Source organism: Vombatus ursinus, unplaced genomic scaffold, assembly GCF_900497805.2.
Source record: "Vombatus ursinus unplaced genomic scaffold, bare-nosed wombat genome assembly UNPS02014813.1, whole genome shotgun sequence".
Taxonomy (NCBI): Eukaryota; Metazoa; Chordata; class Mammalia; order Diprotodontia; family Vombatidae; genus Vombatus; species Vombatus ursinus.
In genome coordinates this window covers 1,744,070-1,816,158 of record NW_020954591.1, presented here as the reverse complement: position 1 = coordinate 1,816,158, position 72,089 = coordinate 1,744,070, and the positions used below count along the sequence as shown (strand labels likewise).

The 72,089-nt window shown below is 38.2% G+C and overlaps 1 protein-coding gene across 1 annotated transcript; it reads right to left on the bottom strand.

Moving 5' to 3' along the window:
• Window positions 1-23,239: 23,239 nt before the first annotated feature.
• RND3 (Rho family GTPase 3) lies at window positions 23,240-46,771 on the bottom strand. Its single transcript, XM_027835219.1, has 5 exons — window positions 46,356-46,771; window positions 45,748-45,835; window positions 31,328-31,437; window positions 27,958-28,092; window positions 23,240-25,275 (listed from the first exon to the last, which is right to left on the bottom strand). The coding sequence occupies exons 1-5, from the start codon at window positions 46,503-46,505 to the stop codon at window positions 25,024-25,026; spliced, it is 735 nt and encodes a 244-aa protein (XP_027691020.1). The 5' UTR covers window positions 46,506-46,771; the 3' UTR covers window positions 23,240-25,023.
• Between the last annotated feature and the right edge of the window lie 25,318 nt (window positions 46,772-72,089).

Here is a 72,089-nt window from a genome sequence, read left to right as displayed (position 1 = left end):
ATGCTATCCACACCCAAAGAAAGAACTATGGAAACCGAATTGTTATTTTTTTTCTCTTCTGTTGAGTTTTGTTTCCTCTTTCTGATGGTTCCTCCTATTGGTTTTAATTGCTACTTACAACATCACTAATGTGAAAATATGTTTAATATCAATGTAAATGTATAGCCTATATCAGATTGTGCGCCGTCTTGGGGAGGGTGGTCAGGAGAAAGGGGGAGAAAAATTTTAAGCTCAAAAGCATATGGAAGTGATTATTGATCAATCAAAATAAATTAATAAAAAAAGAATTAATATTCCTTCTAAATCACTATTGATTAGAGAAGTGCAAATCAAAAAGAACTCTGAGGTACCACATCACACTTATCAGATTGGTCAACATGAAAAAACAGGAAAATGATAAATGTTGGAGAAGATGTGGGAAAATTGAAACACTAACACATTGTTGGTAGAGTTGTGAACTGATCCGACCATTTTGGAGAGCAATTTGGAACTATGCCCAAAGGGCTATAAAAATGTGCATACCCTTTGACTCAGCAATAGCACTTCTAGGGCTATATCCCAAAGAGATCATAGAAATGGGAAAAGGACCCACATGTACAAAAATATTTACAGCAGCTCTTTTTGTGGTGGCAAAGAATTGGAAATTGAGAGGATGCTCATCAATTGGGGAATGGCTGAGTAAGTTGTGGTTTATGATGTAATGGAATACTATTGTGCTATAAGAAATTATGAGCAGGCAGACTTCAGAAAAACCTGGAAAAACTTGTATGGACTGATGCTGAGTGAAGTGAGTAGAACCAGGAGACCATTGTATGCAGTAACAGATACATTGTGCAATGACTAACGTTGATAGACTTAGCCCTTCTCAGCAATGCAAGGATCTAAAACATCTCCAAAGGTCTCATGATGGAAAATGCTATCCAAATCCAAAGAAAGAACTAAGGAGTTTGAGTACAGATTGAAGCATACTATTTGCTCTTTTTTTCTCTTTTTGTTTTCTTTCTTCTTTCTTGTGGTTCCTCTTATTGGTTCTAATTCTTCTTTACAATATGACTAATGTGAAAATAGGTTAAATGGAACATATATATGTGGAACTTATATCAGATTGCATGCCATCATGGAGAGGGAGGCTGGAAAAGAGGGGGAGGGAATTTAAAACTCAAAACCTTATGGAAGTGATTGTTGATAAATCAAAATAAATTAATGAAAAAAAATTTTTTTTTAAATATTCCTGAGGATAGAGTCTAGAGTAGGATCTAAAATGAGAAAGAATAAGAAAGGAGATGCAAAGAAAACAACATTTCTTGGAAAGAGGCATGACAAATTAATGTTACTGAAATAGAAAAGCTGAAGCAGGATAAAAGGAGTGAGGAGGAGTGAGAAGATATGTTGTTCAGATTAGTGTAGGCAAAACAAACAAAACACATAGAAGTGGTTTTTTTTTAAAGAAAAGAAAACTATTCATATCTTTTAACCATTTAACTATTGGGAAATGACTTTTATCTTTATAGATTCATGTCCATTCCATATAGATTTAAGATGTCCAAATTTTGTCAGAGATGTTTAAGACAAAAAAAAAAAAGGCAAAACAAAATGCCCCACCTTTTCCTCCAATTTCTAAGTCTAGCTTTGGTTTTGCAAAAGCTTTCTGATTTAGATTCCCCCCCCCAATCTTTCCCCAAGCCTTTCTTCTTTTCTGTTTTTAGTTCCATGAAAATTTTCTAAGTTTCAAAATAAAAGTGATATATTTTGCCTTTTATAATCTCTTCTGTCCCATATCTGGATATAAGTTGTTTTCCTGTCCCAACTATTAATGACATAATCTATTCTCTTCTAATTTTTAAATGGTGTCATCTAAAAAAACAAATTCCATAATTTTATCCATTTGGAATTTATTTTAGAATATTGCTTTAGCTATTAATCTAAATCTATCTTTTATCCAAAAGCTCTTGAGTTTTTGATGAACAGTATTTTCCTATGTAATTTTTTGTCCTTAACAAATACTAAATTTCAGTGTGCATTTTCTTAGAGGTTCGTAAAAACATAACTTTAGAGCTGGTGAGGACCTGAGAGGTCATCTAGGCCAACAGGTCAGGTAAGTATCACACACAATGTCACACAGTTAGTAAGTCTTAATTATTTTTCTTTTTTTTTGATCTATTGTGTACCAGATACTGTGCCAGGTGCTAGAGATACAAAGTCAAAAATGAAAGAGAAATATCTCATTAATATTTATATTAATGCTTAAAAGATATGAACAGTTTTCTTTTCTTTAAAAAACACTTCTATGTTTTTGGATTGTTTATTTCCATTAAAATTATTTTGTATTTACACAGACCCTTTATATATCTTGGTTGACCCTCAGATTTTTAATTGTGTTTTAAATTTAAATGGAATTTTTCCGTCTTTCGTTCCTGGTTTATGTTAGTAATATACCAACATGCTGATACAAGAGAATTTTGGTGGGGAGAAGGAAAGTCCCTAGCAACTGGCAAAAGGGGAAGTCAGAAAGGACACATGTAGGTGGTATGGGCTCATCTTCAAAAGAAGGTAGAAGGTCTAAGAGTAAGATAGGAGAAGAATAAAGAGAAAGAGTACATTTCTTATATGATTTCTTGAAATATGACATTCAAGATCTTTGTTTTTTGTATCTTTATAGAAAATCTGAAAACTCCAAGGTTACATATTCTCCAATTAATCAATCACTGGTTTCAAGGTCAGTTGCTTTGGCTTATAGAAGCCTCAATATTCTAATTTTGCTATCTTTTGATTTTGTCCTGCTAATTGTTGACCTACCTCTGCATTTTTGTATATGCCACTCTCTTTTTTCAGAGTGTCTACCATTTTACTGTCAGATACCACTTTTTTATATCACCTATTCTCTTTGTATCTTTTTCAATTCTCTCTCAAAAACTCTCATTTTCTTCTTTTATCTTTGATGCAGAAGCTTCTAAGTCACTTTAGATTAGAGGTTCTTAACCTAGGTTATATGAACTTATTTTAAAATGCATTTTAATAACTGTATTTCAAAAAAATGGTTTCCTTTGTAATACTATTTATTTTATTTTAGGCATTATAAAGACATTTATTTTGGGGGATCGATAGATGTCACCAGATTGCCAAAGGGTTTCATGACACAAAACTGTTAAGTATATCTGGTCTAGATGTTTTCTAAGGTGCTATTCCTCTATAATTGATGAGTACATGAACTATCTTCTTTCATCATAAGGAAGGTCCCATTGTAGGATCCTGCTGGATACCAGGCACCCAACCTTTAGCTGAGGGTAAACAAGATTCTGGCTCTGCTACTTATTATCTGTGTCTCTTTGAACAAATCACTTAACCTATATCACTTAAAATGTGTAGAATGATCACTATGGTCTTTTCCATCTTTATATCTAAGACCCTTTGATTCTATGAATACATACATATAGAGTCAAATGCAAAATATATACAAAGTAATTTCTGGGAGCAGGATATAGGTCTGAAGTGAAGGGCACTCTGTTAGCAATAGAAGAAGGATTTCAAAGGGCACAATGGAAGATTAAGGACAAGTAGGATAGGGAAGCCAAAGGACCAGGGCTAACTTGGGTGGGTATGAGAAAGCAAAGAATATTTATCAGAGCTTTAATCTAGTGAGCGTACAGCTAAGAATTAGAATCGAAATCAGAGAAATGAATTCTTTCTTTATTATCTAACCTATTTGAATAAGTGTGTTAGTTCTTGCAGATACAGATTAACACTAAAATAACTGGTGACCAAAGGAAATGGGGAAGTAATGGAATGGTTTCCCTATTTTTGCACAGCACAAAGCAGACTTTGATAATTATTTGTTTTAATTTGTCCAATGCAGATAATTAAATAATTATTGCAAATAACCTGAAGGGTGTCAAACCTCTACTTTACTATAGTTGTGCAGATGATCTCATATTTATACAGTACTTTGAGGCTTCCAAAGTTTTACAAAGTTTTATCTCATTTGAGCGTTATAACAGCCTAATGAAATAGATATTATTAGTAGTGCCTCCCACCTCCACTTTGAAGATGAGGAGCCTGAGGAGTCTCAGAGAGATTAAGTGACTTTTGAAGGAGCACACAGCAACATCCTGAGGCAAGATGCAAATCCAAGTCTTCCAAACTTGAGATCTATCGATTTTACCAGGTCAACTTCTGTATTATTTCTGAGCTGTTTTATTCTATAACATCCCCCTTTGAAGATGTGTGTAAAATTCACCTCAAAGGGATAGTGCCATACACTCACCGATTTTTTTTCCCCCAAGCAGGTAAAAATATTATTATTATTATACCAAAATTGTAGAAGGAACATGAAGGCCACACAGGTGAGTGAAAGGACTTTCAGGAAACAAGGAGAAACTGAAACTAATTGTGTGGTTGGAGTTCTTTCCTCTGTTGAAGAGGGTGATGGAAGGTTCCTGACTCTTCATGTATGGGAAGATACAAGGATAATCATGTCTTCAACAAAAAGGCATGCTTAAGCCACTCCACAAGTTTCTCCTGCAAACAAGTGGAAGAGTCGGTTTTATTTTCCGGAGGTTACCACTACAGGAAGCAATTGTGTTTGTGAAGATGAAAGCCTGTCAAAGGTTCTGGGAGTGAGCCAAGGAAGTCTAACATCAATGACAGGATGTGATGGAGGCTAAGAAACATGCGAAGGAAAATGATATAATCTTTGAGAATTCAACCTCTTAAAAGCAGATATTTTTAAACTGAAAAATTTAAACAAGCCAAAATTTCACAGTGAAATTTTTACAGTGGTATTAAGGATTCACCTGAAGAGAGGTGCATAAGAACAAAAAATTCAAAAATTAAGCCATCTTGGAGGTGTCTTATTTAAAAATCAGAGATGTCACTCTTTAGATGTAAACTTAAAACCGTTAGAGAGTATTCTGTGCAGACAATACACAAACAAAAACTAACTGCTTGGCATGTTGGTATTTATGCAGCTTTCACATCTCCTCCTCATCGTCTGGAATCCAACTTGGTCCAATTCAGCAAACATTTATTAAATGCCTGTTGCATGCAAGGCAGCAGACTACCCCTGAGCAGACTACCAGACTGCTACCTGAGCTAGCACCTCATGCTCCTGATGGTTTCTCCACAAAAACATACTTATCCTGTGTGCCATTCCACATCAGGGTCTTGCTCTGTGAAATAGCATAAAAAAACTAACTGTTGTGTTCAGTCGTTTCAGTCATGTCTGACTCTTCATGACCATGTTTGAGGTTTTCTTGGCAAATACTAGAGCTAAGTTATTGGTGATAGATATTGGATAGGATAAGATGGTGATAATTGAAAATAGTGCTATGGTTCTATTCCCATACATGACATTTACACATTAAAACCTGTCTAAATTCAAGGTTGTGGCTAGTAGAGGGGATTTTAGTTACCAAGCAAAAATGGTGAGAGAAATAGTTTAGTTCAGGGAAGATTCTCACATATAACACACTAACACAAACAGCCAATATCTTTATGTTTAAGGTCACATGAGGCTTGCTAAATCTTGATCTGGCCCAGAATGGCATATGTGTTTTCTTACCAAGGATCATAGACTTAGAGCTGGAGGAGACATTAGAGGTCATCAGTCTATCCAACCCTCTCATTCTACAGATGAAAAAACTGAGGCTGAGTGATGTTAAATAACTTGTCAAGGTCACATGGCCAGTAAGGGTTTGAGTCAGGATTTCAACTCAGGATCTCCTGACTTCAAACCTAGCACTCTATCCACTATGTCACCTACATGTCTACATTTTAGGATATGATCAGATTAGATATAAAGCCTGTGAATAGATTTTCATTTCCCATTGTTGAATAATTGTGATTTTCCTAGTGGCAAATGCTAGTTTCCAGGATCTGAAACTAGATTTTCCATAGTCAGATGTCTATTTGTCCAGTTTTCCCATCTTGAGTCATTTACTTAGAATATTTTGATTAAAGGAAGGATGAATGTATCACTTTCCAGATGACTGGATGAAAATAGTCCCAGAGCAAAAAAATTTCCCATCCTATTGGAATTGTTTTGTTGAGATTTCTAAATAAAAATGAAGCACCAATTGTGTTTCAAGTGTGGATCTTGTGTCTTGGTAATGTAACAGCAGCCCAGGGTGTTGGGTTTCTCTTTCAGCATTGCTTTTTACACAGTTCTTTCAAAAGTCAAGGAGGTCTCTATGCTCTATGCTCAGTCAGATAAGCTCCATTGGGTGTGGAGTAGGGTATAAAATTAGTCCGTAAGTCACACTGACCTTTTTCATAGTGAGGTCAGCCTGCAGTTTTTCCTACAGTAACCCTAAAGCAGACTATATTTTCCCATAAGAAAAATGGTATAATGGAGGAGAGGTTTTCATTTTCCTGCCAAAGAATTTAATATCAAATAAACCAAAGATATAACCAAAATATCACCAAATATACAACATAAATGAACCTCTATGATAATTTAAATTAGTAAAAGTATGTTATAAGTCTTATAAAATAGGCAGAAATGTGAACTTAATTAAAATATGCTCAGATTTAATTTAAGCTCCTGTATATGACTGATTATTTTTAATTTTAAAAGAACAATATTCATTTTGCAGTTTTCTAAAATGGCTAGAACAGTGATTCAAAAAGCCTTTGGGGGTTCATGAAAATGATTCAAGGGGTTCACACTAAAAATCTTTAATGGCATGTTAAGCAGTAAATAATTACCCAATTATGTTGCAAATGCATTTTTCTTCTGTGACTACAAGCATAAGCATGTTTGAAGCATCATAGTTGAGTTTCTAAAGCAATTTGAAACCACAATCAGGTGCTCACTGTATATATAGAGATTACATCAAACTCTGGACATTTCTAATTAAGCTCAATGTATTCTTGCAGTTTTTTAACCCACCATCAATTTGATCCCAAACTGCCGTAAGGGTTCAATACTTAATCACAAAGAGATTCTCACGGATGGTAAGATACATGTACATACTCTCACTTGTATTCCATACCAAAGTAAAGCCTTTATTTCTTTGTAATTGTACCTCATCAGCAACATAATTACATAATCAATTTTGAGTTATTGTAACATATATTAAAAATTAACATTACTAGAATACGGACAAACTTCAGCATACTGTTTTCCCACAGTAATTTAAAAGTGTGTTAAATGATGTCAAAATAATCAATTTTACAAAATTAAGACCCACTAACTCTCTATTGTATATCATTTTAAGCAGAGAGATGAGCAGCAAGTATATTACACTTCTAACAGAGAGATCTTAAGTGGCTTTCTGAAAACAATTATTACTCATCTATTTGAATTCAGAGAAGAGTTAATTGTCTTCTTCACTGATAAACCATCCACTTAACCTCCATGAACTTATAAGTGCTATGACATGGCTACAAAGATTAGCATATTTAGCAGACTTTTTTTTAAATTAGTAGACTCAACATAGCATTACGAAGGGCAAAAAACCTAAAAATTTGGAACCATACAGTTGAGAATAGCACTACCTGCTCTATGACATTATATAATATTCTATTTTAGTTATTTTGCTATAGATCTTGGGTTTCCTTTGCCCTAACAGTGGAAATGCTCTACTTAGGGAAAGTTTGGTAAAGGGCCCAAACTTTGAAGTCAAGGAACCTGGCTTCTAAGCTAAGCTCTGCCATTTGCTACCTATGTGATATTAAATAATTTAACTGCTCTGAGCCTCAGTTTTCTCATTCGTAAAATGATGGATTTGGACATTAGTAAGTTGTAGAATAGCCAAGAAGGCAGACAGAATTCTGAAGGGCCTCAATTTCATGCCTTATGGTCATCTTAGGAGGAGCTGATCTTATTTAGCCTGGAAAAAGAAGTTTCAGTGAAGATGTAAAAGCTGTCTTTGAGTATTTGAAAGATAGGGGTTCTAGAGGATATCACTAACCACTGAGCTATAGGCCTACTTTCTTATCTCTATAAGATATCCCCCATTTATTGAATGCTCACCTTCTTCTCTGCAGCCATCGGCTCAAATAAGAGACTTTTCCTAATCTTCCCAATTGTCGGAGCTCCCCTTCCGTATCATTTGTATATATTTTGTTTATACCTTGCACGTATTTATCTGTAAAAATGTTATATTTTCCCAGTAACACATTAGTTTCTTGAAGGCAGGGACTCTCTCACTTTTAGATGTGTATTCCTTACACAGTAGCTAGTACATAGTAGGTCCTTAATAAACGATTATAATAAATAAAGTGCTTAATAAATTCTAACCAATTGATTTATTGATTACCCAATCATGTATTCATTTGATTGAAATGCTCATGCTGGTCCAACACTACATATATTTTATGTAAATACTGCAGATAGAAAATTAGCTGGACCTCAAAATGAACAAAAGAAGGAAAGTAGTTGAATTGTATTTGGGAAACTATAGCCCTTTCAATGCAACAGGTTTCTCCCTGAAACCAAGATTGAGAAGTTTCTCTTCCTATGCAACTCATTTCCCTCTAGCTGTAATTTAGGGTTCTTTTATGCATTAAAGAAGGTTTCAAACTAGCTCTGATCTATCACGTATCTATTTGTATGTATGCACAGGATGAGAGAGTGGGCTGTGAGCTGACCTTAGAGTCGGAAAGACCTGGTTTCAAATCCTATCTTTGACATATACTGAAGCTGTGACCCTAGGTAAGTAATTTAACTTTCCAGAATACTAGGCGACTCTAAGACTGTAAGTCACAGAACAGCTGTCAATCTGAATTTGTCAAAGAAGTTTACTTCCCAGGAGTTTCCCACTCCAAAAAGATCACATCATCAGACAAATGTGTATAAGTGTATGCATGAATGTACACACTTATATTTATATGTATATATAGTATGATGTAGTAAAAAGAACACTGCACTTGGGATAGGATTTAGTTTTAAATACCAGAACCAACATTTAGTAGCTATCTGACTTTGGATACCTCACTAAGCCTATGTTTGTCTTTGTTGTGTTTATTTTACAATTGCATCTTACTTCTCTTCTATTGATTGATGTCAAGAAATTGAAATGAAGGTGCTATGATGTTCTGCCAGAAAATAATTTTCTTCCTATTTTGGGAAGGCAAAAAATTATCTAAAATATAAAAGAGCCACTGAATGATTGTTGTTTGCTCTAAGTTGACAGCTTGATTTGAGAACTTGGTCATATATAGTGCCTGCAGGTTTCAAAGGGCATCTGGGAGTGCCTGTAGGGTTCAAAGGGCATCTGGAAGATTGAACATGATCAATCTAGACAGCTCTGCAAGAATAGAAGGAAGATATTCTGTCTTCTCACAGAATCACAAGCGGTGAAATTCCATTTCTTTCTTAGTAAATCAATATTTAAGGGCTTTTCTACCATCCCCCTTTCTAAAGCTGTGTGGAAAGATAACAAATCCTTTTCTAAAGGGAGCTTAGTAGATCCTGGGATGAGCTTTTACAAATATCCTGCAAAGAACTGTTGGGATAAGATAAGTAAAAAGCAAAATAAAGCCCATGTTGTTGTTGTTGTTGTTCCATTTTTCAGTCATTTTTCAGAAATAGTCATGTCTGACTATTCAGGACCCCACCATTTGGAGTTTTCTTGGCAAAGATACTGGAGTGGTTTGTCACTGCCTTCTCCAGCTCATTTTACCAATGAGGAAACTGAGGCAAATAGGGTTAAGTGACTTGTCCAGGGTCACACAGATAGTAAGTGTCTGAGGCCAGATTTGAATTCAGGAAGATGAATCTTCCTGACTTTCCTAGTCATTCAATTAAGGATTTGGATTTGGACCTCAGAAGGAGTCGATTAACTTTTCCTTAGAAATGCTTAGCTTGCTTCAGGCTGCTTTGCTTCTAAGGTCACTCCTAAGGTCCTGTATTAAAACCTTTGGTATGTGTGCCAATTTTCTTCAAAAATGTTATCACTCTAGATGTAGCTCTTTGCAACAATGCAGTGATCTAAGACAATTCCAAAAGACTCATGATGGAAAATGCTATCAATATCCGGAGAAAGAAATATGGAGTCCGAATGCATATCCAAGAATACTATTTTCTCTTTTTTTCTTTATCTTTGTTTTTCCCTTTTGTTCTGGTTCTTCTTTTAGAACATGACTAATGTGGAGATATGTTTAATATGATTGTACATGTATAGACGATATCAGATTGTTTGCCATCTTGGGGAGGAAGGAGGACAAGGAAAGAGAAAAAATTTAGAACTCAAAATCTTATAAAAGTGAATGTTGGAAACTAAAAAAAAAAATTACAATGGTATCACTCTTAGACCCTTATGAAGGCAGTGAGGTGTTACAATAGATACAGCACTGGGCCTGGAGTCGGAAAGATCTGAATCTAAGTCCATCAGACACTAGCTGTGTGACCTTAGGCAAGTCACTTAACATCTATCTGCCTCAGTGTTCTGAACTATAAAAATAGGATACTAATAGAACCTATCTCCTAGAGTTGTTGTGAGGATGAAATGGGATAATATTTGTAAAGCCCTGGGCAGAGTGGTTGGCACATGGTAGTTGCTTAATAAATACTTCTTTCTTTCTTTTCTTATCAGAAGGTGTGTTACCTCTCCCATTTATGTAGAAAGGAATGTTTTGTCACCTTTATAGGAAATTTAATCCAAATAAATAATGGATTTTTAGTAGGACCCCAGAACCTTATTTATTCCTTATTATTAAATCAGATTATTCATTTTCTTACATCAAACTACATGAAAAGTAACTAGCACTCTTGAGACACTCAATAGAATGAGAGAGGCAAGGCCCAAGAGCAAACAAGTTGATGCCAACCAGCATTCATGTCTTCTCTCATTCACCCAAGAATCTCATTCGGACACCTTAAGATAGTTGAAGGTAGGAATTGTTTCATAGAAGAATAAAGGAAAGAGGGTTAAAATCAACTCCCCATGTAGAAACATCCCTCACTGACATAGTTTGCTTAATTCATCTTTCAGAGAAAAATGAACTCCTTATCAATCAACAACATCACACCCTAATTTCTGAAAAGGTCATGTATAGGAGTTCTATCAAGTGATACTTTTGTAATCTGCGGCTATTTACCTTTAGACAACACTGTGTCACTGAAATGGAGAATGGCACAGTGGGGAAGGTTGCGGATTTGGAGCTGGGAGATCTGGATTTACTTTCTGGCCAAATCTGCCATTGATTTCCTGTGTTATCTCAAACACCTGAGTCTGATTCATCACAAGCCTTGCACTATCTGTCTCATAAGGCTATTTAAAAGAAAGCATTTATAAACGTTAAAAAACTATAAAAGCATATACTATTATTGTTACATATATTACATAGGGAAGTGAAGTGGGCAGAGTAGTGAATGAGTCATCAATCAACTAGGCTACTAGTTTTAGCTCTGTCCCTAATTCACGAGAAAATGAACAAGAGAATGTCAACTGTTATTCATGTCTTATCTAGCTCCCTCCAAAAGGAAGACCACGGACTTTACTCTTCCCAACTACAAAACGAGGTCATTGGATTCGATCCAGTTCAACTCTGGGATTTAATGATATTCTGTCATCTATCAAATGGGGAAAATAACCCACTCTCCTACTTCTATTATTTGAGAATCAACTGAGTATGATGTATTTTAAATCAATTTGAAAAATATATAGAAAGCCACATATATAGAACATTCCCCAAGACAGTTTTACAAATGCTTTAATACCTGGTTGGTTCAGCGATTTCATCAGTGTGGGTATGGACTGAACCCTTGCCCATTTTTTCATCCTGTGCAACTCTTGTCCATGTCTTCCCCTAAATCCTGCACAGTGAATTCAGTCAATGCTCTTGGGCCCTTCTTCTAAGTCTCTTAATATTTTGCAGGTACAAGGGTTATCAGTTATCTTTCAGTTACATGACTTCCCACCTTCTTTTCTGGTCATATATGTGTTTGATAATATTCTTTATATCACTTCCTCCTTTCACCCCAACTCAATTGATCATTTTTTTTCCTTTCCTTCCTTCCCTTCCCCTCCCCTTTCCTCCTCTCCTTTCCCATCCTCTCTTCTCCTCTTCTTTTTCTTTTTTTAAAGATTGGGTATCCCTATCTCCTTCTGGCTGTTCATTCTTATTGGCACAGGAACTTTGACCTACTCTATTTCTGGCAGGTTAGTTAGATACATTGTGAACAACCCAGTTCCGCACATGCACGCGCGTACATGCGCACGCACACATCCACACACACACACAATGTAGGATTCTTTGGCATGTCTATCCTTTTTGAAAAAGTAATGGTGAGAATATTTGCACTTGGAGTGTGATAAATTCTTAAGGCATTTAATGGATAATTAGTAAAAATACCTCATGTTCATTATAAGCATCTCCAATTGACCATCTTCAAAATGGATATTGTGAATCTAAATCTACTACTACATGGACAGAAGTGGTGGAATTTTCTGAATGTTTTATTCCATCTTCTTGTTTTACTCTCTCTCTCTCTCTCTCTCTCTCTCTCTCTCTCTCTCTCTCACTTATTGATCCATCACCCGTCTGTGTGTACGGATAGAATAAGATGTGAATGGTGTTCTATAAAGGGAAGGAGAAGAATGAAGGGGGTTTTATATGGGGGGAGGTAGTTCTGGGGAACTAGGAAGAGAAGGCTATTCCTAAGTTTGAAAAGAGCTTATATAATACATCAAATTCTACCTTTCATTAGGTGAGATCAGTATAACTGTAGGAGAGAATTAGACATAAGGCAGTCCCCATTTGTGAAAAATGTATGTTCCAAAAGTTTACAATTAAGTTGTTTTTAACTAAGTTTGCATTTCCCCATAGAAATATTTATAAATAGTGACTTGTTTTCAGGCCAGGCCACAAAATGTCTACTTAAGTCATAATAGACTGTGCCAGAGGCACAGCATAGTAAATAAAAAGCTGGATTTGGAGTCAGGAATACCTAAGTCCAAATTCCCCCTCTGAAAGAGGGGGATTCTGGAAAAGTTTATTTAACCTCTCAGTATCCTAAGCAACTCACCAAAAACTATCAGCAGATAAGCTGTTTACAAAGTTGCACATTGAAATCTTTTCTAAATTGGTAGAGCAAGTTTCTCACCAGGAGCTCCTTACTAGCAATGAAACCATGAGTCTATTGGTAGTGGTAGTGAATGGGTTGTGTTGTTTTTTTTTAAATATTTTACAATAACATCTTATTGCTAGTAACAGCATTGTAGAACTAAGAGTGCTACAGACAACCACTATGTATTACAAGAGGCCCATCTAACTCCCCATTCCAGGAGCAACAGCCCAGACTCCCACACTGTCTACTTTCCTGACCTGCCTGCCAATGGGAACATGGGAAACCTAGATACAAGCACTGGCCATGGCTCCATAACCTAGAATAGGTGCTTAGTAGGGCAGGGGTTCAGACAGAGAGGGCTAAGAAAGAGGTCTCTGGAGCAAGGATAAGAATGAAAGAGTGATTGGGGCAGTTAGGTGACACAGTGGATAGAGCACCGGCCCTGGAGTCAGGAGGACCTGAGTTCAAACCTGACCTCAGACACATAACACTCACTAGCTGTGTGACTCTGGGCAGAGTCACTTAGCCCCAATTGCCTCATAAAAAAAAAAAAAGAATGAAGGCATGATTGAGATTGAGGGTCTAATATGGGGACTCCAAGCAAGTGGGAAGCAAAGAGTTGCAGGGGACTAAACTAAACAAATTACAGTTCTATTACATTATGGAGCATGGCAAAAAAAAAAAATCAAAATACAATTATTTTCTGAGATTATATGGTATATAATAGACGACAGGTCAAAATCACTCCTGATTTCATGTAATCTCCTAAAGGAAGCTCTGATTTTATATTGTTCGGGGGAAGTTTTCTTCAATATCCTTCACTGAAAAGTTTAAAACAATAGTTTTAAACTAAACAAAAATTTAAAACTGTTTTCTTGGGAGTTTCTGAAGGAGCTAGATTTGTAGGATAGTGAAAGAGCCTCCGGGCATAGGGGGGACAAGAACTGTTTTCCTAGTTAATCTTGTGTCTCTCCTGCCACCATCTTGCCCTACCCTCATGAAATGCCAGCACTAGCTCATGTAAGTAGAATACCACCCCAGCACTGCGTGTTTTTAGCCTGTTTTCTCTTGGGCCTTCTGACTTCTTTCCATAGACAATGTTTGAAATGATTCTAAGTGATTACAAAACCCAGTTGGGCAATAAATGGATGAAAGGGCAGGAGCCAAGTGGTTTGTGGGATAGACAAGAAATAAAAATTGGCTAAACTTATTTTCCGGAGAAACAGAATCCCACTTAAAGAAGAAAAAGCTCTCCACAAATGTTTCTGACCACAGATTGTATATAAAAGGTCTCTGGATTCCAACTCTATTTCATTAGTAAGCATGCTATTTATTGAAAAGAAATTATTTTTTAACCATATGTATTGATTCAAACACTCCTAGTATACAAACAATACCAATGACAATAAGCTTTATAAATGCTATATTTATAAATGCTATAAATGCTATAAATGTTTAACTCTTTCAGTTACTGTGAATTAATAACTTACTGAGAAGTAAGAAATTTAGTGACCCGAAATTCAATTCAATTCAAAAATCACTTGTAAAAAGTTTTTTACATTCAGGGCCCTATCCTAAGAAATGGAGCAGATTTTTTCAAAATGAAAAAACGAGACCTGGTTCCTCAGTTCATGGAGTTGATAAAGGGTTATGGCCCAAACTCAAATAACTGTAATGAAGAATGGGAGAATATAAGTATACAGGAATAGTTAAAAGTGATAATTAGGTCTGAGGAAGAAATGATGATGTCCAACTAGAACTGAACATTATTGGAGTTGCTCCATGCAGTTTCTTTTCTAGCACAGATAATTTAGTCCAAGAATGGTTTACATACAATATAGAAGAATATGGTCCCAGGTAACTCACTATTAATAAGGCAAGAGGAGCTTAAAGAAAGTTGGGTCTGGCTGTCAAGATGTTGTTTTTGTACAAGCCTAAGACTTCAAAGGAGTAGGGACCTCCTTCTTCCAATTCAAATAATCTCACTATTCTATAACTTAAAGTCTTGCAGAACAAATTGGATTCAGTCAAAGGGCCACACTGGAGGACCTAGAGGGCCACATGTGGCCTCCAGGCCACAGGTTCCTCATCCCTGCCTCAGTTCCCTTGGGGCAACTGAGAGGTTCTGTGACTTTCCTAAGAATCACATTGCCACTAAGCAGATGTGGGGAGGAGACAGCTTGGAACTGCTCCGGAAAAGTGATTTTTAGGTTTTCAGTGTGAGCATTTTTACACCTCAGAAATCTACAAACCAGGGCTTAACTGATTGTTTTGTTGATTTGAATCTTTTCCTGAATGAAAAGGAAGTAGATACTCTGGGGAGAAAGAAGCTGCTTACACTCCAAGGACATCCCTAGATGGACATCCACAGATGTTGAGAGATGAGAGATCACTGATTAATTAATAGTCAGAAAAAGAGATGAAGTGGTGAACCCCTTCCGAGGGGGAGGTTTCAGACTGATGACGAGAAAAGAGAGATCGGTTCTCTTTCCACAGCATGCATCCAGACGTAACAAAGAACCTTTCGAGACGTCTCAAGCCAGATTAGGGATACCTATGTGTGGTGATACGTGAAAGCATAAATGATACTGCTAGAAGGAATTTGGAGAATCATTGTCATAGACTACTAAGTACTGGGCAAAAAACAGACAAACAAACAAAAGACTGAGGACCATGGAGAGCTAGGTAGTATATTCATTACTGGGGCTCATCTATGACAAAGATATAGAAGAGAAAAGCAGGTCGGGAAACTGAGTTTGTTAAGGAGATTATATTTGAATTTCTGGACCGTGAGTTAAAATATTAGAATGACAGACTCCAGGACAGGAATGGGGTTCAACTAACAAAGATGGTAAGAATGTATTTCCCTAGTATTTTGCAAATATAATTTTTAAAAGTTGCTTTAAACTGAAGAGGGTGGTAGAGGTAAAAAGAAAAAAAAAACCCTAGCCATAAAGAGTAGTTAAAATGTAACAAAAAATACATTTGAGACCCTTGGAAATCCACAGAAATCAAAATACAAGAAAAAAATCAGTAGTAAAACTCATGATGGCAAATTTCCATATAAAAATATACAAAGTATAGACAACACGCATTATAAATGCAAGGAGGCAAATTTGATCTCTTAAATATCACTGACTAGATAGCATGAGACCCTTCGTTGGAATCGGGCTCTGAATGGGTAGAATCATTCAAACAAAATAGGAAAAACTAAGGGGAATGGCAGAACACTGTATATGAAGATGTAATATGTAATTAAGACGTAATATGAAGGTGCATGGTAGAAAGCATTTGGGTAAAAAACAATAGAAAGAAAAATAGAAGTTATTTCTTTCATCAGAGTATACTGCAGTCTTGTTTCACAATCTTTGTTAGCAGCTAGGTGATGCAGTGGACAGAGTGCTGGACTTGGAGTCAGGAAAATCTCAGTTCAAATGCAGTCTCAGGCACTTACTAACTGTGTGACTCTGGGAAAGTCACTTAACCTCTATTTGACTCAGTTCTTCATCTATAAAATGGGGAATGCAATGGAGAAGGAAATATCAAATCACTTCAGTATCATTGCCAAAAAAAATCCCATGAACAAATTCATGAAGTCACAAAGAATCAGGCACAACTAAGCAATGTCACAATCTTCTTCTTGAATTTTGTGATAGGAGCCAGAAAATTGAGACACATTTTGCTGTGTTTCTAAGATCTTAGGAGAACAGATTTCAAAGGGGTCATTCAGATAATGAATAGGTAAGATGTATTAGATGAAAATTATATAGGGAAAGTCAACCCAGAAAGGATGGAAATCGGTCAAGAGTGAAATGCTGAAGACACAGAGACAATTCTGATGAGGAGGAAAAAGATTATGAAAGTTATATAGAGAAGATGAAAGAAAAATCAAGTAATAAAAAAGCCACTGCACAATTCTATAAGAATTGTGTTATAAATGCTAAAGCTCAGAATGCTTTGAAGCTGGTGAAGATAAAGAACAGAACAGAGGAAGGGTTGATAGGATTTGGGGATAAGGGATTGGACATGTAATTTCATTAGCATACTGGGTACTCCTGCATGAGGAAATTCCCTCCACCAATTAAGCTCAGCATCTTTGTTCCAACTTATCATCTTCAAGATGGGTGAGGGGAAAGGAAGGGAATAAACTTGTATATAATACCTACTATGTACCAGACACTGTGCTAAGTGCTTTTTTGGCCACTGGAGGGTTAAGTGATTTGCCCAAGCTAACACAGCCAGTATGTGTCAGAAGTAAGATTTGAATTCATGTCTTCCCTGTTCAGGGGAAAACTCAGAGGAAAGCTGCTCTAAGAAGCTTTATATCTCCTCTGCCATACTGTTTTACACTCAAAGAAGGAAAAAAACTGGGACAGGAAAGGGATGACTTTGTTTGCCACTCTCTGGCCCATGTCCCAGTGTATCAGACTCAGAAGATAGGGGTGGGAGGGTGCTTCAATATTTAACTTTTAACATGTGGGTGAGAGCACTGAGCAAATATTCTTTGATAATCATAAGATATGGGTGTGTGGGACCATTTTTCATCTTTTAAGCAATCAAATTTTTACTTCCATGTGAAAAAGACCTTCTTGTTGGTAAAAATTCATTTTTTTTTATTGCTGTATTGTCCATTTGTTTCAGTCAGGTCTGACTCTTCATGACTCTATTTGGGGTTTTCTTTGCAAAGGTACTGGAGTGGTTTGCCATTTCCTTCTCCTGCTCATTTTACAGATGGGGAAACTGAGGTAAACAGGGTTAAATGACTTGCCCAGGGCTGTGCAATCTGGTTGTGAGGCCAGATTTGAATTCAGGAAGATGACTCTTCTTGACTCCAGGCCTAACATACTATCCACTGGGCTACCTAGCTGCCCCATTATTGCTGTATATGAATTTTTTTTCTTCAAATTATAATGATAGATTCTGAACTATGTATGATTCTGGGCCCTTTGAGGCTGCAGTAATGACTCATCAAAGAAAACCTGGGGATAGAGATGGAGCTAGTGACTTGAACTTATTACCATCTAGCTTGGGACCAGTTAGTGAGTGTCCTTAGCCCAAAATGAACCAAACGAGCCAAAAGCTTGAGGCACTTCTCAACCTGGAAGCAAGAATTAAAATTGGATAGTACAACAAAGCTGCTTAGCTTTGAAACAGAAAGATAAAATAGTTAGTTCTTGGGGATATGAAGGAGCCAATTGGTCCAGTGATGATGGTGCCAGACTTTGGGAGCCATTAGACTACAGAATAACTAGGCTTAGCTGTGAGCCAGAGCAATGAGTTGAGCATTCTCTAAAAAGATAGAATCTAACTTATCAGCTGGCTTATTGATTTGCTTTAGGCAAACTAACCACTACAGAGAGAAATGAATCAGGGGTGAAATAGAACTTCCATGGGCCCAAACCATGGACTCTTCCAGCCAAGGAGAAGGAAGCAACTGTAGGACCAGTGTTAGATGGCCTGATACCCAGGAGAGGAATCTCTGGAACAGATAGGGAAGTCCCCTTCTCATCCAATGATACAAGAGGGAGAGAATTTCCAAAGGCAGGGCTATGGAAAACTCCAGTTCCCAGACTCCCTTTTCTTCTGCTTGGAAATCCAGGGCTCTTCACATGTTCCCATTGGAATCACCGCCACCAACCTTTTTCTGTCCTACCGATCTGTATTTCAAATTTTCCTTCAAAAAAGGATGCAAGTTCTCTCCAGGAGGAGTAAAGGAAGTAGTTGCAAGTTCTGTGTAGAAAAGTCTGCAGTCAAAGGGCAGAATCTTTGGGAGCCCAATAGGAAATTACTTTCATCAACCACAAGTCCCCAGGTGCAGAGATAAAACCACATAGCAAGCTCTATAAGGGGTTGAGAATCCCAGCAGCAAAGTGAATCCTGCTATATCAAATCTTAAGCACATTGTACATGATTGTTGACTGACTGACTGACCTCTAGGCCTTGTCAACCAGAATCTCCCTCAGGCAAACTGACTGAAAACTTTCTCTAGCATCCAGTTCAGAAAGATTTGAGTAGGACTGACCCTGAGAATAAGGACTAAAAGATAAATGAATGAAAGGGAAAAATTAAGGCAGATGAGAACTGGTTCCACATACATTTCATTGAAGACAGGGCTATGTACTCCTTCCTATAAGTTTATAAGATTATAACTTTCCCCTTATATTTATTATTTCAAATTCCTATCTCTCTATGATTACTAACAGTTAAAAAAAAAAAAAGCTTTAATAGCCTAAGACAGAGTTGTATATTAATTCCAGAGACAATAAAGTTGAGGAGAAGTTGAAAACCTGCGTCTTTTTCTGAAGGAAAATTTGAAATATAGATAAGCAGGGCAGAAGAAAGATGGTCTCAGTGATGCCAATTAAAGCCTGTGATGAGCTCCAGGTTTCCAGGTAGAAGAAAGAGGAGCCTGGGAACTGCCCTAGGTCAGAGAAAATGTCCCCAAGGCTTAAACATCAACTTGAAGGCCTGGCAAGGTACCATGGCCTCCTGAATAACAAGAAAGATATTGCTGACTTAAATCCCCAAATGACCCCTAAGTGTATTTCATTTCCCTGTTGTTTTTTTTTAAATAGAGCACCAGTGTAACTGTATCAGTGTCCAAGCATGAAAAATGAGAAAAATTCCTTTTTGAAAAAAAAAGCAAAGAGTGAATTGACTGTACTATTCTTGTTTGTTTTTTTAAATAGGTTCACTCACTAGAAATTATCTTTGTATTCCATGAGTGTATAAACCAATCTTTTTTTCTTCACCATCATTACTAAGGCCCTTTTTTTCATTTCCTATATGATGATTGATAGTGTTAACATTGATAAAGGATAAACTCTTCCCCTTCACTGTGTAGGGCTCTCAAAATTTTCAGAAATCTCTTGAGTATTATTTTAATTTCATAATTCAATTACTATGGTTTATTTCATTTCACACATTTTCATTACACCTAGAGAGACTGTAAATTTCATGGAAGGATGGAGAGCACAACACATCCATCAGTTATTCACAACAGAATCAACTGTGTTTTTCCATCCTGTGTGTGTTCAACTCTGGCATTGTTAGGACTATTTTTTAAAATTAAATTTTATTTTTTTAAATCAGTAAATATCTACCCTCTCTCACTTCTCCCAAATTGGGCATGAAAGAAAAACAAAACCCATGCTACAAAAACATATTTAAGCAAAACAAATTTCCACAATGGTCATGTCTAAAAGAAATATGTATGTGTATGTGTGTGTATACTTTTAAGTACATACGTCTCTTTTTGCACTCTGAATCTTTGACCTCTCTATGAGGGCATGGGTAGCAGGTTTCATTGTTAATTTTCTAGAATCATTGTTGGTCATTCTGTTGGTCAGAATTCCTAAGTCTTTCAGTTCTGTCTTTACAGTGTTGTTGTCATTGTATAAATTATTTTCCTGATTCTGTTCACTTCACTTTGTGTCAGTTTCTCTTCCCAGGTTTTTCTGAGATCATCTCCTTCATCATTTCTTACAGCACAATAGTATTCCATCATATTTATACACCTTTTCCAACCATCCCCCAAATTATGGGTACGCCTTCAGTTTACAATTCCTTGCCCCCTTAAAAAGAGTTACATTTTTGCACATCTTTAGAGTTTGTTTTGCTTAGCAATAATCCCATCATCAATGTAGCCTTCCTCTTATCTTTTCCTTGTTTGATCTATTTTCCCATACTGAACTTTCCAGTGGTCATAAAATTTATGATTAGGTTGTTAATAGTATATTGATGGCTGTTTCTACATCACTGACCCTCTTCCACTCACGTTCCTTTCTCCCAGAAGCCTCAAAAACAGACAATAGAAATGTTTGTAGAGGTTCCATTATTCATTTTCTATAGCTTAAACCAGACTAGTGTAGACATATCTCACCTTCTGCTTTCACGTGGTATAATTCAAAGAGGAAGGGAGAATGGCTTTTTATCAACCCCAAGTTCATTTCCCCTCTAAGGGAAGTTAAAGTCCTTAGGGTTGAACCCTAACACTTAAGCCTACATAGGTCCCTAAGGTGATAGTGGGACTCAGTGGAATGGAAGGGGCAGCCTCTCTAGCAACTTTTAAAAAAAATTTTATAACTTTTATTTTTTTGGCTAGGCAATGGGGTTACGTGACTTGTCCAGGGTCACACAGCTACTAAGTATCAAGAGTCTGAGGTCGGATTTGAACTCAGGTCCTCCTGACTTCAGGACCAGTGCTCTATCCAATGTGCCACCTATCTACCCCCTCTCTTGCAACTTAACAGATCATCCATCGGTCTAGAAGTGAAAGGCATCTCTGTGGTCAACTTATCCAACTGTCTTATTTTGCACATGAGGAAACTGAGACCCGTTTAATTATAATATTTAATTATAATTAAAATAATAATTATAATTATCTTGGGACATATTCTCCTAAATTGGGCACACATGCATACACATACACGCAGACAGGCATGTCCATACACTAAATAATTATAAATGGAGTATGAGATATGGTGCCAAGTACTGGTATGCTTACTACTAAGCTGGTATCTGAAGGAGTTAAAAAAAGGTTGGTTGAAGATCATTACCAATAGAGGTTGGTTAGATTTTCTTTGACTACATTGTTGTTTTAACAAAAAGAAATGCTTGCTTGAGTTAATCTTATGCTTCTCCTTAAAACTCCCTACAAAACCATGATCGCAGGGTGAGGGAATAAAAGATTAATTGGGGTGGGAAAGAAGTGGTTAAATCATATTCAGAGTTTGAAAACTACCTCTCAGTGTTTAAAAAGGGCATTTAAAAATCATAATCACTAATCAGTCGAACAGAATTTTCCTGGAATGACCAGAATAAATGTTTGCTGAAACAAAACCAGAATTGGAAAGTGAAAACATACATGCCTAAGGCTGGAGAAAAGCTAATTTTTGTTAAACAAATTAAAGCAGTTGGATAAGAACAATTCATCAGAGAAAAACATTCCTGAACAACCTAGCTAACACTGCCAAGGTCAGCAGAACCTCAGATGAGCTTTTTCTTTTTCTTTTTCTTTCCCTCTGTGCCAGTGATTGTGAGGAAAATTCTTTCCTGCAAGATAGCTAATTCAGCCTTATAACCAGCCTGTTACTCAATGCCTCAATATAGCGAAGGGGACTAATTGAATTTCTTTTATGACTTTTATGTACCTCCTTCAGCAAGGACTGACTGTAAACATTTGAGTACATTTTCAATGCCATTTTGCAAGATTCTTCCAAAACATTTCAACCACCTACAGTCACTAAGTTTAATTTGCTCCTCTATTTTCTTCTTTTTTCTGCATTCTTGAGAAATGTTATTTAAATCAAATGACTCATGAGTTGCTGTACCCTATACCTGAGTGATTTTTAAGTATGGTCATTCAAAAAGCCACAAAACCTGCCTTTCATTCAAATGAAGGAGCCAAAGTCACGTGATTTTGAGGAATAGAAAAAAGTAGTGAGGATATTATCATTATTTTGAAAAATATACCATCGGATCATCTTTACATGTATAAACCCACTGGATCTTAAAGGTGTAGCTGCCATCCTCTTCAACCAGAAAATTAACCCCTTAACTAACCATTCACTATGGGCTTAAGTTCTTTCCTGGGTACTAAAATTGTCTTAACTCTTTTAGACCACTTAGCGTATCTTTGGGTAGCAATTTCCTACTCTGGTGAGACAGTATACTGTCTTTAATACCCAAAGAGCTGCTGTTACTTGTTTAGTAGTTGAGATATAAGGGTATAGCTCCACCTTGCTCTGACTCCCATGCCCAAGATCACATATTTGCAGCTAGGGTTAGGAAAAAAAGCCTGTGACTGTGAAGTGAAGCCTAACTGGCCCTATCTGATAAATGAACCTTTGCCCTAAGATTAAGTCATTTCCTTTCTGAGAAAGGATGTAGCTTCCAAAATGTTACCAACTATTTCCAAGGTTAAGTAACTTGGTTTATCTTTTTCTTTGAGCAAGACATTTAATGCCTCGGTTATGCTTCACCATATATCTATCTACATTATGTATTTATTTTTTAAGGAAAAAAATCTAACTCTTATTGCTGCCAAGAAAATCCCAAAACACAGGAGGCCAGGAAATGAAGTTAGGCAAGAGTTTGTATGTGTTATGTATATATGTATTGTACATATGTATACACACATATATACATCTATTTCTAGTCACTTATGTATCCACACACAAGTAGAACCAAATCTTTATTAAGTAGTATAAAAATGACACAACAAAATTAAGCTAAAACATGGTTACTTTTTTATTTAAAGAAAAAATGATATCTTAATAAATACTGCAGGAACATTAACCAAACAAACATACAAAGTGACTTCAACATTTAAAAAATGTAATGAATGTTCTGTCTTATAACAGTTATAACTTATTTTCTTTGTACAATATTTAAATACAGAAAGCACTTGCCAGCTAGTTTTGTAATACTGCCCAAAGCATAATGCTGCATCAATCAAAGCATATTATGTGGGTAATACATCTGTATTTTGTGGGAAATGACTGGAATGGTATTTTCTTGCAGAGACAAAACAAAGTGCTTGTAAGACATAGAACCAAGTATTGTAATTACCTTAATCTCCTATCCTGCCACATTTTAATGGGAACACAGCTTTAACACTTCAAAAATGAAGTATCATCATTGGAAAGAATGCTCGTTTTCAACAAGCGCCAATAACAAACAGGTCAAGTCTATCCTTCTTCTTTGAAAGAAGCTCTAAGAGGAACTGGTCAGAAAACATCGGCAAATTGTTTGAGAGGCTGATTTATCTTCACCTGACATGAGAAATCGGTCCACAAAAGAAGGACTTGGCTGAATCTGGCCACCTCCGGTTCAGCGCTCACTCTCTAGATATGTACATGCTTGTTTTAGAGGACTGATGCTACACCCAGTTTCCACTTGGGAGCCCTTAAAGCTCTACTGTACTTCTGGCTCCTTCTCCTATGAATGCTATTGGAAGAAAATGAAGTAAGTAATACTCAAGGATCATCAAATATGGCCATGCTGGAGATTATCCATATACCAATTCAACCACCAGCCATGTTGACTTGAAGTTGTACTCATTCAGATTCAAAAAACTTTGCTTATAATCTGTGCTTTTCTGCTATCATTCCTTCACGCCATACAAAACCTGGTTAAAACTACCTAAGATTCTTTTTTCCCCATGGATCCTTCCATAACCACAACTCACAGAAGTTTTTATATAACTTTGCAGTTTCATCTATGATGGCACAACCCTACAATGTATTTTCTAAACAGGGCACAAAAAGAAAACTCCGCGTATTACCACTTTTCAAATGACAATCACATTGATGAACAGAAACATAAGACTGAACAATATCTGGCATATTCTTTCTACTTGATCTATCCCATCTCTTGTTGTGCTAGTCTGCAGGCCTGGAAAAACTGCAAAAGGCTTTCTTCACGACTATCTTGTTCAGCTATCTCAGGAAGGCAACATTTCAAAGCCTCATACAGCGTTTCCTCTCGATACCCCATGGGTCTTGATATAATTTCCATTTTAATGATGAGCTGGGAGGAAATTAGATCACATCCTCTGGAAAACCAAACTCTAACTAAGGTCACAGTGCCAGTTCCCCAGTGAGGAGGGTGTATTAATATTTTTAAAAGGAGATTAAAACATTTAAAAATTAAATCAATGCAGATAGCCATGAATAGATTGTTAAGAAGAAAAAGCAAGCGCCAGACAGGGTGTGATTTTCCTTCTCGGAGGTACTCATTCCCCTCCTCACCTATTTCTAGAACAATGGAAGCTCTCCTTTTTTGTTGGCATATCTTTCAAGTCACGTTTTCAAGCTCTTCAAAGTCTTCTCTTCCCACCACTTGGTCTACATGCTGAACCCTTAAGTACAGTGTCCCACAAAAGATGAAGAATATCCTTTAAAACAGTCGCTAAGCCTCCATCATATATCACTTTGGCTGCGTACTCCATTTGATCTTCACCTTTTCTCATTGGATTTTCTTGTCCTCCTTACAGAAATCCAACATATTCACATTACAGTGCAGCTCTTTGCTTTGTCCTTTCGTAAGTCTGTAGCAACTGTCGACAGTTCTGGTCTGCCAGGCATATGTGAAATCCGCTTTGTTGCCCTTTGTGATTTGTTTCGCTTAACATTTTTATTTGTCTTATTTACACATGCCAAGGTGGCAACGTGGAAAATGTCTCTTACACTGTTTTCCGACTGTAAGGCTGAGCATTCAATGTAAGTAGCTGCTCCGATTTGTTTGGCCATGTTTGCACCCTGGGAAGAAAAAAAGAGGACTTTTCAGTCAACAGCAAGACTTTTGGGAAAAGCCATGGTAACTTCTTCTGCTGCCTATAAAATAGCAAGATCACAAACATTCTATAATGTATTGAAATAATTTCTGTCAAATATCCCAGGAAAAATTATCATTCTAATTGGAATTAACCTTCTTTACAGCTTTTAAGAATATCTGCAACCAGGACTTCGGCCAAACATTAGGAACAGTATTCAGAGACCTTTGTCCTTTCCAACTAATCAAACAGTATTTACTGAGAACTATGCCAGGGCAGTGGGCCATCAATGAATTAGGACAACTAACTCCAAGCTATCTAAGGTGATTCAGAGAAGCAAGGGCATTAATAAGGAAGTGATTCACCATCATTACCAACAACAAGAGCAAATACTTATTCAACCAGTGGCAAGTCTCCCAGGGTCACAGCAAAACAGAGCAAGACACATTACCTCACAATGCCTGGACAATCCTGACTAAAGAAGACTGGTGATCTGAATCATTCCAGCACATGACAAAATTTTCCATTTGACTTTGGAAACTGAGACCTGCTCCCCATTCTGAGACCATCAAAGGTATTATTTTGTTCACTTCCCCTGGATTAACAAATCGTTATAACTAGCAAGAACTTCAGAAATCATGTAGTCCACTCCCCCAACTACATGGTTGAAGGAAAAGACAAACAAAGTAGTTTAGTAAATTGTCAAAGGTCATACAAGGTCATAGTTTTTAGCAGAGCCTGGTTTGGACTAAGACTCAACTTACCCTTTCTACCACATCATGACACCTCATTCTGACCAGTTCCTCTTTATTGGAATAGATGGAATGAGAACAATCAGCCAAGTAGATAGATGCCCACCAGAGTGGAAGGTGGAGACTGACATTAATTTTTTAATGGCAAGAACGCAAGATGGAAGAACATACTACTACGGGGACTTCACGTATGTCTCCATTGCCTCTTTGAAAGTCATGCTTTTTGGGACAGCTAAGTGGTGTGGTGGATAAAGCACCGGCCCCAGAGTCTGGAGGATCTGAGTTTGAATCTGGCCTCAGACACATAACACTTACCAGCTGTGTGACCCTGGGCAAGTCACTTAACCCCAACTGCCTCACCGCCCCCCCTCAAAAAAAGTCATGCTTTGAAATGTAAAACAAGGAGTTTCTAAAGGTAGGCAATCCCACCAATGTGTACAGATGGCAAGCATATAGACACGGCCAGGACAGCTTATTCAAATGTTCTCAGCTTTACTAATCTGAAACACAATCTGCTTCCATAAAAATAAAGACCAAGTGGAACACAGAGTGATCATAGTGGTGAACGCTAAGTAAAGTTCAAGATGCTTCAAAATAAAATCTTTTCAGTGCCTGGGTTTCCCAAAGAAACAACTGTTATAACAGCTTCTCCTAGCTCACTGGGAAAATGTTTATGGAAATTATGATGCTCTAAAACAGTCTTTTATGGAGTGCTCTAGTTTAATAGCAAAGGCCTTTTTAGTAGTTTATTATGCCACTGACTACAAAGCAAGATTAACTCTCTTAAAGGGTATTATTGAGTCTGAAGGGGTGCTATCTTAAATCCATAGATCTCACCCAGTGAAACTGCAGAGATACTTAACTGGGGAAGAATAGAGGTGACTATGTATGCAGTGATGCAATATCAGATAGTTAGCAAATTGAATGAGGTAGTATGCCATCTTTGAATTACAATTCATTCGTTCTGCATTTGCCCTATGGTGTGTATATTATGAATAATGAGATGCACGTTTAAAAGGTTAACTTAAATCACTTAGGAATTCATTGCAAAAGGATGCTGGTCTTCTAACAAGTTCATGTTTTTTTACACGGTGAGAGAAAAAAATCTTTCCTCTAAGACTTTGAGTTAAGTAGGCAGTACTAGAACTAACTAGCACATAGGCATGGCTTTGGAGGAAATGGGAATCTAGGTGGTAAAGTGGACAGAGCACTAAGTTTGAGATTAGGAAGGCCTGTGTTCAAATCCTGACCTCAGACACTTCTTAGCTGTGTAACCCTGGACAAATCTCTTTAAAAAAAAAATTCTCTCAGCCTTCCTTTCTTTATCTATAAAATGAACCTTTGGAACTCAATGGCTTCTAATATTGCTTCCCACACTAAAGCTATGATCTTTTGGTTCTAAAAAGAGTAGTGCTTAAATCAATCAAGGTCAAAAGACAAAAAGATAAAGAAGGTTTAATACGTTGTTGTTCAGTCATTTTTCAGTCATGTCTAACTCTTCTTGATCCCATTTAGGGTTTTCTTGGCAAAGATACTGGAATGGTTTGCCATTTCCTTCTCTAGCACATTTTACAGATGAGGAAACTGAGGCAAATGGGATTAAGTGACTTGCTCAGGGTTACACAGCTACAAGGTTTCCAAGGCCAAGTTTGAACTCAGGTCTTTGTGATTCCTGGCCTGGTGCTCTATCCACTGTGCCATTTAGCCACCCCCAAGGCTTAAGGTACTTGGGTCCATATAACAGAGTTACTTCAGGACACAGCACTCCTTCAAAACTTTGGACTAAAGAGTTTATTTTGATTGGAGGTGGTGCCTGTCAATGGGAAACATCTCCTAGCAGCTTTGCATCCATATCGGGAGATATACAGTTCTTTATTTTTAACCAACATTCATAATCAAAGCGACAGTATACATACCTGATCATAAGATACTGGTGTTTGCCTGTGATTTGAAAGTTCAACTAAGGTACTAACATCTGTGCGAAGATCAGACTTGCAGCCTACCAGCAGCATCTTGGTGTTAGGACAAAACTCCTGGATTTCACCTTTCCACTGGAAAAGAGATGGTTGGAACATTAGGAACATGCTGGCAGACTTCAGGATACAAATGAGCCTCTCTCTTTTTTTTTTTTTAATTTCTTTTTTCTTTTAGGCAATTGGGGTTAAGTTTCCTGCCCAGGGTCACACAGCTAGTAAGTGTCAAGTATTTGGTCTGAGGCTGGATTTGAACTCAGTTCCTCCTGACTTCAGGGCTGGTGCTCTATCCACCGCGCCACCCAGCTGCCCCAGAACCTCTCTTTTTTGCTCACGTTAGAAAAATGTTTTGTTCAAGATAAGGAAGTGAATTTGTCTTAAATGTCTAGATATACTAACTTAAACATTACGGATTTAGGGCCGGGAAGGACCTCAAAGGCCATATGGTCCAACCTCCTCCTTTTTTATAGAAGGGAGAGATCAACCTATTTGTCCAACATTACAAAGGTAGGAATTGACAGGGCTAAGATGGGAATTCAGATCCTCAGATTTCAAATCGTTTGTTTTTTGAAAGTGGATATAATTACATTACAAAATGCTAACATATATTATGATGATTCATTATCTGCTCATACTGTAGGAGATATATTGTTGGGATTTGTCAGACATTAAATTTTTTTTTAAATTATCAAACTACAGATAGGTATAGCAGGAAGATAAAAGACTTTTAAGAGTACTTACAGATGCCAAAATTTCCAAATTCTGAACCAGTACATCCTAGGCCATAAGCTAATTTCTAGGAGTTGATTTAAGCATTGCAGAATCAACTAGGTCACAGAATTCAATCTCTCACCTCTGACATCTACCATGGTGGCTCAGATGTTGTTAAGACAGCCCCAGGCTTGTGGGACCAACAACTCACTCATTCTTAGTCCATGCCTTGTAGGGAGGCCTCAGTGAACAAATTCACTTAGGAATGAAGCTCTTACGGTGTGTTGGGAACACTGAATAAGAAATCAGTAAGTCTGATTTTTAAGTTTCAGCTCTGACTTTCTGTGTGACCCTAAGCAAATGAACTTCTCTATAAAGTGGGAGTCTTAGTCTCAGTGGGTTTTAAGTCTCCTTTCAGTTCCATGAGTTTATGAATTTAGGGCTCCTTTTTAAATTTGATTACTATAACCTGCTCTATGAATTTAGGGCTCCTTCTTTTGGCAGTACCTCAAGGACACGATTTCATCCACATGGATACCTTGTTAACTGAGGCAAACTGCAACCCGTTCAGATCTTAGCAGATGGTTTTCATGAGTTCCTTGGCCAAAAAAATTAACCGCCAACCTTCTGGTGATGAGCCTCTTAGATCTTAGCTAGCCTGGTCCCCAGGTGACAGAGCTGCAGTTCATCTTAGAAGCTATACTATACTTTCAAGCCTGAGGGGATAGGTCAAAGCTGGCACCCGGTGCGTAGAGCCTTCCGGAACCTGGGGTCACCTCCACACCACAGTGAGGTACTGAAATAGTGACAAGATTAGTCACTTAAAAAAAAAACCCTTCATAAATCATGCAGAGCAGAGCTGCCTATGTTGGCAGTTGCTTGGCAAAAATACCTCATCACTTAGTTTGTTTGTCTTGGCCAAGCCAAAAGTAAACAGGGACTACCCCTCAGGATAAAGTCCTGGTGTCTGCAAGGTTTATCTTCCCAGTACCCGGTCTCCTCCTTTTTGCATTCCTTTCCCCATTCAGCAGTAGCCCCTCCTACCACTTCAGACACCCAGTGCCTTCCATTCCTCTGCCACCTCTTCCCTAACAACAGGAAAAGTTGCTGATAGAATCATGTATGCTTGCAGACTGACTGGTTACACTTTAACTGAACTTCATTCACTAATTTTTTTGTTTGCTTTAATCTCTAACTAAAAAACAGGCCTCTCCTCTTATTATCTTTCATTGTAGGAAGTTTTTCCAACAGCCAGCATAGTGCCTGGCACATAGTAGGTGCTTAAAGAAATACTTGTTGAATTATTGATAAAGAATTTCAGATATCAAACAAAACAGGGATAAGGAGATTGTGTGTGAGGGAGATTTGAGAGAGAAAGGTTCTAAATGAGGTGGAGGGGGGCAGCGAGGGGGCACAGTGGATAGAGTTCCAGCCTTGGAGTCAGAAGGACCTGAGTTCAAATCCGGCTTCAGACACTTGACACTTACTAGCTGTGCGACCCTGGGTGAGTCACTTAACCCCAACTGCCTTGCCAAAAAGCAAAAATAAATAAATAAGTAAATGAAAATAAACTAGGTGGAGCTCCTACTTGGTTACCTCTGAAAATAACTGATTCTTTTGAGGTTAACTAAGGGAGAGCAAAGGCTCAGTCATGCTTTCTATACTCAAATATTTCCCCACAGGATAATGGGCTGTCCTGGCTGAGGCTGCTAGAAATCTTTTCCCCATCTATAGAGGGTAACTTTATCCCTTCATCATTAGCTTCTTCTGGGACTGGGAGCCTGATGACCTAACAGCGCCCCAACTAGACCATAACCTGGGCTCATTTTAACCCAGCTTCTTCACTAAGGCTTCCAAATTCATAGGATCTTGAGATCACAGAACTGGAAGTGTCTTTACATGTGGGAAAAGAGAGGTAACTCCCTCCTGCCACCGCCCCACAGCCCAAATTAAGTGTTTTGCCCAACAACACACAGATAATAGGTATGAGAAAGGAGATTTGTACTCAAGTACCCTGACTCCAAATTCAGCTTTTTTTTCATTGTACTACTCATTGTACTTTAAATTATTGATGGTTTTGGGTACGTTACATTTTATCCATTTTTATACTAGAATTCATCACATTTGTTTCTTCTATTATCTTCTCCTTGGGTTATGAATTGTCTGATAAAGTGTTGTGTCAGATTTTGTCAATAAAGGTTTTCCTGAAAGCACTACGATGCCTGAATGTGGTCAACTTACAGACTTGAAAACCAAGTAGAAAATGGCAAACTTACATACAATCAACAAGAATTCTTATTTTTATTAGTATCACTTTCTAGCAAAGGTTTTTTTAAAAGCTTTTAAAAGTGTATGTTATTTTATAATCATATGAAAAAATTTTCTGAAGTAGTGAGATTACCTATATTTGTAATACTAGTACATGGCAAGTCTCCTTTAAAGAAAGCTCATGGTATTGGTGTGGCCAATGGAGTATTCTCTACAAAATGTAGTTACCAAGTCCAAGCCTAGAAATTAACCTCTGTTAGTATTAACTCTTCAGTCAGACTTCTTTGATAGGTCACATGGCACTGAAATGTGTTCAAATTTTTCAAATACTTGCCTTTTTTAGGACGCTGTCAAGAGTCTCTGGTCTACTGATGTCAAAACAGATCAATACAGCATCCGAATCAGGATAGGAAAGGGGCCGGACGTTGTCATAATAAGGAGATCCTATAGACAAATGAAGATGTTTTAATTTAGAGCTTAAGACATCTCTTCAGAGACATACATTTACTTTGCCCATGTAAAGTGAATCCCTTGAGTGTCCAATCATGTTTGCTTCCACCCAACATCAATTTCCCAAATTAGCATTATTACTGGCTCCCACATCAGCATCCTATTTAAGATGGATGTCTCACACACACACACACACACACACACAGATTGTATCAATAGTCCATTTTAAAAAATAGGCTCTTACTTACATATGTAATCCTTTAAAATAATAAAAAAATGATAAACTAAGAGCTAAAAGGACTCAGAGGTGATCTACTCCAAACTCTTCACCCAGCCTCCTGATTTTACAATGAGAAATTGACTCCCAATGAAGTTAAGGTACTTTCTCATGGTCATACAGGCAGTAGTAAAATGGCAGCAGTAGGATTTGAAATCAGGTTCTCTGAATTCAAATCCATTGCTCTTTTCATTGCACTATAGATCAGAGGTCAAAGGGGGTGGGTCTAGAGCTCTGTATTAAAAACTTTAAATTAAAAGACAGATACCTAAAATAATAACTCAAATTTACATATCTTTTGTGGTTTGCAAAGTATTTGATATGCATTGTCTTACTGCTTGATCCTTACAACAACTCTGTGAAGTAAGTACTCTTATTATTCCCATTTAATAGATTTGGAAATGAAGGACAAAAAAAAGCAGGATTCAAATCCAGTTCTTCTGAATACCAAGTTCAGTTATCTTTTTACTATACATCTTCTACTATACCACAGTGCTTTCCCCTGTGCCTCTAAAAGAGGCTAATACTAAAAATGTGGCACAGGTTTTAGATGACCTGGTTTCCTTATTGACCCTAGTAGATGGGAGGTATGAAATAAGTCTTAGAGAATGAATATAGATCCTTCTCCAGCACCCAAAGGGCAATAGGATGCAGAGATTAAAGAGCATTTAAGTATGTAAGTAAGCTTAGTTGTGGGTAAGTTGGTGCGGGGGGGGGCGCGAGGGGGAACCCTTAGTTTAGCCTTTAAAGGTATGCTTATTATTTGAAAAACCAAAAGATAAATTTCATGACGGGCAGGACCAATGGTCTCTCTATGTCACCCAGCATTCTGTCTTAGCCAGTAGTATCACAGGCTGACTGAGGTAAGTGATGTGATACCATCATACTGTATTAGAAACAACAGGAAAATGCCATACTCTGAATGAACAACTTATTATTGTAACCACTAGAACAACAACTTATTATTGTAACCACTAGAACACTCATACTCCTCAAAAGCTATTTTTATATATTCTTAAAGAACCCAAAGAACGTTAATTTCTACAGGGTCAACATTACAACAAATTGTTTTCAATACAAAATTAAATATGACACATTCTCTAATTTGTTACTTGTCAGTTTTGACATGCAGATGATTTAGAAGCACATGTATCTTAAGTCATTGTACTGAGTTTGAAGATTCACTGTTAGCATATAGGAATTTGATGGCAGCATACAGGAAGAAAATTCAAAGTTATGAGTGTTTCTGGCTTTTAAAGTCACAAAGTTTCTCAAGTTGTAATGATTCAAGGCAAGTTGTACTTCTGACATTACTTTTTAAGTATGGAACACCCAATCTACCCTTGATGAATCAAAAGCTAGGTAAGTCAAAGTCAAGAGAAAATGAAATAAGGTGAGTTGTTTTTGCAATCTTTAGAAATGCCAATTTAAAAAACAAATTTCGAAGTAAACTTGATTCTACTTAATAATCAAGGTTTGATTCTACTTAACAGTTGTCATTAAACAAAGTTGAAAGCTATTTTCCCCCCAAAACACTTTAGATACATTCTCATTTATCATACCAAACTTGTGTAGTAGATAGTACAAATATTCTTATCCCCTTTTTACAGAAAAGGGCAAAGGCAACAAAGTGATAGATCAGAGGCAGGATTGAAACCCAGGTGTCTCCTAAAACTAAATGCGGCATCATACTGCCAACCTGGAAATTAAGGGCTTCTGCTATCTGAAGACTTTCTTGTATAAATCTGCTGAACTGAGTGGTTACATGGAAAAATTCAGCTATTCCATTTGTTTCACTGAGATAGCATAGGGCCAACTGTGTGCCTGTGAAGCAAGAGGAAAAGGCATGTGCCAAAGATAAAGAACAAGAGTGTGAACAAGTGAAGAGAGATCAAGCCAGCGGCTTGCAGGGTCTACAGCTGCTTGATTCTCCGGTCAGGAATGAGCGACCTAACGAAACAGGGGTGGACAGCTGGGAGAGGCTTTGTCTTTGCCCACGTACACATAAAAATCAATCTCCTGAAGGTCAAGGGGGCGAGAGGCATACTCATAAGGGCTCCTTTACATATTGCATCTAAGAACGAGACCAGTTCTGAAACTAGGAGTTAGTCATATACCTAACCTATTAAGATCATGATTGGGAATGATAATTAGTCTAATAATGTAATGATACAGTCATTTAGAAAGTTTTGAGTATAGGTTCTAGCTGGGCCAATAATATCAAGCCCCTAATGCTTGTGGCATTCCTATCCATTTCCTCATTTTAACTTTCAGGCTCAAATTTTCTCTAAGTCATTCTACTTTTCCTATTTCTAGGTTTAAGAGCTAATTTTTATAATACTCCCATTATAATTATTTGCTAATTGCTCTGCAATATAATTTCAAATTTTGTAGCAGAAATCTAAATTTTCAACATCATTATCAACATGTCCCTCCTCCATAACACACAGAATTCTTGCTCTTAAGACATTCCCCAAAGTCAGAAGGCTAACGAAACTCTTAGAGACCTTCCCAACCACTCATAATTAGCTTTTAGAACAGCCTACCAAGAAAATTCTGTAATTCCTTTTAAAATCTACTGGATTCTCTTTCTTGGAACTGTCATTTAAAAAGCCAGTCATCTCTCTAGGAAGGTTTTAGCTTTAGCTCTCACCTGAAAGGGCAGGATCTCTGTGAATTCCTTCTAACTCAAGAACTCTGGGCTATTAAAACCACTGCAACTCTACCCTTTCCTTCTTCTCCCACCAAAAAAAAAAAACCAAAATTCTTCACTAGACATCAATCCCTACTTCAGTATTAAGCCAGTGCTACACAAGAAAAAGCGCAGGATCTAGAAACAGCTGGGTTCCCACAGCACCTCTGGCAGTACTTCAGTGACCTTGGGAAAGTCACATTTCTTTCTTTAGCCTCAATTCTTCATTTGTAATAGGAAGGTGTTGCCAGCTCTACATCTATGATAATGTGCAAAATGCTACTTTGGGAAAAGCCTTATCCCTTTGAGTGCTTAAAGCATTTTCCTCTCCCCATCCCTCCTGTCTTAAGAACTAGAAAAGTTGAGTTCTCTTGTCACTTTGTTACAGGTTCACTGCTCATACTTAGCTATGTTCAAATAAGAAATCTTTTCTGTTAGTATTGGTAAACCCCCAGAGAACTTTCAAGATTTAGGCTTTGGCCCAGTCTTCTCTCCACAAACAGAAATCTTGGTACCTGGTGTGTTAGGGAGCTTTTGCATACACTTTAAGTTGTTTTTTTAAATAAACACTAATTAAGTGTCCATTATACACCATGCACTGTGCTAGGCACTTTTAAAATTATAATATCATTTGATCTTCTGAACAACCCTGTAAGGTAGGTGCTATTATTAGCCCCACTTTACAGATGAGGAAACAGAGGCAGACAGAGGTTAAGTGACTTGTCCGGGGTCATATGTCTAGTGTCTGAAGTGGGATTTGAACTCAGCTCTTCCTGACTGCAGGCCCAGTGCTCTCTCTCTACCCCACCTAGCTGCTTAACTTATAATAAGAACCTGAATTTACTTTAGCACATTAAGGTTGACAAAGTACTTGATATGAATTTACCTCATTTGAACCTCACAATGACCTTGTAAGCTAAGTGCTAAAGTTATTGCATTACCTTTATTTTACAAAAGAGGAAACTAAGGCCAAGAGAGACTAAGTGAAATGCCCATGTTCACACAACGTCTTAAGTGTCTGTGGTAGAATCTGAATCCAGATCTTTCATAAAAAACACTATTACAGTGTTCAACAAAAACAAAACATTTTCAGGGAAGCAGAGTGAGCCCTATCTGAAGTGAATCTAGATGAAATTATGATGCAACCCTATTTTCTTGTGCTAAGAAAACGTGCTTCTTTCTCAATAAAACATAGCACAAATTATAGAATGCCCTCACTGCTACTTCTATATTTCTTCATATTAAAAGATGTATATGAAAAAAAAAAGAGATGTATATGCACGATATAGCCATTCCTAATAACAGCAGCTAGATGTAAGGAAATCTAGCAATCCAAGGAAACCCACAAAATCCATTTAGCTAACTAAGCTCCCTTAGAAATCCTGTGGCAAAGTTTCATCTTATGTTCTCTCAGAGTTTTCATCATTTTTAAGGTCAGTCTTAGAGTTTCCCTTGAAAGTTGATGCTGTTACACAAAGAAAGCAAGAGTTGTGAGATTGCATGCTTTAATCACTAAACACTTGTTAGATAACTCACAATGCAAAGAAAAACTAAGAATTCCAGGAATTCCCTTGTGAAGTGAGAAGTAACATCTGGAGGAGAGAACCTTACCAAACTAGGTATCAGAGGATAAGTTGTTGAAAGAACTGTCCCGGGGGGGGGGGGGGTTTGGAAAGATTTTTATGTTGCCTTTTAAAAGTATTTAGCATAAATTTAGAGCAGAAGGCATCAGCAGAAAGAATGCTAAAAAATTCACCATGACTCATGGATTCTGCTTCCTAAACACTTGAGGCAGAAATGAAGCCCATTTTTATCATCTCAAGTGTTTGTCTTGGGCTGCAAATGTCCTGCGAGGTTCTATTTGCCCCTTTTCCATTACTTGCCTTCATGTGAATGGAAAGGTTCAACTTTTTCATCCTATCATTTCTCTTAAAGTGACACTGAATTTTTAATTAAATCTCATCCTTATAACTCTTTCATTTTAATGTATAAGAGTCTTTGAAAGGGAATCCCCCCCCAAGAAAATCCAAAAACTAAATGGATAAATAAACCCCCAAAATGAATAAGTATATATTAAAAAAAATGAAGAATTTGCCTGGGGGTGATAGGTATAGTAGCACATTTTTTTTTTCTTTCATGGGTCAACTGAGTTACAATGCTTGCAACTTGACACATGCAAGTGGCAAAGCAGAAAAGCCTTTTGAAAGTTCATGTCTGCCCATCTTTGTCTTTAAGATCATTAATTCTGGGTGAGAGCAAAATTTCCAACCCAAGAATAGTCACAAAGTGCCTCACCCTGAAACTAATTCTTCAGACACATACCTGTCTGCTTAAGTCACAGCTTCTCAGATAGAACAGACCATATATGTACATAATTAAATGTATATATACGCAGATTCCAGCCCAAAAGGGAGCCTGTGTGGATCCACTTATCATACTAGTTACAAACATTTTGAAACTTTAAAAAAGGTTGTCACTGAATGCTCTAATTCAGTATTTCTATTATAAAATGGGTCTTAAAGTGGGTAGTTTTCTTACTACTTTAAGGAATTTAAAGCAAACTAAAAGTAAGACACTTACATATTTCAGTTTGGGCTAACTAGCAAGAAAGCATTTGTATTAGATTGTACTGAGTAACAGCTAACATGTGTTGACTGTGTGATTTGACCTGTTATAAGATATCACTTCTTCATGCCATCACTAATCTAGATGAAAGCTTCAAATTATCAGGAATCTTAAGAATGTGCATTAAGTCTACCCAGACCTTTTGGATCTGGCTCCATAAAAGATTCTGTTCAATGCCTTCCCCTTAGCCCCACCAAGCTGGTCTACACTTTTGAAAGAGTGCCAAGAAGGAAAGAAAGCAAATATGCAATACCCACTAAAGCTTTCTCCATAAAGAATTTTTGTTCATTTTCCCCCATAAAACCAGATTGATAGAAATTATGTGCAGATTTCCTTTGAAAGAATTTGGAGGCTAGTATAACACCATAAAATGGGCTAACACTATTACTTCTAGGGAATGCAAAAGATGTGTTCTTATAGAATTTTGTAGCTTTATTCAAAGTACAAAATTTGTAAAATCTTAATCCAGTTTGGCTAATGAGATACCTAACAAAACTATCATCTGTATAGGAGATGAAGCTGTATCATCATAAGAATAAGAAAAACTCATCATGTTAATGAGGAACCAGCATTGGACTTCTCTACTCAGTATAATTTTTAGTAGATCACTTTGAAGTCTGGTTTGAGAAGTGAATGGCTTTGAAGAACCTGGCTATCCATCCCCAGGGCCTCTTGAGAATTTATAGTCAAGCCCAACTTCCCCACACTGCCTAAGTAATATATTCATCACATTGAACAGAGCACCTTGAGGACATTTACAAACTATTTCAATAGAAGAATTGCTTATGCTATAGGGACTGTGAATAAAGTTACCAATCAGTGGTAGCAACAGAGGCATCTGAAGGGCATTACAACTGACTTTTGGATAACTGTTTCATTTTACATAGACCACTAAACAGCCATGAACTAATCTGGGTAGCTATTGGTCCTTGGTGTCACATCTACATGCAAAATAACAGAATTAATGAGCAAACATCTGGTTAATTTAAGTAGAATCAATATGGCCAATCTGGATACCTTATTTGAACATGCAACTGCCACAAATAGATAGGAAAGGATGCAGTTCTAAGTGGGGTTAAAAATGAATCTGAAAAAAATCTGATTCTCTAGAGATAGGTGCAGACTGGCAAGTGTAATTGAACTTTCCTGGCCAACCAATAGGTTCAATGGGGAAACCCTCTTATGTGGTCTGATGCATCTGTTAGTAGATCTAATTGGGAAGCCAAGTGCTATCAATCTGTGGAAACTCATCAAGATAGAGATCTGTCCTGTTTCAACCTAGCTCACTTACGTGGCCAAGTATAGTAAACCTAAGCCCTTGGGTCAAGTTTGATTTTGGGATTGAGGCTCCACATACCATTACCTACCTTTGGACACATCTAGTTCTTTCCCAGGCTTGTACCTTTAATTTTACACCTAGTATTTAACACAATAAACTCTCATACTTCTTTGCCACTACCTGAAACATGCTTTCCCTTTCATATTCCCACTGCCAGAAAACTAACCTTGCTCTCAAGATTATTTTACTTTAGTGAAAATAATGCCCAAGCAGAAGTGCAGAAAGGGGGCAGTGATTTTTAACATGTCTAGGGGAGAGAACATTAAAGTCTCTTTTTAAGATATTTATCTACTTTGAAAGTTCAACTAAGGCACTAACATCTGTGTGAAGATCGGACTTGAACAAAGAAGGAACAGATAGGTGGTACAGTGGATGCTGGGCCCGGAGTGAGGAAGACCTTTGTTCAAATCCAGCCTCAGACACTTACAAGCTGTGTGACCCTGGACAAGTCCCTAACCCTGCCTCATTTGTAAAATGAGCTGGAGAAGGAAATGGCAAATCACTCTTGCATCTTTGCCAAAAAAACTCTAGATGGAGTCACAACCAGTCAGACATGAATGAACAAATAAACAAAAATATAGGGGAGAGAAGCTTCTGAAATAATTGTTCTATATTGGAATAAGCACTGGACTGACTGCTTGAAGACCTTGGTTCTAGTTCTATGGACTTTCAAAAAGTCATCCTTTCTACAAACTCAGTTTCTTTATCTGTAGAATGGGGGAGGGGGAATCTCTTTCAACTTGTATTTATATATTATTATAAATGCAATGCAGAAATATTCTTTTAAATGTAGTAAGTATTTTGGTTTTCATATGACTGGAAATACTTAGATATTATACTGTGATAACAATAACATATAAAAGTATGACTAACATGCTTTGTGTTGCTCCTGAAGGTAGCTTATCCCATATATTTCAAATAAAACATTCTTACATATTGGTATGCTTCTAGGAGGTTTTCATGGGGAGAAAATGGGGATCAATCTTTATCATGATATAGTGGAAATTTCTCTGGATCTGAAGACCAGGGAGGTGGGTTCAAATCCTCAGTTATTGATTTACAATGACACTGGATAAGTCTCTGGCTCTCAGTCTCCTTATTTGAAGAATCTGTGAGGATTACTCCAGCTCAAAATCCTATCAACCTACCAAGTCAAATCCTACCCATTCTTAAGGGCCAGCTCAATCCTTTTTCCCTCATGAAATCTTCTTATACTCAGATCCAAAGTGATCCTTTTCTGCTCTGATCTTGGCACATTCATGTCTTTATCATTCAATAGCAATTAGTCTAATAGTGCCTGAAACATTCCTTATATGTATTATTTAACTTTTCATTCACTTATGAAAGGGACTGCAACTTATACTTTCCTATCTCCCATAATGCCTCACACAAGAGCTCTGCACATAATATCTGCTCAATAAATATTGGTTGATATGGTAATCACTGCTACGTTTTTGTCCAGATGTTCCACACATTGTGCATATATGTTCAAATCACAGTAAAGTTAATTTGTTTTGAAGCCTCTAAGGCTTTTCTGGATTTAATTATATGCTAATCCCCAGCACTGCTGTAACATTTCTGGCCCTGTTGAGAAATATTTCATTAGAGTGCTTGTCACAAAGTCCGTACTTCAAATTCGACGCACCAACTACAAATGGTGGCTGTAAACCAACAGGCATGTACTTTTTTGAAGAATATTTTCCTTAAATAAAATGGAAAAAATATACTTAATTGCCTAATTGCCTCTTGTAGACCTTTAAAGAATGCTTTTTAAAATGCTAATAATTTTCAGAAAATGTGCAATAATTGTTAGCTTAAGCATCCATAGGCTAAACAAAGCTTGTGTCACATGAATATTTTGAAGGATTTGAAAAAGATAATGCCCTGGAGGTCCCCTAGTAGTAATACATAATTTTCATTTAAAATTATCTTCCTTACCAAAATGTACTTTTGCTAGGTTAAAAATTGTTATTAAGTACTACAGAAAATAACGTGTAATTAATAGGTAATACTATTGGTATAAGTTACTTAGAAATACAGTTATCTGGTGATCTTCTAATGACTTTTATATCAGTAGGCATTTAGAACATTAGCTCACTATAGCAAATGTGAAACCTTTAGAAGTATTGGAAAATGTATGCTAAACTCTTGTCTAACTTGACTCCACAAAAAAAAAACATAATAAGCAACTTATATTAGTAATAGTTATAAAGCACTGTTCTGTACAGTGCCAACTGGATCCTTAAAACAACCCTGTGCAAGGATTAACAATCGCATTTTATAGGGGAGAAAAGAGGATATTGGAGGATGTGATTTGCCCAAAGTTACCCAGCTAGTGACAGGGTCAAGACACAGAGTTAAATTTAATGGGATTTCTGGTTCCAAAGCCAATACTTTCCCTGCTATACAAAGCAGATTCATATTTAAAACACAAACCCATGCCTATAGAAACTCAATTAAACTTGGAAATTATTTAGGTTATGGATCAACTATTATAATGTGGCTCTCTCTACCACCAGTGAAAAAGAAATATTGTACACTAAAAACCTGAGTACCATGCATTTCAAGAGCTCCTGCTAAAATGCTTTGTTTTGTTTCCATGGAACCATGGGTCAGTCAGTCTTTTGAGTAGGTTCTGCTCATCTGTTGTATTTGCTCTTTAAGGGTACTAGACACTGACTGGTAAATTCCCTCTTGTGGCAAATTCAATTAGAAAACAATTTTCTTCTTACCATTGGAAATGGATACACTGGACAGCCCTGGCTAAAACAATGCAAAGTGATATAGGACTGTTTTTTTCAGGGCTCACAAATAAAAATGGAATTATTTCAAGAATACTCTAAGTGAAATTCATTATATTTCATAAACCTCAAAACAGTGAGAGTTTTACTCCCTTCTCCCTGATAGGGTCAGACCTAATGACTCCTATTCTTTCTGACACAAAAAAATAATCCAAACATCCTACATTTCCACCTTTTCTTTCTCATTTCAGATTCTCTCTCCCATTTCCAAACAGTATTTGTGCATGGCTGGGAAAAAAAGAAAGGAGAACAGTTGAGTGGTCTACAGAGCTAATTTTGAAAAGCTTTAAAATAACCAAATCTAACTTTTAGGCATTCAGAGATCTAGCTTGTTTTTTTTTTTTTTAAAACTAAGTTGACAACAGTTGTTAATCAGCAATTATAATCCAGTGGCACCAAAGATGTGCAATTATTTTTATAACCTGAAACAAACAAATGGTCTTAGTGGGTAAGAAAATGTCAAACATTTGTCACAAAATAATCCTGTTCAAACATTTGTTTTAAAAAGCCTGAAAGAAAATACAAAATAGTAAAGTTACTTCATATGACTGCTTGCTGATGCAATGATTCCAGGTTGAGTGCAATGAACCATAACAGTGTTTATTCTACCTATGAATGACAAACTTGTTTTGTGGGATAGCCTATTCTAAAGAATTGCAGCACAGCTTGGTGACTTTGTCATTAAATAACTTTTCATTCATTTTCATATTTTCCCCTTGTGAATAGTTTCTTTTCTATAGATCTAAATTCCACCTAAAATTTCATTACTAACTCCTAAAAAGATATTTTCTTCATCTCAGTTGACATGGAAGCTAAACACACAAGAGCTTTGTGCTTCATTGAATAAAAAAATACAGATCTCATTTCAGGTGATTATCTTTAATTTAATGAAAGGCAATGTTTATAAAGTTGCCAACCTAATGTAGTTTCTTTGTGCACTGATTATTCAGCTTCTGAGCAGCAATAAACACCAGGGGAATCTAATCTACTTAGTGACTCTATGCATAAATAAATATGAACTTTCACAAAATTTGCATGTTTGTCAAAAGTCTAAAATGTGGCATTCTGAAATTCTCACATCTAAATTATATTAGTCTTCACATGTGAAGTAATAGAAAGACTGCCCACAAAATATGTCTTCCTTAAACCCTAGAAATAAATCTACTTTTTTCATTCTTTATCTTTGGAAATAGAGAAGCAAAAACCCCTTTGATTTTACAGTAGATCCAAAAGAAACAACAGTGATAGTTGCACCTCTTTCCCTCTTCTAAGAAATCCAGCTAGTCGAATTCTCAAAATTCCCTTAATCTGGCTCAATGCCCACTGATGACTTTTAAGGCTAGAACTTCCAGCCCTAAGAGGTGACCCACCAAATCTAAAAGCTGAGCCAAGCAATTGTCCTAGTGAAGAAGGAGCCCTGGCCAAGATGTGTGCCTTGCAAACTACCTTCCCACTGGTTTCTTATTCTTTGTTAGTTTATTGCCCTTGATGACCTTGGAATAAAGGGGGAGGGGAGCATCATAGTGGGTACTACTCAAATCAGTTTGCCCAGGATAAAGCATTGGACCTGAAATTAAAACACCCAACTACCAGTTGGTAAGTTGGGCCACTTATTGGATATGGAATTTGAGTCCTGACTCCTTTTCCCTGAGCGTGTCTCCTAATCTATAAAAATGATGAGGTTGGAGATATCTGTTATAGTAGCACTTGGATACTTTATTTAGGAGTATAAATAGAAGAGAAAAGCAAACAAATAAAAATACATTTTTTTGGTAAAGCTCCATGAGATCTTGGAAAATGGTGCATCCCTGTTAGTTTAACTTTAGAGTCAGGAATCTTGGTTCAAATCCTACTTCTGACTCTTAATACCTGTGTGTCTATGAAGAAGGTACTTAACTACTCTAAGACTCAGTTTCTTTATCTGTAAAATGAGGATTATATCTGTAAGTGCCTATCTGGCAGGATTACTTTATCTGACAGTATATTCTCAAAGTACTGTGTAAAAGTCAGTTATATTGTAATTAACATCGTAAGATTCCTTCTTTTCCAACTCTAAAATCCAATGAATAATGTGACCTCTAAAGTCCTTTCTAACACTAGCATTTTATGGGGGTTAGAAGTGAAGGTGTCTGTCAAGGCTAATTATCACTCCTCAAATTGGTTTTCCTACACACTAGACATGGCTAAGTTCATGGGGATAGGAACATTTCAGTGGTATAGGTGACTTTCTGTAAAGAAATTCCTTCTACTAATGCAGGTAGGCACCTTTTCTGCAACTTGGGAGTCTTACATGAGCTGCATGAAGCCCAGAGAAGTTAAGGATGTATCAGAGCAGGTCCTAAATCACAGCTTTCCGGGCCCCAGGCCAGGTCTATCCACTATTTCTGATTTTCATGGGGTCACAGAACCTCAGAAGACAAGAACAGGGCTTTCGGGTTAAAAGTCAGGAACGGAATTCTGAGAGAGGATGTTAAGACATGATAAAACAAAAAATAAAGAAAAATACCCCTCTCTTAATGACCTGAAAAGCCCCTACTTCTCTTGCTGCTTTCTCACTATTTAACCCAGAGGAGAGTGGAATCCCCAGGGAGAAAGGGGGCAGTGTGGTCTCAGCCCTTCCCTCCCTCTGCCGGCCCCCTCAGCACATGGTGAGGCGTTGTGAAGCGGCTGGCTCTCCAAGTGGAAAATGAAAAGCTGCCCGTCTGGGCTGGGATTGATTGTAGCAAAAGCGGAGTCTGGCACGGACTGCAGCTGAGAGAGGCTTTTAGGGAAAGGGGGCTAGACTTTGCCTCCTCTCCCCCACTGTGCATGCGCGGGCTTTATCACTGCAGGGAGCCTCTGCCAGCCCCTTTCTCTGTCCCTTTCTTGCCCTCAATATTCTGGTTCACACTGAGGATCTGGGCTGACCACACTGCCAGAGAAGGTCTACAGCTAGACCGCTACCAGCAGAAATATGCAGTCTCCTCCGCCTACTCCTCAGGGCGGCACCTACAAATAGCCCTCAAGGGCAGATCCGACATGCCCGCACTTGTCTCCTAGTTAAGTCTTCACCCATCCCGATCCTCGTGGCAGCTCAGTTTCGTTCTCGACCTCCCAGATCTTCACTTGGTTCAATTTCTTCTAGCTCCCCGGCCTCCATCCCAGCTAGCTCTCATCTCAAAGCATCCGCAGCTTTCTTTTAAACCCTGAGTCTAGCTCAGGCGCGCGGTGCAGGTTCTCTCCGAAAAGGGACTGGGAGACTTTAACACTGGGAGTTCTCCCTGAGGGTGGCAAGGGGACAGTGCTCAACTCTCAGGCTAAGCCACCTCCAGATCGCCACCAATCACCCATCACTGCGCCCCCCCCAGCAACTCGCCTAAGAATCCAGGAGACACCTCCCCGTAACATCCAAGTCCTTTCCATCCTTTTGCTTCTCCCCATTCGCGAACTGCCCCCAAAGCTTGGTTATTTACCCTCCCCACTTTAAAAGCCATGACAAGAGGGTGGGGGGTGAGAAAGTAGAACCCCGGTTCTGAACTCAATTATCCCCTTTAAAAAGAATCATCCCAGTAATTCAAACAGAACGAAAAGATAACACACACAGCACAGGCAGGGATTATTTTATCTGTATATATATCATCTCCCAGTCTTGAGTCCTGGAGTGGGCCTCACGCTCTACCCCTCATTCCAGGTTGCAAAGCAGCCCCTAAAAGGAGGGAAACCCTCCAGCTCGGAGTTTTCTCTCTCCCTCCCCCCACTACTCCGTTCCCGGCACCTCGCTGTTGTACAACCGCCTGCACATACTTTCCTGTCATCGTCACGAATACCAGGGATTGCTTGCGCTCATGTTACTTTCTGGTAGGTTAGGATTCCGCATGTAACCGCGCCTATTTGGGGATTTTCCTCCTCCCACCACCACCACCTTCCCCAGTTTTCCCTCTCATCCTCCTAGAAAGCCAGCAAGTTGCATAGAGAAGGTGTTCCCAGGTTCACAACTAGGTACAGTATAGAGTGGAAACTCGCTGCGGTTTGTCACTGCAGGTTCAATGACGCCGCTCCCCCCCCCCCACGCCCTTAGGTGTGTGGGGGAAGCGGGCCAATGATTTAGCAGAATCGCCCCAAGTTGGATCACCAAACTTTAGGATTAGAGACCTTAGCCCATTTCTATGTGCTGGTCCGAGAGTGTCTGGATTACTTCACGGATAGTTAAAAGCCCACAATCATTTCTTTCCAGTTTCTCCTTTCCGCTCTTGGTCTTAGGTCCCGGCTCTTCCTCCTCTCCCCTCACCTCCCCCCCTTATATCTTCCTCCCCACAAAGAAATAAAAGGCATTTGTTGCTGAATTGAATTCATCTCGACAGGAACGCGGGGATTACTAGAGGAGGAAAAACTTAAAGGAGGCACTGTAACTTGGGGGGGGGGAGTTGGGGGGAATGCCAGAGGGCGCGCTGACCTCAGGGGTCCATGGCATTGGCCCAGCTTCTGCCACAAAAGTCGCCTAATCTCAAACCCAGCACTCCCTACCCCCCAGCACCCCAGTCCCTCAGATAAAGAAACGAGCTCCAGTCTCAATACAGGTTTCTTTTCTTACCCGAAGTGTCCCACAGGCTCAGCTCTATCCTTTGTGTGTCAATTTCAAAACTGGCCGTGTAATTTTCAAATACTGTAGGGACGTAATTCTGAAGCAATACACGGAGAATACAAGGAAAGAAACAGGGAAATAGACCAAGAAGGAAAAAACAAAACAAAACAGGGTTATCTTAAAAGCAGGGCACCAACAAAATCCCCTTCCCCCTTAAAAAAAAAAACCAAAAAACAAAAAACACAAGCAACCCAACAGGCACCAAACACGAGGAACCAAATCTCTCCCTCACATCACCTCCCCCCCCAAAAAAACCTTTAGATTGACTTCCCCCCCCATAAAAAAAAATTACTCCAATATCACACCACCCTAACCCTAACATCTTCTCTCCAGATTAAACACAAGTTTTAACGGCAAGGAGATTAATCGGCAGGCTTCTTCCAGCCTCAGTGCCTTCTTCCCTACTCCTTTCTCCTTTCAACGGATCTTACAAGAAAGGGTGAAGGAGAGGAAAAACTAAGGAGGTTTGGACATTAAAGCAATCAAATTAAAAAAGCCCACTAATCTCTAGCAGCTTTGAATCCCTCCCGAACACTGGCAAGGAAAGGTAGACGTACCTCGGGGAAGCAATCCTTAGCAAACACATGAAGCAGCGCCGTTTTCCCACACTGGCTGTCTCCAACTACCACTATTTTGCATTTCACGTTCTGATTAGGATCCATCATAGATTTACTGTTTAATTTCTGACTGGCTCTTCTCTCCTTCATTGATCTTGCCTTATTTTCTCTTGGAAAAGAAATCTTCTTTTAAGAGAAAAATGTACAGAAATCTTTGCAAAAAAAATTAAAAATTATAAATGAAGAGGGTAGCCAGAACCCTTGAAGCGCACAGGCGTTGTGGAGTGGAAAAGGTTGGTTACTCCCCTTGAAACAAGTTTTATATCCCGGATTCCACACCTCACCTCCCCAGTCCAATTCCGATCAGAATGCTTTGTTTCACGCTTTCTGCTTGGCTTTATATGCCGCGTCTTCCAATCCTGTTCTTTCTCAATGAGAGAAAGAAACTGATCCGCCTCCTCCCCTATTATGGAGCCTGGGAGAGTGCGGAGTCTCCTTGCCTGTTGAAAAACTGTATGCCGTGCGCCCTCTAGGGGAACTACTTAGAATCCATTCAAGGCCAGGTTTGAGAGAAATCCTTTGTAGTGTATTATTCCAGTATGAGGCGAACTGTCTCGTAATTACAGCAAGTGCGTGCCTCCCGGAACAAACAAGTGGGAAAAAGAATCCCTGGATACCGGGTTACTTCCTGAGTAGGTGTCACCACGAATTTCCTCTTTGTTAATAGAAGCTAACCTACAAAATACAATCACTATTTTTTTTTGAGAAGTGGAAATAAAAAGAGAACCACCCCCTCAGCTGTTAGTGTTGCACTACTAATAAGCCTACGAATGGAATACTTTGCTCTCAAAAACTTCTTGAAGAGGCACACATACATATATATATATAATATATATGAGAGATATACATTTTATATGATAAAGACACATATGCTGTAGTTGTTCAGTCATGTCCAACTCTGCGTGACCCCATGGACTTTATCCATGGGATTTTCTTGGCAAAGATACTGGAGTGATTTGCCATTTCCTTCTCTAAGTGTGTTCCTATTTTACAGAGGAGGAACTGAAGCAACAGGGTTAGGTGACTTGCCCAGGGTCACACAGCTAGTAAGCATCTAAGGCCAAATTTGAACTCAGATCTTCCTGACTTTTGTACCACTTGGGTATCCCATACACAAATGTACCTATTATATGGATTTGTGTGTATACATATAGGTGTATATATAAGTATGTGTGTATATACATTTGTGCATACATATGTATATGTATATATACATATATATACATACATATTTGGTGAGTAAAGTATGTGTTGAATTTTAACATGCTCTTTTACAAACATTAGTAAAGGCTGAGAAGGGATTGTAAAGTTCAGTCCCCAGAATAGGCGTGAAGTGAATGGCAAGCTTCTTCATAGAGGAAAAGTACCTAAGTGAAACCTCCCTAGGGTGATGTAGAATCCTGTTGCGCTATAGGAGACAAACCCATAAGAGTTTCAGTCTGTGGAGTGAAGCCCCAAGAGTGAGGAGCTTGCAGTCTAGGACAAAAAGGTGTGAAAACTCCTGGTCACCTCTTCATAAAGGTTGGCTGTAGGTAGTATCTGTGGTCGCCTAGCTCTTTGTTCTCATGTTTACTGCTGGAAACTCTAGCCAGGCAGGGCTAACCTGATTTCTCCCATTTCAAGGAGGAGGTGGAGTAAGAAGGGAAAAACCAAATGAGAAAATGTTGCACTATGTAACTATAGAACTGGAAAAATATAAGCTGTTATTAATGACTTAATTTTCATTGAGACTATCTCTTAATCTCTTCTACTGCCCCAACATTCGAAAAACTGGGTCCTATTACCCAGTCAGTGGTAAATTCCAACAGCCCTGCAGGGGGCTGGAAAATTCTCTTTTCAGAACTCCAGTAAGCTTCCAGGGAAAGCACCTACATTATGGCTTCGCAGAGTCTGTGCTTAATAAATATTTGTTAAATTGTTGAATAGGAGCTACAGAGGCATTTCCCTGTGACTTGGGGGAGGTTTAATTTATTTTCTTTTAATTGTCCACTGCCCTGCTGCACCACGACTAGGGTCTAATCTGATTATACTTGAAGTCAAATCAATTTTGATTACCGAGAATCCTTGGAATATTCTAAGAGACAGGATTCTTCACCTGGGGTTAAAAACCTAGGGGTAAACTTGTTTTTATTAATATTTTGAAAATTGGATTTTGATATAATTGGCTTTCTGATGACTCATGCATTTTATGGATTTAAAATCCTCTGAGAAGGGGTCTGTAGGCTTGGTCAGACTGCCAAGGAGTCCATGACTCACACAAAAAAAGATTAACCAGTCTACTAGATCTTTATGAATTTCTAAAATGCCAAATTAGGTCATAGAATTTAGGATTAGAAAGGACCTTGGATATTATCTAATCCAACCCTCTCATTTAATGAATAAGGAAATTCTAAGGCAAGGAGACTTGCCCAAGGTCACACGGGGAATAGGCAGCAGAGGTAGGATTCAATCCCAGGGCTGTCACTCCAAATGCAGACCTCTTTCCAATATGCTATATTTCTCACTGCCACATCACAGGCACTATCAACATTAGAGGTTGAGAATAACAATGAGTTCAATATAGAAATTTAAAAGGTCAGGGATAGGTAGTGACAAGAGTGGAAGAGGTACTAGTGGAAATAGCATGAAAAATTGATCTGACGATCTAGATGTATAGATATGTGCATAGGAGCATGGAATTTGACCTTTTCTGCCTAAGGTTCTGTCCATAGATCTGAGGACCTTGTTGCCTTTTCAGAAGCCCTGGTGCACAAATATAGTGAAAACTCTTTTAGCAGATAGGAACACTGGTCACTCTATATGCTAGTCATTTTATATCCTGCCTGGGATATATGGAGAATTCAAGGAGGACTAATACTTCTAGCGTGAGGGCTTGCCAAGCCCTTTTCAGAGCTGCTCATACACCTTTGGTGTCCACTTGCCACCCAACTCTCAACTGTGGCTCCAAGAAGCATGTGCAACGGCCACCCTCCAGTAAAACCATCTCAGCAGATGGGCTAAACCAGGTTGAGGGTAACAAACAAGCCTCAAATCCCTCAGTGAGTTAGGGGGATGTCTGTCCCAAGTATGTCAAGTGAAGACTTCCCTGTGGAATGGACATTGAAGGCCATGAAGGCAGCTGAAGCAAATGCTGTAAAGTGCTTAGAGTTCGGTCAGGCATTGCAGATGCCAAAGTCATCCACTATATCTTGAGCTATCTTTGGAGTTTCAAAGACAAAAATGAAAGTTTTCTTGACTTTCTACTATTGGGCAGATATAGTATTGTACATGAATAAGTACATGAAAAGTAATTTCAGGACACATAGCATTGAACGTTGGAAGTTTCAAAGCAAGCCCTTACATAGGATGTAGCTACAGCTAAGCCTTGATGGAAACTAATGATTCTAAATAAATATACGTGAAGAGGGAATACAGTGCAGGTATGGGGGATAGTCTGTACAAGAGGAAATGGAACCACAAGTTTAGAGAACAGATAATGGGTCAGACTGGCTGGAGTATAGAATTCATGGAAGGGATTAAGTAATTTGAGGTAAAACTAGAGGTAAATGGGAGCCTGGTCATGGAGGGTTTTAAATGTCCAAATGATGAGTTTGGATTTGATTTTAGCGTTAATAGTCCACTAAAGACTTATGGATCAGGCTACTGAGTTGGTTAGACTTTGATTAAGGAAGATTATTTTGGCAGCTCTGTGGGAAATGAATTGAAGAAGGGAGAGATTAGAAGCAGGGAGACCTGTTAGGAGGCTACTGTAGCATAAAATAATGAAAACTTGAACTTGGACATTGGTTGTATAAGTGGAAAGAAAAGGATGGATATAAATGATTTTGCAGAGGTAGAATTAATAGCAGAGGAAAGAATAAAGGATGATTTTGAGGCACAAACCTGGTTGATTGGAAGAATGGTGGTACCTTCAACAGAAATGGGGAGATTTGAAGAGGGAATGGGTGTATAAAAACAAATATGTTCTTACATGCAAAGCTATTACTCATTTCTTGAATAGCCAACAAACAACCCAGAGTGCTTTCCTGAAAGCAGTTTTGTTGTTAACTGTGCCTCCAAGAATCTATAAGTTTCCCAGCAAAACAATCATAGCACGGCATAGTAAAAAAAAAAACTGAACTGTGTGTCAGAAAGCCTGAGTCACATATGTGTGATGGCCAAAAATAGGTACTTTGTTCCAGAAAGTTACAGGGATGCTAAATGGCTATATAGAGAAGTCAATTGACATATCCCATCCAGGAATAATAGCAGAGTTTATTTGATTATGGTTCATGGTGCCAGAACTAGAAGTGGAAAGTGGGGGTAGAGAGAAGGAAGAGGTCTCTAGTGTGAACGGCAAAGAAATTTCAGAATTTGAGAGAAGAGATGAAATAAAATATGTGTGGGGCTTTCTTGTAACAGAGCTCCAGGAGCAGCAAGCCCCAGGATAGAAGTTCCACTAAGATATAGTCTCTGATGGTGGCTAACAAGGTGGTTATAGAAGAGGTTGTATAGGAAATGACTAGAGAGGAGGGTGTATGTGGGAGACAAGAAGTTGATTCTGGGGAACAACCAACTCAGTTTGTCTGCAACATATTGTATATCAATGAGAAAGATGTCATATAAGTTTATAATGGTAGGCTAGAACCATGTAGTGGAGAGATTTAAATGCAAGACTTATTTCAGACCATGTGTAGCCAGGACTTTATTCTGTGTCAGGAAGTACTTTGTTTTACCATTATGTTCTTTCTTAGTGATGACTGCTAACACAATTGATTGCTGCATTGTGGCCTTATACACCTCTCTTTGGCCAAAAGGAAATGATGCAGCTGTGTGTGTTGAATAACTATTGGCCATCTTTCTCATTGTTTTAATTCATTGTTTTAATTTTAATTTAATTTAACCTGTCATATTTGGAAGCTTAGGCAGTGAATTTAAATCTGCTGTTTTATGGGAGATCTCAGAATTGAAACAAACCCCCACCTTTCCCAAACTTAAACTTTTTGGATTCTTGATTTGTAAAAAAATGCCTTGAAATGTAAAAAAAAAAAATGCCTTACAGAAAATTATAAATATTAGTGATTAACCTAGGACAGGACTAACATAAGATTAGGAGGCTCAATGATTAACTTATCTCTTTACCTTTTCTGTTTTTCTATCAATATGTCAATATTTTCTGTGCAAGTCAACTAAAGGAAGTATTTCAAGGAAAAAGAAATTACAAAAGAAAACAAGGTATTCTAAAAATGAGCTTTTATGAAAGTGTATTCTTTGGGTACAAAGATAGAGCTTTGTTAGTGTTGTGAGACAAGAAAAAAGAAAGTGAGAAACCTAGAAGTCAAAAACAGGTGCTATTTCTTTTTTCTTTTTAGGATCAGTAGTTTAAATTTTCTTTGAAAAAATTAAAGTGGATATTATTCTTATTTGCCTATATTTTTCTTTTTAAAAATTCTTGAAATAGATTTATTTTTACTTTATTTTATTAGATCTACCTCCTTGGAGAATCCTAGGGGATATTTTAATTTAATTTAATGTTTTTCAACTAATAACCCAATCTTTTACTGGAAGCCTTCCCCAACTCCTCTTAATTCTAGTGCCTTCTCTCTGCTAATTATTTTCTGTTTTTCTTGTCTGTTGCTTAATTTGTATATATTTGTTTGCATGTTGTCTCCCCAATTGGATCATCAGCTCTTAAGGGCCGGGACTGCCTTTTGACTCTTTTTGAATCCTTAGTGCTTAGCACAGTGCCTGACACACAGGAGACACTTAATAAATATAGATTGATTAATCTTCTTCTCTTCCTCCTACTCCCAGACCCTTAACTGAAAAATTCTTGTAACAAATATGCATAGTCAAGCAAAAAAATTTCCCATGTTGTCTATGTCTATGTCTATGTCCAAAATATATGTCTCCGTCTGTACCCTGAATCCATCACTTCTCTGTCTATTTCATCATTAGTCTTGTGGTCTTTGCTTGGTCATTGCATTTACTAGAATTCTCAAGGTTTTCAAAATTGTCTTCATAATATTTTTGTTATTAGACCATGTATTTTCAATTATTCTCCAGAAAATCTGCATAGAATATCTTAGACTATATAGCATGATGGTAATAAGGCCAACGTTATAAGTAACCTCTTGTGAGTGAGTTCATGAATCATATACTTAGAACTGGGAAGGACCTTAGAAGTTTTCTAGTCCAACCCCACCCCCCTCATTTTCCAAATGAGGAAATTGAGTCTCAGAGAGTTTAAATAAATTGTCCAGGATCATAAAAGTAATAAGTGGCTCAGGTCCTCTCATCCAAAATCTACTGATGTTTTCATTGCACCATGCTATTTTCAATAACAACCGATTGCTTTCTAATCCTGTCCAGCTGTCTCAGAGATGTTATGGTTGGTTACAAGAGAGACTGATGAGATGATATGGTTGTATCAACACAAATGCTTCCTCATTCCTGAATAAACTAGTGTGTCAAGAATACCATCTCTATATATGAAAGAGAGCATGCAATGATGATGATGATGATGATGATAAAGATGGCATGATGTTGATAAAGATGATGATTATTTTGAGGGTGATTATTACATTGTGCTACCAAATTAGATCTATTCTGGATGATAAGTAAAATGATAACATTTCTACATTAACTTTAATTCATTTGATTTTTTTAATAATGACATTTTTATTTTCAGTATGACATTACTAGGATAATAAGGCAATGATTAATTGATGCTTGGTCCCAACTCCCACTATGATGCATGTCTTTAATAAATTACTCTTTCCCCATTATTCTAGAAAGAAGCAAATTTTTTACTCATTCCTTTTTTTAACCCCAACCCTCATTATTTAAACAAATGAAATGTGAACAAATTTGTACCATTATTATTGAAAGGCATCATTACTAATTCAAGCAGAAAGTCTCATATTGTGCCATGCAAACAATGCTTATTTGCAGGTTACATGACATTTTTTGGTTACGATCAAACACAATTTTTATCATCTTTAATAAACTTGATCAGGAAAACAAAAAGTAAAGGATAAATATATGATTTTATATATGATTTTAAACAATCAAAATCATGCTAATTTATGTAGCAAGTTTTTTGTTTTTGGGGGCAGCTAGGTGGTGCAGTAGTTAGAGCACCGGCCCTGAAGTCAGGAGGACCTGAGTTCAAATTCAGCCTCAAACCAAGGCACTTATTAGCTGGGTGACCATGGACAAGTCACTTAACCCCAATTGCCTAAAAAAAAAAAAAACAAACCAAAAAAGAGTTTTTTGTTTTTACAATTTTTTTAATGGGTTCATTGGGCTGCCATGAACTTTATTTGTACAATTCTTTATTATAATCATCAATAACAGTGGAATCACCACATTTGAACTCTTATGAAGCGTTTCAACATCATGAGTGTAGTATATGAATGATGCCACTTAAGACAATACCCCAAAATGGATGAGAAGACATGAGCAACCACTGATATATATATGAAAATATTTATACATATATATATACTTTCTAATTTCTAAATAAATATGAGAATGCATATTCTCATATTTAAGATATTCTTAATGAAAATACGATAAGAGAAGTATCAGACTTTTGAAGACAATTTTCCACAGTACACCATATCTTTACTGTCACTGAAAGTTGTACACAATGAAAATCATTTTTTACAATTAATTGGAAGGTGTAAAGAATATAATATCCTAATTTATTTATTGTTTGTTGATTTATGAAAAAACATTTAACTTTGTAGAGCAAATTACAGCCTTAAAAACTCCCTTCTGGAAGGGTATCTTCCATGCATTTGCTAAGATTATACAAGATCCTGTGATAGATGGACATAACTTTGTTCAAAGAGCTTTTGATTATCAATCTCAAACAAGGCCTGAAAGAGTTAAGGTGCCAGCTTTACAAAGGTTATAAACAATGTCCTTTCTGTACTCCAAACAGAAGATGGATTCTCTATTGATGAGGTTCTCCATATGCCACTGTTTACCAATTTCATCTTAGGTGATTACAAGGCCTCCTCAGTGATACCCATAGACTAAAACTGTCTACTTAAAAATCTATGTGGGAAAAACCAAGTGGATAAGGAAGAATTCACAATGCCCAAATTATAGCTGTCTACTTCATTCACTCTACATTCCAGATTCAATAGGTTTCTAGTTGTTCCCCATATTCAAGTTGCTTCCTCCTACTCCCTCAACTTTGTCTAAACATATCCTAAGCTTTACTTTTCAGACTCCTTCTTTACCTCTATTGCTTAGTTTATGCCATCTCGTCTGGGAAGTCTTTACTGATCTTCCCCAATGAAGACATACTCTCCTTTTCCTAAGGTTGGTAAAGGCAATCCATTGAGTTTGTACTTACTGCTCTGTAGATAAACAGTGAGCTAGTTCAAGAATTGTACAGTCAGAACAGAATGACTTAGAGTGAATTTAGGAAACTATACATTGCTTCCCTTGATCCCAAGGTGCTCTCTAACACTAAAATCCATCTTTTCTTTCCTTCTTTTTTTAATTTAATTTGGTTTTTTTTGGTTAAATTTTAAGTTCTGGACTGTCTCCTCTCCTTCCTCACCCCAAACTAGAAAACACTACCATGCAACACAGGTTAATAAATATATGTAAAACCATACTCTGCATACTTCTATTCATCAGTTCTTTTTTTGGATATGGATAGCATATTCCTTCATAGGTCCTTTGTAGTTGATTTGAATATTTATAGTACTCAGAATAACTTGGTTGTTCACGATCATTCTTCAAACAGTATTACTGTTACTGTAAACAATGTTCCTTGGTTCTGCTCAATTCACTTTATTTCATATAAGTCTTTCCATTTTTTTTTCTAAAATCAACCAGCTCATCACTTCTTACAGCACAGTAGTATTTCATCATCATCACATACCATAACTTGTTTAGCCATTTCTCAACTGATGAACATCCCGTCAATTTTCAGGTCTTTGCTACCACAAAGAGAGCTGCTATAAGTATTTTAGAACATATTGTTTCTTTTTCTTTTTCCCTGATCACCTTGGGAGACAGACCTAATAGTGGTGTTGCTGGGTCAGAGGATATACATAGTTTTATAACTCTTTGAGCATAATTCCAGATTGCTCTCCAAAATGGTTGGATCAGTTCACACTTCAACCAACAGTATATTAATGTCCCAATTTTCCTATATTCCCTCCAACATTTGTCATTTTCCCCTTCTATCTTTTAAGCCAATCTGATAGGTGTGAGATATCTCAAAGTTTTTTAATTTGTATTTTTCTAATCAATAATGATTTAGAGTGTTTTTATATGACTATATATAGTTTTGATTTCTTCATCTAAAACTGCCTGTTCATATCCTTTGGCCATTTATCAGTTGGGGGATGACTCATATCCTTATAAATTTGACAAAGTTCTCTAAATATTTGAGATATGTCACCTTTGAGAAACTGCCTATAAAATTTTCCCAAAAAATTCTGCTTTCCTTCTAATCTTGGCTATATTGGTTTTATTTATTCAAAAGCTTTTTAATTTAATATAATCAAAATTATTCATTTTATATCTCACAATGCTCTCTATCTCTTGTTTATTCATAAATTCTCCTATCCATAAGTCTAATAGGTAGTGTTTCATGTTCTTGTAATTTTCTTATGATATCTCCCTTTATATCTAGGTCATGTATCCATTTTGACCTTATCTTGGAAAATGGTGTAAAATGTTGTTTTACACTCAATTTCTGCCAGACTACTTTCTAGTGTTCCCAATGATTTTTACCAAATAATGCATTCTTATCCCAAAAGTTTAAATCTTTACATTTGTCAAACACAAGGTTACTATAATAATTTACTATTATCCATTGTATGAAAACCCATATTTTCAACACAAATATTATCTTGGTAATAATGTGTATTGGAAAATCCTGGGTCAACATGATCGTCAAAGAATAAAAATTGTAGGTGGTTCAAAAAATTCAATAGAAAGATGTATGGTGTTATAAGTAGGGTCTGATATAATACCACTTGTATCAGTGTTCAGAAGTCTAGTTCAATCAATGGATATAGTCATGTTTTGATTGCCAAGACAAATTATCTAGACATTCAGAGAAAAAGTATACTCTAGAACATTTATTTAATCATCATCTATATTCTGAGACAAACCGATACTCTCACAAATTAGGCAAATGGGGCTCCAGGAGTTAGACCTGGACCATGAGACCATCCATCCAGAATTAGGAGCAATATCCCCAGGATGTGGGTCAACCTGGCTTCTTCAGTTAGCAATGGGTGGTACCTTATGGATTAGCTGTATAGCCAATCCCACATAACATTTGAAGGCTGGGGGTATATTTTATTTTATTTTTTGCTTTTTAAAATAATAGAGGACAGCATTATTGGGAATTCCAGCAAAATGCTTGTGTTCAGTGACCTTTTTGTATGATGGAAGACTATGGAAATTTGGACGTGCCAAGGATATTAAGACATGAGTGGGTTTTGGCTCTGGGCAGATGAGTACCTTGGTGTGATCATGATTGAACAGATCCACGGGGTACCTTATAGTTATTTAATGCTAACTGCTAGTTTTGGGATTCCATATCTTGCAAAAAAAACCAGCAACTGTTCTAACCCAGAGACCTTTGAAAGTAAAAGGATCATCTATCAGTTATGCCCAAACTAGGCTCTCCAACACCAATAATGATTTATACTCAAGAAGTAGCATAAAGGTATCATCAGGGTCATTTATGCCTGGGAAAGGGTGCTCTAGCTATGTTCCAGCAATGAAGGAGATTAAAGGTATGAGTTCTACACTATTACTCCTGAAATATTCAAGACCTAGAAGAAGGCTTCCAGAGTCTCCACTCTAAGGAATTTGTAGGCCATGGGCATTAATAGTACTCTCTGAGAAGTTAGACATAGGTCACAATCTGAGATAGAGAAAATACTCACATTAATGAGAACTGTAATCCAGCAAAGCGTGAAAGTATGCATAGATTAATTGATTAAGGCTCTCAGTTTCTGGTAATGAATTCTGGAGGTTTTAATTTGTAAAGTGGTTGATCTCAAAGAGTCATCATTAACTTGTGGAGATATATTGAGTATAGTTCTATACTGTGGCAAACACTAATATTTCCAATACAAAGTTTAAAGGAAAAAGTTGGAATATGCATGTGAAATTTCTATAAGAAACCAATTTTTAAAGTGTTATTGCATATGCTTTATTACTGAATAAAGAGCTATGTAAAAACCCAATGAAATCAATCTTTGTGTAATGAAAAAAGTGATAATCATAAAAACAACTCACAATACAGATCTCCACAATCACCTTACCAACACTATTGAGTAGCAAATAGTATTCCATTATTTTGTAGTCATAGACTGAAGATCCTGAAGAGATTGGTCAGCATGACACGAATGAGACAATTGCAGGGATAGCACAAGGAAATTGAATTCTTAATGCTTGACTCTCATTTTTAGATTCAATTCAATTCAATTCATAGTAAGTACTTAATAAATGCTTGTTGATTTGTTGTTGACTTGAGAACAGATGGATTAAAGCCAAGATATGTTCAAGGAACTCTTCTAGGCACTGTGAAAGCAAAGACTTGAAAATGAAATAACCTGCCCTCTCTGGTGGTCACTGGGCGGGGGGGGGGGAATCAGAGGGTTTCACAGAGGCAGTATCCCTTAAAAGTGGCTCAGCTCCAGGAGCAAGGAATGCATTTTGGGTATGAAAGTAGCTTGTGAAAATATACAGAGATGAAAGATAGAATGTTAAGTACTGGGAACAGATAGTTGTCTAGTTTGGCTGGAAAGAACAGTATATGAAGGAGAGTGGTTTGAAAAACCATGAGGTTAAAAAAGTAAGCAGGAGCTAGATTTGGGGAACTTCAAATACAAAGGTAAGTTGTTTCTGTTTTATTCTAGAAAAAATAGGGGGCTAATGAAAATTTTTGAGTAGGAGAAGTAATGTGGTCAAACTGGTTTTTTAGGAAGATCATTTGGGGAATTTGTTGTGTACAGGCTGAATTGGAGAGGTGAGAAAATAGAAGCAGGGAGACCAAAGAGGTTATTCTAGGTGAGAGGGAATGAGGCTAGTAGCTTCATATCTGTGTGTGTGTATGTGGTGAGAAGATGGTGGATGTGTTAGGTGATGGTGGCAGTAGAATCAATGGGACCTGGGGAATAATAATATGGAGCATTTATATAGCATTTTAATGTTTAGAAATGTGCCATTATATGTTTTCTTTTCAATTTCTGTCAGTATAAATAGCACAGAGTGTTCAACTTCCTCTCAATTAACATAGGACTTCAAACAATCAATCAAAAGCATTTATTAAGCACTTACTATATGCCAAGCAATTTGCTAAGTACTAGGAACACACACAAACACACACACACAAACACACACACAAAGCTTTCCTTTTTTTGAAGGACATTTAGTCTAATGGACTTAACTCTCTCCTTTGGTTTAATCACTCATGAAATAGTTACAAGTTTATTCTCTTTTGCCAGAAGAGTTTTTTTTTCTCCTCAGTCCTTTATTCATATTCAAGCTTTAAACTACATATGAATTCAGCTATGGGGCACAGTAGACAGAGTGTTGGGCCTAGAGTTATGAAGACCTAAGTTTGAATCCAGCCTCATTTAACTAGCTATGTGACACTGCACAAGTCACTTAACCTTTGTTTGCCTCAATTTCCTCATTTGTTCTTTGTTTTTGTTTTTGTTTTTTTTTTGGCTAGGCAATGTGGTTAGGTGACTTGCCCAGGGTCACACAGCTAGTAAGTGTTATGTGTCTGAGGCCGGATTTGAACTCAGGTCCTCCTGACTCTAGGGCCAGTGCTCTATTCCCTGTGCCACCTAGCTGCCCCCAGTTTCCTCATTTGTAAAACAGTGGTAATAATAGCTCCTACTTCCCTGGGTTTTTTTGTAAGGATGAAATGAGACAATATTGTAAACGCTCTATATAAGGGCTAGTTATTATTGATAGTATGATTATTATAATCATTATGTCTTGTTATTGAAGGACATTGAGAAAGGACTCAGGGAATGTCTCCTCAGCTAGTATTCAAACAGAAAATCCAGGATCACTAAGAAAGAAGCCAAAGCAAAATCTCTGGGAATCTTAGCTTCCTAAGGGAAAATTAGAAATGATACATTTAAAAAAATATCTCAAACTTGACTCTTTCTTCTAAACATATAATCTCTATCCTTCTATTTCAGTGGCATATTCTGCCTTTGAGATACTTCTACTGTCCCAATTCCCCAACAAGAAATGACTCTAGACTCCTTGGCCTGAGATATTTTCATTCTGACCAAGGAATTGAATGTTTGCTCATTCAACCTGGCAACATAGGTGAAGATAAAATGACTCATCACAATTTGACCCTGGCTTTTATCCAGCACCATCCTCCAGTTCAGATAATTATCACAGGACTAAGGCAGATTAGCTCATTTTGGAATTGGTGTATACTGGTTAAAATCCTGACTCTGCTGTTTACTGAGTATGACATTAGGCAAGTCACTTAACTTTTCTATGACTCAGTTTCCTCATGTGTAAAAGGAGGGGGTCAGACCAAAGGAGATGGATTCAGAGGCACTTATTTCTAAGATCTAAACCTGAGCTCCTTTGAGCCATGAATTGGTCACAGTAAGTTTTAAGCATTACAACACTCTTTCTGGTGATTAGCTAGCCATCCAAATTATGTGGAAAAACTGCTCTGTGCTTATAAAGGAATGTGGAGGTCTCAGTGCATCAAAAACATTATTCATCTTAATTTTAGCTTGCAACAAGGAGCTTCCATCAGCACATTGCATGCAGCTATTGATGTTATTAAATATTTACTTGGAGGTTTATGCCAGTACACTTTATTCATGCGTCCAGTCCCCTCGCTGCCTCTGCAGATGCCCCATGGTGCTTTCACAATGTCAGTGCATAAACTCTGGAATCAATCAAAGGACTGCTCTCTGGAGCTCTACATGTCAACATGAGAATAATCATCTTCATTGCACAGAAGCCAAGTTAATATTAGATGAGATCACTAAGCACCCTTCACATATTGGCACCATGGTGCCTAAACAGGTAAGAAGGAGAGAAAGAAAAGAATGTAGGAAAGAGGAGAAAACAATGTAAAACCAAATTGTGTACTATTTCAGGAATCAGGAATTTGTCAGAGAGAAGCACGAGGAAACTCAAGTAAAAAAAAATACAAACAGATTTTGAAATTTCATGATATGGCTACAATAAAGCAATAAAATGCGTGACTCAGATGGCCATCGCTATGGCAGAAAGATCATAAGTTAATTTACAGCTACAATAGACCTTAAAGTCACAAATCCAATCACTTCATACTACAGATGAGGAAACTGAGGCCCGCAGTCAATAAACTGAGGCCTACAGTCAATTAAGCACCTACTATGTGTCTGGCATTGTACTAACTGCTAGAGATACAGAAAAAGCTCCCCCCCCACAAAAAAAAAGTCCTTGCTTTCCAGGAACTCACAGTCTAATAAGGGAGATAACATAAAAACAACCATGTATGAACAATTCATATACAAGATAAATTGGAAATATTCAGTAAAGGAAAGGCACCAAAATTAAGGGGGAATTAACCGAAGTTAAGTGACTTGCCAGTGGGTCACATAGTTAATGCCTTACTATTTGAATCTGGGGCTTCCTAACTTCACTTCCAGAGTTCTAACCACTACTCCATACTTGGAAAAAAAAACAACAGCTTATTTATTATAAACTATTATGAAAATGATCCAAATTCCATTCATCCTTATCGAAAAGTTTGTGGAAGAAATGTTTCCAAGTTATTATTTAGACTTTCTGGACATTTTTCTGGGTGAGGATTGACTTCCAGAGAAGTTTTCCTGTTTGCTTTTGCTTTACTCCACCCCCTCCAAATGTCCTCCCTTTGCATTTCTGTCAGGTTTGCAAAGGATTTTCAGAAATTATTCAACACACAAAAATGCTACTTGACCTGAATAAAGAGGATTGTCTTCATTCACTTTCATCCTGAGGCTCCTAGACATTCCCAGCCACACCTTCTTCTCCTGAAACTTCTTCCCTTCTCGCAAGCACCAGCCTACAGAAAATATTCTGAGACTCCCATTAAAGTCAGAACAAAGTAGGATCAGAAAAAGAAAGCACTATCTTTTTCTTAGAACATTCACTGTGGAGAAGAGAGAGAGCCAGTTAGCATGGGTTCCAGTTTTCTGGGAAGGAGAAGTGGCTCTAGTGGAGTGGCTCTAGAATGCACATATGTTATAGGTAAGAGGCATACAGGGACCAGCCCCTCACTCAGATCAACCCAAGGAATAGATTATGAAAAGAACTATCTACCTATTGGACATGCCAGTGGGATGTCCCATAGGGGTCCAGTTCGACGTGTCCAAAACAAATTCCATTCTCCTAATGGCTCAGGTTTGTCTCCCAATCATCCTAGATTATTTCCTCTCTCTTACACCTCCCCGCCTTATAGCCAATTAGTTACAAAGTCCAGCCCAATACTATTTTTCCACATTTCTGCACCTATCCCTTTCATTCCTACTCAAACCACACCCAACTTAATTCAGACCCTCATCACCTCTTGCCTGGACTATTGCAATATCCTAATTAGTCTCTGTTCCTCATGATTGTTTCTTCTCTAATCTGGCTTCTACATGGCTGCCAAATTTATATTCCTAAAGCTCATGGTCAGGTTTGACCATATCACTCCTGTGCCCAAAAAAGGCCCAATGACTCACACTATATTACCCCTAGGATAGTATATAAACACCTTGGTTTTGCATTTAAAGTCCTTCATGGTTTGACTTCAGCCTATTTTTTCCCCCAAGGCTTATTACATATTCTTTCTCCTCAAAAACTGTATATTCTACACAAATTGACCTACTTGTTGCTTCTCATAAATCATGTGCCATCTCTCATTCTCATGTCTTTGTTTAGGCTTTCCGTCTCCTATGCATGGAATGTTCTCTTTCCTCAACTCAGCCTTTCAGAATCCCTGTCATCCATCAGAACTCTCTCAGCAATTTGGAACTATGTCCAAAGGGCTATACCCTTTGATCTATCAATACCACTACTAGGTCTGTATTCCAAACACATTAAAAAAAAAAAAGGAAAAGGACCTATTTGTACAGAAATATTTTTTATTCTTTTTTTGTTTTTTTTTAAATTTATTTATTTTTAGTTTTCAACATTCACTTCCACAAGATTTTAAGTTCCAAATTTTCTCCCTATTCTTGCCCCTCCCCCCACCCCAAGGTGGCAAGCATCCTGAATACCTCTTCCCCTAATCTGACCTACCTTCTATTTCTTCACCCCTTCTCTTATCCTCTTCCCCTTCTATTTTTCTGTAGGGCAGGATAGATTTCTATACCCCGTTTCCTTGTACAGAAATATTTATGGCAGCTCTTTTTGTGGTGGCAAAGAATTGGAAATTGAGGGGATACTCATCAATTGGAGAATGGTTGAACAAATTGTGGTATAGGACTGTAATGGAATACTATTGTGCTATAAGAAATGACAAGCAGGATTATACTGGCCACACGTCGACCTTCTGCCAGCCGTACGCCGGTACCCACTCCTTCTATAAGGAGCACACTACCAGAGTCTTACTCACTCCCGAGTCTTCGGTCCTCAGCCGGATCACCACACAGAGACGAGCCATCGGGAGGCGCCAACACCAGAGCTTTATTCAGAGGCCAACACAGCAAGCCATCATAGCAAGCCCAAGCAGCAAGGCCAGAGCAACAGGGCAGGAGCCAGGAGAGAGCGTGTGATCTGACCATGCTTGTTCCTAAAAACCTACCTAGCCCCTCCTCCCCAGCCCGCTTACTAGCCAATGATTGTAGGGTCAGATACCTGAAGGAGCTGTCTGAGTTTAGCACACCAAGGGGGAGGGAGTGACGTAGGAGGCTAGGACCGGATATAGGAAGGAGGGGTCTGGGATTAGCTCATAGACAGAGTACGTGACCTAGGAAGTCAGACTCAGGAGGGGTCTGGGGTCAGTGCTGCACAAAGGGACCCAGGAAGTCAGGAAGGTCACAAGAGGCGTCTGGGGATGACGTTGCATATAGGGAGGGGACTAAGCAAAGGGAACTCAGTCCTCTGCCGTCCCACTCCCACGTGGCACCGCCCCTTGCCTCAGGAGCTCAAACTCTGGCTACTTCCTTGTACACAGCTTATCTCACACAGCACTGCCCATTGCCTCAGGGCTTCTCCATATCCAGCCCATCCCAGTTCACCACGACTCTGCCTGCCACAGCCCCTGCCTCGACTTCCAAAATACCCAGATCCTACCCTAACCTTGCCACAGCACCCAACCTGGTAGCTGCCAACATCAGACAGTCCCTCACAATTCCCCCTTTTTGTTTAATAGAGGGGTGGAGACAGGGTCTCCATACTAGGCCTTCAGTACTGAGTGCCTCTACAAAACCTCTAAAAATCCTAAGAAAACCTCCTAATATAGTGGGTAGTAACAATAACAGTATAAATGCAAAAAGAGTTATAAATGCCCAATGGGTTACAAAGGAGGGGATGGGGAAAGACGTATGCTTAATCCAATCACTAAGGTGATGAACAATATCATCAGTCTCGTGTTGGTGCCAAGGGTCAGATATGTACCGTGCCAGTCTAATTAATACCCGCAAAGCCTGGAGTACAGAGGAAAGATTTGTAGCCTAGATCTGGGAAAGGCACGGGTAACATTACATCAAATAGGAAAGAAAAGAGAGTGTCATTATACTTTGTGAAACGGTGTCGCGAGTGGCGTTATGGTATAAGGGTGTTACACAAATGGATCAATATCAGCCATCGCATGGCAACTGCTGTCTCAATTCCAGCCATGTAAGTTCATTCCCAATGTCCTGAGTAGCCAATGCTACTTTTTCAATCTGCTCCTCCAGCTGCTGATCAATATCAGCCTGCACTTGGAGGGCTTGGGTGAATTATTGGCCAGTTCCTCTATTTTTGAGGCAAGCAATTGCTGTCCACTATGTAAGTCCTGTATCTGGAACTCCTTGAAGATGGATGCTGCCAACGCCAAGTGCCCCCAGCCATTCTCTTGTGTCTCCCAGGGCACTGGAGCTGGTGCAACCTGTGGCAAAGTCCTGATCGCGCAAAAGTGAAAACAGTTTTACTCAGTTTAGACATCCTAACTGTCTTTTCTTTCTGCTCTCTCTGAATTTTCTGTTGACTGTGTTTCTTCTCCCATCCTTGTTGTCTCTCCTGGGGCTTCTTCAACCCGTTTTGTTCTTCTTTCTGGTACCCAGCGGCTCTGGCCATCAGAATCTGTAAGACATAAATACCCCGGCCCTCTCCACAACACTACAGATGGGCCTTGCCAGTTTCCTTCATCGTCCTTCCAGAGGACTTTCTGGTTAAGGGATGGTGCATGTAGTGCTGTTTTTAAGGGGCCAGATGAATTACAAGTGGGTGGTGTTATTAGCTGTAGCATGCTAGGGGATAGGCCCGTGTCTCTATCTAGACAGAGAAAATTGTATGTATATAAAGCTTTATCCACATCTGCTTGGGTAGGCCACCGCCCTGTGCCCCAACCTCCTACTCCTCCTTTTTGTCTACTGAGGGTAGCTTTCAAGGTATGATGGGCTCGCTCAACAATAGCCTGACCTGTGGGGTTATAGGGGATCCCTGTAACATGCTTAATGCCAAAGGATGTAAAAAAGGCAGTCATTTGTGTAGATAAATAGGCAGGCCCGTTGTCAGTTTTAATGACATGAGGGATCCCCACAGAGGCAAAACAATGGTACAGATGCTTAATAACTGATGGGGTGTTCTCCTTACTGGATACAGTGGCCATTATAAATTTGGAAAAAGTATCAGTGCAGACATGGATAGTGACATGGCCAAGATGAGTGACATCCATTTGCCACAAGTCATTGGGAAAAAGACCTCGTGGGTTAATCCCCTTACTGGGTGGAGGGGGCAGAAAAGGAACACAGCGCACACATCGCCTCACAATTTGTCGAGCCTGTTCACGAGTTAAACCATACAGGCGTCTCAGGGAGCTCGCTGGTAGGTGTAAAAAATCATGGGCTTGTTCAGGAGGAGTGAGGACTGGAAGTAGGGAGCACTGTAAAGCACGATCCGCTACATCATTGCCTTCAAAAATGCCTCCTGAGGTGGACTGATGAGAATAAACATGGAGAATGTAAAGGGGGTTTTTTCGCTGCAACAAAATTTGCTGTAATTCCCTCAGGAGAGAGGATATGGTGGACTTATGAGGTTGGAGGACAGCATCCTCTATGCATTTAAGAACCTTTACTGCATATAGACTATCAGAGATTATGTTTATAGGCTCAGGATATTTACAGCAAGCATGGAGGATGGCAAAGAGCTCATTTTTCTGGGTAGAGTCATAGGGGGTTTCTAATACTGTTATTTCCTTGGAGGCCTCATGATAAATAGAGGCCTTATAGTTTTTTGTAGCATCAGTGAAAACATTTGAGCCTTGAACAGGTTCTCCCATAACCTTTCGTTGGGGTGGTACTAAGGTTATTTGCTCTAGCATAGGGAGAAGCGGACAGGAGGAATGAGGACTTATCTCGGCCCATTGGGAGCAATGTGCCCAAGACCAATAGGTTTGCATAATGGCTTCTCGCTGTCCAGGTTCAAAATTCAAGTAAAGTAAAGGTCGCTGTCCAGACAAGTGGACAGCCCTTTGTACTGCAGCTAAGGCTAGTTCCCCTAACATCTCATAATAATTTGGCAGTACCTTGTGAGCCTTCTTTGCATATACAAATTCTAACAATTTGGGACCTTGGTGTATAACACAAAAAGGACTCTGTTGATTGACCAAGGAGACCTCTATTCTACCTTTGGGGTCCCATCTGGCGGTCTGGGCCTGGGCAGCAAGTGAGAATATTTGGGACACTGCTGCCTTAGCAGCAGGAGTCTATGCCCGAGGGGAGTTTAAATCTGAATTTCCTTTTAATATATCATATAAAGGCTGCATTACAGCAGGAGGAATGGGTGTGCGGGCCCTGAGCCATTGGATCTGTCCCACTAACTTTTGGAAGTGATTCAAGGTGGTTATCTTATCAAGCACTAGTTCAGGAATTTGATTGCTAATAGAGACAGCCTCCATACGAAGGCCTAGGTATATGAGTGGGTAATTTTGTTGAACTTTGTCAGGGGCCACCACCAAACCATAATGAGCAGGTGCAGAGACGGTTTCTTTTATTAATCTTGCTAGTGTCTCATGACTGCTGGTGGCTAATAAAATATCGTCCATATAGTGAAGTATTGTGGCTTTAGGCCATTTGTCCCTGATAGGGTCCAGCACTCTTCCCACATAAGCCTGACATAAGGTGGGACTGCAGCACATTCCTTGGGGCAGGACCTTCCACTGATATCTTAAATCTGGTCCTGCATTATTGGTGGTGGGTATGGTAAAGGCAAATCTCTTTCTATCTTCTGGGGATCATGGGATAGAGAAAAAACAATCTTGGATGTCTATGACTGTCACAGGCCATCCAGAAGGCACTAAATTAGGGGAGGGAAGGCCAGGCTGTAGGGTTCCCATGGGCTCTAGGGTGGTGTTAACAGCCCTGAGATCTATTAACATTCGAAATTTCCCTGATTTCTTTTTTATTACAAACACTGGGCTGTTCCAGGGGGCTGGACGTGGGCTCAATGTGCCCCACCTGTAACTGGTGCTGCACTATATCACGTAAAGCCTGGGCTTTCTCTGCAGGGAGGGGCCATTGGGGTACCCAGACTGGGTTATTAGATCTCCATGTTAGAGGAGTGGGTCTGATACAAGAAAATTTTTGCTGTTGCCCAATGGCCCCAATTAAAAATCCTGCGGGGGTGGTACAGCAATCCAAGATAATCTCAAAGGACTCTTCATGAAAAATGCTATCCACACTCAGAGAAAAAAGCATACTTTCTTTCTTTCTTTTCTTCCTTCCTTCCTTCCATTTTCTTCCACAAAATGGCCAATATGAAAATGTTTTACATGCATAACCTACATCAGATTGCTTCCTATCTCAAGGTAAGGGGAGGGGAGGGAGGGAGTGATATAATTTGGAACTCAAAAACTTTAAAAAATTAATGTTAAAAATTCTTTTTTACATGTAATTGAGGAAAAGATAAAATATTTTTTAAAATGGACTCTCTCAAGTGCGAGGCCTTTTGTGAACTTTCCAGTCATTATTTTTCTCCCCTTCTTTTTAATCCCCAAATGAGTTTGTATTTATCTAGTACATCATTTTTATTTATTTATCTTTATTTATTTATTTATTTTAAACACAACTTTTCGGTGGATTATAAAATCCTTTCAGGGTAGAACCCTGGGTCTGAAATCAGGAAGAGCTGAGTCGCAATATGGCCTCATACACTTACTACCTGTGTGATCCTGGGCAAGTCACTTAACCTTGGTTTGCCTCAGTTTTCTCCTTTGTAAAATGGGAACCATAATAGCACTGACCTCCCAAGTTTTTTGTGAGGATCAAGTGAGATTATAATTGTAAAAATTACAGTGGTACAATGCCTGGCACATAGTAAGTTCTATATAAATGTTAGTTATTGCTCTTATTATTAGCATGGTGCAGGGAAGATAGGCACTTAATAAATGCTTCTTTGAAAAAATGAGTGAATTGATGAATGTATGAATGAATGAATGAATGCATGCATGCATGAAAAAATTCCATAGGATTGGAGAGAAGTGTATCTTCCTTTGAATTAGAAGTCAAAGGAACTTTTCCAGTTCAGGAAAACGAGCTAGACATCTCACAATTTGTTCAAGAAATGCCTTTCTCCCTTCCTTCCCTTTCCCCCTCCCCTGAGGTTATAGAGTGGGAAGAAGAATAGTATTGCTCACACAGTTTGGATGGGCCTGAGTCACTAACATTAATCCTCCTTGTGAGATAGAGGACCACCAAGCCTTGGATTAACATCCGTATCCTAAGGTCCTCTGGCCTTTATCATTTTCCTGGCCTCTACACCCACCAGGGCCCTAGGGCACTGATTCCAGACCTGATTATGCACCAATACTAATCCTTCTGGAGAGATAAAGGACCACCAAGCCCAGCCCTACCATTGTATCCTAAAATCCTCTGAGCCCTGTCTGGACACATGCCCTAGGCACTCTCCTCTGACCTGGTGATGTATCCTTGGACTTCCTGACTTTTGTAGCTAACCAGCACCTGATTTTCTTCTTATTTTCTCCCCTAATTAAAGTGTGAATTCCTTGACAGTTGAGAGGGTTTCTATTTTTTAATTTGCATCCCCATAACTTAGCGCAGTGATTAACACATAGAAAGCACTTATTAAATGTTCCTTTCATTTATCTGTCAAGCTGCTTTACCTTCTATATGTTTAATATTCATTTACCCGTATAAATGGTTTCTTTTTTCTGTCTCAGCAGATATAAATGCCTCGAGGGCAGGGATGGCTTTTGTTTTTATTTCTCTAGTCCAATCCTAGTGCCAGGTACATACAGGTGGTTGTCCCTCCAGGGTCTTTCTTGGGTTCTCTTCTCCCATTATTTAGCTTGGTGATCTCATCAGTCTATGGAGATGACTCTTAGATCTATTAATCCAGCCCTAACCTGTCTCCTGACTTCCAGCCTCTAAGTCCCTGGAAGAACTCAAACTGCAGACATTTTAAACCCAATATATTGAAAACTGAACTCATTATCTTTCCTCCTCCCTCCCCCAAACCTTCCTCTCTTCTTAATTTCCCTATTACTGGCCAGGGCTCTACCTTATGTGTCACCCTCACCTCCTCACTCTCTCTTACAACCCTCCCCCCATATCAATTTGTTGCCAAGGCCTGTTGATTATACCTTTATGATGTTTCTTGTACATGCCCCATTTTCTCCTCTGACACTACCCTATCCTGGTGCAGTCCCTCATTATCTTATCCCTAGCCTTCTGGTCAGTTTCCTGGACTCAAGTCTCTCTTTATTTCAATCCATTCCCTACTCATTTGCCAAATTCATTTTCCTAAAGTTCAGGTCTGACCCAACTCATTCCCACATTCAATAAACTCAAGAGGCTTCTTGTGATCTCCAGGATCAAATATAAAATCCTTGCTTTGCCTTTTAAAGTACTTCATAACCTGGTCCCTTCCTTCCTTTATAATCTTCTTGACACCTTCCTCCCTTCCATGTATGTTATCACCCAGTGAGCCTAGCCTCCTTGCTGTGTCTTGCACAACTCCACATATACATGTATCATCACCCTCATCCCTGGAATTCTATCCCTCCTTGTCTGCATTTTCTGGCTTCCCTGACTGCCTTCAAGTCTCAATTAAAATCCCATCTTTAACAAGAAGCCTTTCATGAACCTCCTGCAATGCCTAGGGTCTTATCTCTGAGATTATATCCAAATCTATCCTGTATGTATGTGTGTGTGTATATATATATACATACATATATGGATGGATGTATATATAGATATGGATGTATGTATATATAGATATAGATAAATAGATAGATAGATAGATAGATAGATAGATAGATATCTTCTTTGGATATAGTTATTTGCATATTGTCTCTCCCCCTCCCCTCAGACTCTGAGCTCCTTGAGAACAAGGCTTGTTTTTGTCTTTTTTCGTATACCCAACACTTAGCACTAGTATATAGTAAATGTTTAATAAATGATTATTAACTTTATTTAATAAATACTTATTTAAATGGGAGGGAGGAAGGAAGGAAGGAAGGAAGGAAGGAAGGAAAGGAGAGAGGAAAGGGAAGAACATTTCATGAGAATGTGGAAGAGTGGCAATCCAGATCTTCCTTTTGGATAGAAGCTAGAGTAAGTCTTCCAGCTCAGTAAAAACACACAAACAAACTGAGGGGTCCTAGACTTATGTGAACTGATGCTGAGTGAAGTGAGCAGAACCAGGAGAATGTTATACACAGTAACAGCAACACTGTGCTATGATCAACTATGGTAGACTCAGCTTTTTTCAGCAATACAATGATCCAAGAAAATTCCAAAAGACTCATGATGGAAAATGCTATCCACATTCAGAGAAAGAACTGATGGAGTCTGAATGCAGAGCAAAGCATACTATTTTCACTTTCCTCCCCCATTTTTTCCCTTTTTGTTCTGTTTCTTCTTTCACAGTATGGCTAATGTGGAAATATGTTTAACATGATGGCACATATATAACCTATATCAGATTGCTTGTCATCTTGGGGAGGGGGAAGGGGAGAAAAATTTGAAATTCAAAATCTTATGAAATAAATGTTGAAAACTATCATCACATGTAATTGGAAAAAGTGAAATACTATTTACATTTAATTAAAAAAATAAAAAGTTGAGAAGTACCTTCAGAATGTAATTCCTAGTCCTTGATATGCTTCTTTTTTATACAACCATCTAAGAGACCACATTACTACAAAGAAAAAAATGAAGGTTATTAAAGTCCTCTAGTCCAATCTCTTTATTTTATAGATAAGGAATCTGAGTCCCAGAGAGTTAAGTGAATTTCCCAAGGTCATAGACATAGAAAGTAACAGAGCTGGGATTTGAGCCCATGTTCTTTGACTCCAAGCTAGTCCACTTTCTACCATCCCAAGCATACCCTGTGAAGATGCATTCCTGAACTGAACGTTGTGTCTCTTTAGTATTGTAAAATAACCATTGCATAAATGCCTTAAGAAATGAGAAGTGTAAGTGACTAAAATGTAATTAGCCTGAATTGGACCTTTACCAAGTCATGGAAACAGGGAAATTCCAAGGGGGTATGGATCTTGTGACATTTAATTATATGGGTCCTTCCCAAACAAGGCAGCATTTTTATACATGTGGAATATGGATAAAATGCACACCAAGGCCAACCTTAAAGGAAAAAATCAGCCACAAAAGGGCAATATGAGCCTGGGGCCTATGAGCCTATGTAAGGAAGGGAAAGGGATAGTTCCAACAGAATGTATGTACATAATTCTCAGGATTCTGTTTGTTTGTTTTTAGCATCTTGCTAGCAACCTCTTTTTCTCTTGCTAATATCCTCCCAGATGATCAGTCAAATGCCTCCTGCGACATCTGAAATCCTTCAAGATATGAGGCCCAGTATGATAACCATATTTTCACATCCTCTGGGGATGCTTCTATATGGATATAGCTGTGAGTTCTGTTCAGTTGGCCAAGCAATAAGGCACTTGTATGTATGTTTTATCTAATTTTTGATATTCTTGAAAAGACAAGACCAACTGATTCAAAAGAATAGACTTCCTCCTGAGAAAAGGGCCTATTCATCAGTGGCTAGTCTCCTTTAGCAGTTTCTGATATTTTCTCTGTTCCTGATAAGATTTTTGCTTGTAATTTTTGCTCAGATTTCCGACCTCAGAGACAGGATTCTTTACATCATTCCATACCATCTATGTTGGAAAATGTAGATTATAAAAAAAAAACAACACAAGGTCATCTCCATGTAACCAAGAGTTGTTAGAGTAGGATATCAGTAGAGAGACTAATATTAATAAGAGATTTAGATAATACTTTGCACCATTTCTCTCAACAACCCTGTAAAGTAGTCAGTACAAGCATTATTATCCCATTGTGCAAATGAAGAAACTGAGATTCAGAAACCCTGTCTCTGAGGTCAACATGTAGTGAATAAAGATCTGGTCTTGACTCTAAGGTTTAAACCTCCAATTGGTTTAAGTCATGTCTCTGAGTATATTGACTGTGTGACCTGGGACCAGTCTCCTGAATTCTCTCA

Bases quoted from the DNA above. Each gene is read 5' to 3' on its own strand.
- RND3 (XM_027835219.1), bottom strand. From the start codon at position 46,505: ATGAAGGAGAGAAGAGCCAGTCAGAAATTAAACAGTAAATCTATGATG. The intron at 45,836-46,355 runs GTACGTCTACCT...GTATTGCTTCAG, and splicing joins CTAAGGATTGCTTCCCCGAG to AATTACGTCCCTACAGTATT. The intron at 25,276-27,957 runs GTATGTATACTG...TTTTCTTCCCAG, and splicing joins CACCAGTATCTTATGATCAG to GGTGCAAACATGGCCAAACA.